Genomic DNA, 72,089 nt, shown 5'->3' on the forward strand with positions numbered 1-72,089 from the left:
GACACATTTCACTTGTCACCTACTACTCAGTCGCTTGAACCTTATGTTATTTGGACTGATGTTTAATGTCATGGGTGAGAGACAATTCGAATAGGTTGCTTAGAGTTACATCTAGCAATGAGAGTAGTATACACAGTTCAGAGATAGATAGCTCTTCTATTTTTTCTACAGACGAGAACATTGAAACTGAACAAACCATGGCTGCACCTGCACTACGCACTATTAACGATTATTTGCAGCCCACTCGCACCACTACACCATCATGCATGATTTTACCTGATGACGCACATAATTTTTTTATTAAGCATGGCATGATGTCAGTGACACCTCAGTTTCACGGGATGGATTCTGAGAGTCCTTTCAGCACCTGACAGATTTTGAGTTGGTCTGCACTACTTTTATCAATAGAGCTACTACTGATGAATTTATTAGACTTCGTTTGTTTCCTTTCTCTTTAAAGGATAAAGCGAAAAATTTGGTTTAATTCTTTGAGGCCTAATTCTATCTCTAGTTGGTCTGATATGCAGCGTGAGTTCTTACAAAAAAAATTTCCTTTTCAGAGAACTCAGTATTTACAAGAGCATATCAGCCAGTTCAATCAGAAATCTGACGAGACTTTCCAGGCCAGTTGGGAAAGATTTAAGGATTTGGCGAACATCTGTCCACATCACGATTTTGAATCCTGGAGGTTGGTGAATTATTTTTACACTGGTCTCACACCAGAATGCAACCAGTTTGTTCAGACTATGTGCAATGGAGAATTCTTTAGCGAGGAACCTGATCAAGCATTGCCATTTTTTGACTATCTTGCTGAGAACGCACAACAATGGAACACCCGGACTGATCGAGTTTCATTGACAGCATAGCCACTGAGGGCTATTGCTAGTGAGGGCATATATGAGCTTAAAGAGAACACTGACGTTCAAGCCCGAATAGCTGCATTGACTAGAAGATTAGAGGTTATGGAGATGGAAAGAGTGAAGGTCGTGAAAGCAGTAGAGGCATGCTCTTTATGTGCTGATTCAAATCACAAGACCCAAGATTGCCCAATTATGCCAGTATTTCAGGAGAATGGGTCTGAGTAGATACAATCAGCGAATTGGGTAAACAAAGCACAAAATCAGTCTTTCTCCAATACATATAATCTGGGGTGGAGGAATCACCTAAATTTCTCATGGAGGAATGATCAGCCTGGCCAGTCTCCGCCACCTTCTCAGCAGCCATTTCATCAGGCTGCTCCTCAGCACTAGTATCAGTTATATCAAAGTTCTTAGAGTTATCCTTTTGTAGCACTTCTATGATTTCAGCCCCAATCATCTGCGAAGAAATCTCTAGATGACAGTATGACACAGATGGCCAATACACTTAGCAATTCATGCAGATTCAGGCCACCACAAACAATCAGAACGCTCAGGCCATAAATTATTTACAGGGCACCATCAATAAGATGAGTACGACATTAAGCACTTTAGAGAGAGGCAAATTTCCAGCACAGCCTTAGACTAATCCTCAAGTATACTGGCAACAACCACAACATGTACATAATGTCTCAGGGGATGTTATTGAGACAGCAAAGGCCATTCTTACGATGAGAAGTGGAAAGGAAGTTCCCCAACCAGAGATGACCATTGACAGACAGGTAGTTGCTCTTACACCTAAAGATGTAACAGATACTAATGAAGCTGAAAAAGAACCAGAGGTAGTGAGACCAAAATCGAAGAAGCCTGTGAGTGTAAATGCTGAAACTAGTATAGGGTACCAACCTGTGGTTCCCTATCCTCAAAGATTGGCAACTGGCCAAAAGAACAAATACCACATGGATATTCAGGAGATCTTCAAGCAAGTAAATATTAATATTCCACTCTTAGATGCTATACAACAAGTTCCTTCATAAGCAAGATTTCTGAAGGACTTGTGCACAGTGAAGAGAAAGCTGAATGTAAAGAAGAAAGCTTTCCTAACGGAGTAAGTCGGTGCATTGATATTGAGCGAGACTCCTTAGAAGTTCAGAGATCCCGGCTCTCCCAACATTTTCATTATGATCAGTGAGTCACGCATTGGGAGAGCTTTACTTGATTAGGAGAGTAGTGTGAACTTGCTACCGTTGTCAGTGTATGAGCAGTTGGGATTGCGTGAGCTGAAAAAGACCTTCATCATGCTACAGTTGGCTGACATATCAGTTAAGGTGCTGAGGGGTATTATTGAGGATGTGCTGGTCCAAGTGGACAAATTTTACTACCCAATAGATTTTGTAGTTCTTGATATGTAGCAGCCAGCCTCCACTATTTACCAAGATCCTGTCATTCTTGGAAGACCATTTCTAGATACGTCAAATGCTTTGATTAATTACAGAAGTGGAGTTCTGAAACTTACTTTTGGGAACATGGCTCTTGAGTTGAACGTTTTCAATTCTTGCAAGATGCCAACACATTTTGATAACACAAGTGATTTGAATGTTGTAGAGAGTTTGACACCAACAAAATTTATTTGCTCAACTTTTCATTTTTCTAATGATAATTCCATTTTTCAGACACCTGAATTTTTACTTGATGAAAATGTCTTTGAAGTTTTGGACTATTTTGCAGATTCTTCTTTACCACTTGAAGTATAATTTGCAGGTGCAAGATGGCAACCACAGTTTGAAACTCTACCACCACCATACATACTTAAATCTTCAGAGGAAGAAGTTCCCCAGTTGGAACTAAAACCACTTCCTCAAGATTTGTCCTGAAGAATGCAATTTTCCTATGGTGATTTCCTCGAAGTTAAATTAGAAAGATGAAACCAGTTGATTGAAGTCTTAAAAAAGCATCGAGGCGCAATTGGTTGGACAATAGCCAACATCAAAGGTATTGATGCTATTGTTTGTACCCACAAAATCCATCTTGAAGACAATGCTAGACCAGTTTGTGATGTTCAACGTAGGCTTAATCCTACCATGAAGGAAGTTGTCAAAAGAAGAAGTGCTCAAGCTGCTCGCAGTGGGTATCATTTACCCCATCTCAGATAGTGTAAGTCCAACTCAAGTGGTACCAAAAAAATCTAGTTTAACTGTTGTCAAAAATGAGAAAAATGAATTGATTCAAACTAGAATGGTCACTGGCTGGAGGATGTGTATTGATTATAGAAAACTTAATTCATCCAATAGGAAAGATCATTTTCCTTTACCATTTTTGGATCAAATTTTAGAACGTGTGGCTGGTAATGCATTTTATTGTTTCTTGGATAGATACTCTAATTATTATCAAATTGTTGTAGCGCCTGAAGATCAGGAAAAAACCACTTTCACCTGTCCTTTTGGCATATTTGCTTTTACCAGAATGTCTTTTGGTTTATGTAATGCCCCAACCACCTTTCAGAGATGCATGATGAGTATTTTTTCTAACATGATTGAGGATATTTGTTAAATATTCATGGATGACTTTTTTGTTTTTGGGAAATCTTTTGACAGTTGTTTGCATAATTTGGCACGTATTTTCCAAAGATGTGAGTAAAACAATCTTTTAGTTAATTTAGAGAAATTTCAATTTATGGTTACTTAGGGCGTTGTCTTGGGACATATTGTTTCTTCTGAAGGTAAAAAGGTCGACAAGGCAAAAATTGAATTAATATCTAAACTTTCTATCCCTAGGATAGTTAAGGATATTCGTTCTTTTCTTGGCCATTCTGGCTTTTATAGTTGGTTTGTTCAAGGGTTCAGTTCTATAGCAAAACCTTTGTACACTCTTTTACAAAATGATATTGATTTTCTTTGGACAAATGAGTGCCAAAAAGCTTTTGATATCCTTAAAGAATTGCTTACCACCGCCCCCATTATGCAACCCCCGCAGTGGGACATTCCCTATGAAATTATGACTGATGCAAGTGATTATGCGTTGGGTGCTATTTTGGGGCAGCATGTGGATAATAGACCTTTTGTGATTTATTATGCCAGTAGAACCTTAAATGATGCCCAAAAAAATTACACCACTACTGAAAAAGAATTGCTTGCAGTGGTTTTTTGCACTTGATAAATTTCGAGCTTACATTCTTGGTTCCTCTGTTACTATTTTCATAGATCACTCTTCTCTTAAGTATTTGTTGGCTAAGAAATATGCAAAACCATGCTTGATCCGCTGGATTTCACTACTTCAAGAATTCAACATCACCATTAAGGACAACAAAGGAGTAGAAAATGTAGTGGCTGGCCATCTCTCCAGATTGCCACCATCTTCCTCTTCAAAAGTCATCCTTCCTCTTGATGATAGTTTCCCAGATGAGCAGCTATTTGTGGTTCACAAAGCTCCCTAGTTTATTGACATAGTCAACTATTTGGTGACTAAGCAAATGCCCTCTGAATGGTCTATCCAAGATAAGCGTCGATTTCTCTCTAAGATACGACACTTTTACTTTGATGATCCGTACCTTTTCACATATTGTTCGAACCAATTGATTCGGAGATGCATTCCTAATGATGAGTTTTCTTCTGTGTTGAGATTTTGTCATATGAGTGCATGTGGTGGTCATTTTTCAGCAAAAAAAACAGTCGCTAAAATTTTGTAAAGAGATTTTTACTGGCCTTCCATGTTTAAAGATGCTTACAATTTTTGTAAGACTTGTGAGCCTTGTCAAAAATTAGGATCCATCAGCAAAAGAGACATGATGCATCTTTCCCCTATTCTCACTTTAGAAATTTTTTACTGTTGGGGAATAGACTTCATGAGACTTTTTCCAGTTTCCTTTGGAAACACATATTTTATTGGTTGTGAATTTTTTTTCAAAATGGGTGGAGGTCATCGCTTACAAAACAAATGGCCATCGTGTTGTCTTAAAATTTTTGTAATCTCTGTTTGCTCGGTTTGGCATACCTAAATTTATCATTAGTGATGGGGGGTTCTCACTTTTGCAACAAACCATTTTCTACACTCATGAAGAAATATGATATCACACACCGAGTTTCTACACCCTATCACCCTTAAACAAATGGGCAAGTAGAATTGGCAAACAGAGAGATCCAAATCATGTTGGAGAAAAACTATCAATCCTAATAGGAGAGACTGGTCAGTTAAGCTTCTTGATGCTTTGTGGGCTTATAGGACAATTTTTAAAACTAATCTAGGGATGTCCTTTTATCGATTAGTTTTTGGTAAAACTTGTCATTTACCTGTTGATATTAAGCATCGAGCTCTTTGGGCTATAAAGCATGTTAACATGTCACTTGATGAAGCTTCAAGGTTGAGGAAATTGCAGATCAATGAATTGGATGAAGCTCGTCGGGATGCCTATGACAACGCTCAACTGGCTATGGAATACATGAAAATTCTACAAGATCAGAAAATTCATCCCGAGCATTTCACACTTGGCTAGGAAGTTTTTCTTTACAAATCTCGCTTACATATTTTTCCTAGTAAATTGAAATCCCGATGGAGTGGGTTGTACATTGTGAATCCGAATAATGACAATAGCTTCACTATCAATAGACAACGTCTAACGCCCTTTATCCTTTGATCCAAACGAAAAGATCTTGCTGGTGCAAGACCCTAGGGAAGTACCTTGATTTTGATTTTTTTTTCTTCTTCCCTTTACGGTTTTCTTTAATTGTTTTGCTTTGATTTTATATTGCATGTTTGGTTATCTGTGTTGCTTACTTATTCCTGTGCACTTTTTTTTCTTTTGTTCGATTCATTGAGGATCATGTCTCTTACTAGTTGGGGGTAGCGTGTGTGCACAGATTTAAAAAAAAATTACATTAATGTGATGTGCATTGATATACACATATGATTGACACACACTCTATTTCTAGTATTTTGTGAAATCTGAGCATCTTGGTGGAGTAGTTGAGCGAAATCATTTTGTGAATATTTATTTTCAAGCTTGAGCACGGAGCATGATTTTTTATGCATCATATTTTGTTAATGTACAAGCTTGAAACACCGGGAAGCTGTACTCATTGAGATGAGACTTGGTGAGATTTTTGTAGAACGAATGACAAGTTTTGAAGGACATTTTACACATGCTTACATTTGTAGTGTTCCTCAATTTATTGTTCATTGATTTAACACAGGAGAAGTAAACTGCAGGACTACCGAGCCTTTTTTCCAAAAATAAAAAAATAAAATAAAATAAAGTAAAATAAAAGGAAACAAACAAAGAAAGATAGATAGATAAAAGCAATTTATGGAGCTTTCCTAAATTGAGGGCCAGAAACAGCTATCCAAGATTTTTGGGGTTGAGTGTTCAACCTTTAAAAACAGAGCTAGCCTAAAAACTGCTAGTCCATGGGGCTTTGAGGTAGTTAGAATCAATAATGATTAATTTTAAGGTTGAAAAATCCTATGACAAATCATGGCTAGTAATGAGGAACACACAACCAGTTTAGCTCCACACACACGTTTGAGTTCTGAGACATTTCCCTCAATTCTATGTGAAAGATTGTTGAGATAGTCTTGGAGGGTATAGCTCCTGGGGGTTGAGTAGTAACGTGTCACTTTTGTGAGAATTCAGAATTGTGTTTGATTGCTTCTATTTGGATTTCGATCTTTATGCAATATTCATCTCAATTAATTTTCACTATTTTGTTCAAGGATTAGCAAAACGCTATTTTTTTTTTTTGGGGGGTGTAATTAAGCTGAGTTATTGCATATTTTATACATCTAGAACAAATATATTTTAATTATTTCATTACATTATTATTGAGTTTATATGGAAAAATGGTTAAGATGCATAAATCCGAGTTGTGATTTAAATTGATTTATAGCATAATTAATGCTTAATTTTATAACTTGTGATTTAATTGGGCAATATTTCTTCACATGCACAACACATTTTTTATATTCTATCCTTTATTTTTATTTTATTTTATTTTATTTTTTTCTTATTTATATTTTATTTTATTTTATTTTATTTATTTTTCTTTCCAAGCCAAGAAATGTAAAAGCATGAGAAAAGTCAAAAAGGCACCAAAAGGTAAGTAAAAAAGGCACCAGGTTTTTTTTTATTCTCTAAAACCACATAGCACTCGGGACCCAAGCTATTTTTAGGTTTTGATGAAAAATTGAGTTTTAGCATGGGCCGTTTTGGAAAGAAATGGCAGCAGTTTGGCATTTTAATTTTACACAAAGCAGGGGCTCTTTCTCAAAAAGCAACTGTGCAACACATGAAGGAAAAAGGAAAAAGGAAAACCACCCACGCACGCAATGGACGCGAGACGCTGTGGCATTTTGAAAAAAGCAAGAATCCCTTTTTTCGTGAGGAGAGGGATGCAACCAAGGAGAGTTATTTTTTTTTCTTGTTTTTTGTTTGGACGCAACACGAATAGAGAATGTCTCACATTGAAGAACCTTGAGGGGTCCAACGACTGCTATTGCCCAGCAGTCCTCCACTGCCTACCACCTCAATTTTCATCCATTTGGCTTGCTCTTTCAACTCTCTACTATTTATTTAATTTTTGTTTAAAGTTTATGATGTATTTTTGAGAGATTTGGCTTAGACCTTTGGGCATTTTATTTGTTGTTTATTTACCTGATGTTAGTTATTTTTCTTGCTTCTTTAAGCTTCCATTAAATAGACATTACAATTGTTATGGATTAATTTTGAAAATTTATGATTTAAATACAATGATGAATCCTAGATTTTTGATTTTGGAGCTTTTCAATTTTCAGCTCATATTGCATTAATTATTTCCTAATCTAGATTAGTTCCTAGTTTAGTTTTGTTAATCTTTTCGTTCCATTGCATATTAGGTTAATTAGGATTTAATTAATTTCGGTTTTATTAATTAATTTTCTAATTAATTGAGATTATTTAGCTTAGTTGGTTCCTTGATTGTTAATTTCAATTTGTTAGTTTTTTAAATTTTATTTCGACACTCAAAAAAATCTAAAAATATAAATCTAGTCCATGACTAGTATCCTTTTCAATTCCGTTGCATTCTTCCATTCATTGCACATACCACCACTTTTATTTTTTCTTTGTGAAGATTTTTACCATTTTAAACGAGTTTGATTTTAAACAATTTTTCCTGAGGAGACATCCTCTTATACTTGGGACAACCTTCGTGCTGCTCATTTTTTAGTGAGTCAATTGTCCTTGGTTTTGGCTAACAAAACCACCAACAAGTGGTAAATCTCACATCCCCTCTCAGTCACCCAGATCTATATAGTATATATGTCTTCCATGGCTTGTTCTTCATGTTTTGGTCACTTTTACTTTCTTAGAGAGAACTCTAGAGGAAATCTAAAATAGCTATTCTTACTATTCTTACTTAAATTTTTCTAGCCTTTCTAAGTAGATTCTCAATAAACTACCTTCATATAAGTTGTTTCACTTTGATTCTAGTTACCATTGGTGTATTTTTTGTAATTTTAAATGGAGTTTTGATTGGTGAAAAGTCTGTTTAAGCATGGAAAGATCATACTAGGCGATAGTCTAGATAGTGCGCAAGGATTTTTTTGATGAAGTTTTTGGAAATATCTTAGTCCAATATTTTTATGGTTTATAGTTAATATGTTAACATGAAATTTTGATTTATATTTTTTGCATATTAAGAACTTTTACTAAGATTTTGCATGATTTTAGAACATTGGAAGCTAGAGGTGTAAAAACAGTTTCTGTTTTGACTAAGTGTTAATATTTTGTTATGGAAGCATAATCCTATCGTCTTGATATTCTTATATGTTGATCTTAGGACTTTGATATATATTTTAGGAATTAATTTCTGGATATTAATGGTTTTGATCTTGATGAAATAAATTTTTATGCATGCTAAGGTCCAGTTAGGACATTAAGGCTCACAGTTTGCTTTGTGTCTTAATGCAACTTTTGCTCTGTGATCTTTTGTTTAATGCTTATATCTTGTTTATAATATGAATATGAGGTATATGATTTTATTTCTTGATGATTTATTCCATGAGAAATTTGGATCTAGTGGTTTGATTTAAAATCAAAGCATGTGGTACTCGGTTTTGAAGTTAGTTTGCAAATTGATTATGTTGCTTGATGTTTTGTGATTTTTGTGATTATTTTTTCAAGCATGATGTTTCTTAGGATGGAATTGGGAACATATTAAGAGTATGTTTATCAAATTTTGGAGTTCTTGGAGTTGATTTGAAAAGTGTCAGACCAAGAACATCAAGGAATGTTCTATTTAGTCAAAACTTAATGTTTTGGCATGTTTATTGATATAAAGAGTTTATGATTTTTATGGAATGTGTATTTTGATTTCTTAGCATGATTTTAGAACCTAAAATATGATTTGTGGAAGTTGTTAAAATTAAATTAAGTATGAAAGTGTGTTTGAAGGTCAAGTATGGAACAAAGTGTTGTTTTTTGCCCTAGAGTGGTTTGGCCATAGTGAAGTTCTTCTAGTTGTAAATTGGTTTAAATTTTTTTTATTAGATATTTGAATTTAAGAAAAAATTTACATTACTAATGTAAATTTTGGTGAGTTTTAGACTTAGGAAGCAAAATCCTTAATTTATCAATAAAATTGTCATTTTTTCACAAGTAGATGGGTAAAATGATAATTTTACTTTGATTCAATAATTTTATGTTTATGAATTTGTTAATGAAGAGTTTCTAACCCCTAGAAATATCTCCTTTCAGTTCACATTATTTTGCACTAGTTGTTGTGAAATTTTAATTGTACTCGCAAGTGCACGAATCGTACCGAAGTATAGTATGGCACCCCCAGCCTCGCTTGGGATTAGACGGTGACTGAAATGTCGAAATATGTAATACAAGGCTACATACCTCTCATACATGACAGATGAGATACAATGCACCTATGTATACTAGCAGCATGCAATAAATAACGTAACGGAAAATGTAAAGTTCGTATAAGACTAGGCAACGCCTAAAGCAGTTGCCCTAGCACATGGTACCGCAAGACTAAACATAACCCAAACATTGCCTTTAACATAACATACTTTTCAAAAGTACCAGATAAAAGATGTGTTCATTATTTCCCAAAACATGAGTACTAAAAACCTTTTCTCAAAAGAAATGGACCAATCACAAAAATGCCTTAAATTATCAGAAATCCAAAACATGTTTCCTGACACAGGAAAACGGTCCCTCTCTTCTTTTTTTCACAAACTAGTCGGGCTTCTTTCTTTTCTCCAAAAAAGATTCTTGTCCCGATTTCTTAATCTCTTCAGCTCGTCAATGAGCTGCAGTGCCTCGAAAATGAGTCGGTCAGTGTTCTCTACCCTATCCAACAAGGAGGACTTTGTCGTGCTCTCATTGTTCTTTGGTACCTCTTCGATGGTCGGGGGTACCGTCCTTTTGCGTTTCACCATGGGGGTGATCTTCTAGGCCTGTCACAGCTCTACCATTCCGGGTGGGGAATGATAGTAGAAACTACCACAATGAAATATCAAGAAATCTCAGTGAGTAAACATACAACATACAACATACAATATAAGCATATAAATGGCCAATTGTGGAATGCATGCATGAACATGTACTTTGACATATGACATGACCAAAAACTTGACTTATGTACTTGGCCTTTTTCGAAAGACATCATAGATTCTTAGACTTTTCAGGAAAACATCTTTGACATCATTTTCGTGTTGATCTTTAAACATTCATATCATATTGTATTGTATCATATCATACGATTCATCTGGTGTGAGCTCATATCATGTGATTCATATCATGTGAGCTCTTTGCCTTGTTCTTATAACACATGGTGGATACAACATGGCTCCCCTAAGCACTGCCTGTTCTTGCTAGTTACTACACCACCAACAATCCGTACATCGAGATGAATGTCTTATTCATAATCATTATAACACGACAGTACTTCGTCGAGTTATTTGCCTTAGTCATAGCACCCACTAGCGTTATGTATTATATCTCGTTCTGGCATCCTTTCCAAAAAGATCCATTTGCGGTACACCAATGGTTCTTTGTCAACCTAGGGGTTACCCCTCCATTATTAAGTACTCCAGAGTGAATATATGAGTTCCACAATGACATTCTCTCATTCTAGCATTTGGGGTTATGATAAAACATTTACAAACACTTTTGAAGAAATCATTTATCCAAATGCATGTGACCTGAGACTTAAGACATACTATTTCTTACACTTGACATGTGACGTATGAGCTGTTGTGCATGCAATAATCAAGTGTAACACATTTGAATCATGACATGGTAACATATGAGCATGGCATAGTTTAACATCAAAACACTTAATACAAACATACACAAACATGCTATGGCCGTAACTTATAGGGTTCATTAGCATGAAAACCGAACTACAATGGACTATAGATCATGGCAAAGATCATCACAAAAGCCGAAACATGAAAGCATAGCAAATTATCCCATAAGCCGAAAGCTTAATATCTTTAAATCATGGCGTAACATCATGCAAACCAAAGCATATAATTTTGGCATGTTCTTGTAAATTTTTACAATGAACTATATAGATCATGGCAAAGATCAACACAAAAGCCGAAACATGAATGCATAGCAAATTATCCCATAAGCCGAAACCCTAATATCTTCAAATCATGAATAAAATCCTGCAAACCGAAGCATATAATCATGGCATGTTCTTGTATATTTACAACAAGATTATTCCACAAAGTCACTAAATAACAAAATACACACTATCAAACAAGATGAAAGATTCACAAAAGTATATACATATATTAACCGAAAATAGGTTGAGGGTTTACTTACAAAAGTCCTTCAAAGAAAAAGCTAGCAAGCTGTAATGGACGATACTTGTTAGAACAAGGGTTAAACCCTAATCCGTGTGTGCGTGTGTCAAGGGATAGCTAGGGTTAGTCATTTTGCCTAAAGTGGCCCTTTCCAACATTCGGTCCATAGTTTCTAGAAGATGAATCCTTTGAGTTTACTCAACCCTTGCTAGGTCATGAACTTGTAATAGATGTGCAAGTGATATGGCCAATTGGTTTGAGAATTTGGGTCCTCAAACTTTCGGTCTCCTTTCCTTGAGAATCTTAGGTCATTTCAAAGATGAAATAGCCCATTGAAACTGTGTGTGTGAGTGTGTTCTTCGGAATCTCAAACTCACTTTGAGATCTCCTACACCTTGGAATAGGCGTGTGTGATTGAGAGAAGAGAGGAAATTGAAGTGTAACGTTCTTACCGTGGAATCTCTCCTAAATCCATGGCCTTCCCTTGAGTGTATGGTCGTTGCTTGGTTGGAAAGAAAGTGTGGGAAAATAGTGTTTGGACTTGGAGAATCCTTTAAGTGGCGTGAGAGAGAGATGGAGTAGAGAGAATGCCTTAGGAATCCGAAAATGAATAAGAAGAAAAGAGAGTGGATGTAGGGCATGAAGTCTTTATATAGCCTACTTCCTTGAAGCCGATTGGTCAAACAAGAGCCAATGCATAAAGGACACGTGGCGTGACTCTCCCTTTTCTTCCCTTGGCTGAACCCTAATGCCCTTTGAACTCCCTTCCGACGTCTAGGTTCAATGAATCCCATGTGCATTTGTGTGATTTTCCTCAAAACCTCTTCATCGTTCCAAAAATGGGTGTTGCATGCATGCCAAGTGACATTGGCATGTGGAGTGCCTCAAAGTGCCGCCCCCTTCTCTCATTCTCCCATGAGGATCTTTCCTCTTCCCCATGGTGTCCCTTACTCTTCCCCATGCGTGACCCTTACTCTCTCCCAAGTAAGAACCTTATTCTTCCTATGCTCATTCCCTAGGTGACTCTCCACTTCCCTAGGCCTCTTAAAAATTCTAAACACGACATGCGCCAAATGATTGGATGTGGTGGCCAAAACCCTAGGGTTACAATGGTAATTTCGTGTGAAACCTTCTAGGATCTTTCCTTCTCCAATGCATGAATGAAAATTGGCACTAAGTCTGAAAACTCCCTAGAGTTGGCGTGTGGCTTAGGGATCCAAAAGCCTCTTGGTGTTCCCTATCAAATCCTTAGGAAAAATTAGCTCTTTAGTCTTCCCATGTGCCACTTCCCTATGCAAGATCTCTTGGACCTATCTAAAATTGACAAGTGGCTAGTCAAGGGGTTCTTGGTGAGTGTGAGGCGTGTTGGCCGAGTGGCTCTTGGTCTCTCCTAGGTGAATCTCATGATTCTCTTTTAGAAACCTTCTTGCATGAGTGACATGTGGCAAGTCCAATGACTTCTCACTAGAATGGGCGTGCAAGCCCTTTGGGTTTCCAAACCCTATGATTCTCTCCCCCTCCCCCCCCCCCCAAGCCCACCATCACGTCCATAATCATGCACTATGCATGCGCGACAAGTGGCATAAGCCACATGTTGTGGGGCGTGACCTATGGTCCTTTAGGGCTTTTTGGGCTTAAGCCCACCTAATTGGCCAAAATCCAAGGGCTTAGATGGGTCTTCTCTTGGGCTTTGGTTACCTAATCCTGAGACCCAATGTCTTAGGCCCGGTTTGTATTCGCAAGTCATCTCAACTCATTTCAACTTATCTCAACTCATCTTACTACTATTCATTATTATTCATCAACTTTAACTCACAAATCTCACTACTATTCACAACCCATCTCAACTCATCTCAACTCATCTTCGAATCCAAACGATACCTTAATCATTCTATGCATAAATCATGGCCCTTAATAAAACAAAAATTTAGGCAACGTAAATACAGATAAAAGTCTAGCTAAGCCTGGGTTATCACATATAGTTTTAGCAAGAACGAGGTCGAACTCACACGGACTTATAAAAACGTAGAAAACCAATTAAATATAAACCAAATAAATTATACTCTAGTTCATAAAGATGAGTTGTAAAATAAAACAAGAAATTAAGAATTAAACAATCAATTAATCAAAGCAAGAAATAATTAATTTAATAAACTAATCACAATAAAAAGAATTAAAATAAATAAGGATGCAAACTAATCTCAGCAACGAATAAAAAATTAATGGAGAATGAACTAAGGTTTTGGAATCCACTTCATTAATTCATAATAATATATTTATGAAAATTAATTCTTCTTGAACATTTACATGATAATCTAGAAATTAATCTTGTTATCATGGAAAATAGCATCGTCAAAACTCTTTTTTAAGAAAATATCTAAAGTATGTTTTTCTTCGCTCAAATATATAAAATCAAATCATCATTTGTATATGTTAAAACAAATCACAAAAAATATAAGATTTTATTTTTTATAAGATTATAAAATCAAGCTCTCAATTGATTAAGATTATTCTAGATTATGAAAAAGATACATATTAAGAATTCTATCTCTCAATTGATATGAATAAAGAACAATAAATCGTTGAACATTTTCAAAGCAATCTCATAATTAAATAATACTACTAATCATCCATCAGGTTTCATCCTCAACCCTAGTTGAAAACCTAGCTAGACATGTTTATAGAAATAAACTCTAAAATTTGAACGTAAATAAACATCAAAACAATATTTAAAAAAAAAACTGAAGAAAAATAAAAATTATAATGTTCTCAAAACATACTCATAGCTGTAAAATTGGAGATAAAACTCCAGTTTTTCTTTTACTCCGTATGAAATATAATAAATCATCTCTAATTATCTAATATTATATCATAAAATAATAAAAAAAATAATAAAAATTAAGATAAAAAATAACATTACTCATCATTCATTTCGTATGTCTTCTTTCATTTTTAGCTTCACGTCAGCCTTTTCCGTGAGTGTACGGTGTAGGTCTCCAGCTTTAATTTCTTTACACGTCCAGCCCTCAATGCGCAGCAGCTATTATCTTTTTTCTTTTGTTTTCTTCCTTCACGTTAATTCAATGCCGGCTGCTTTGTTTATCTTCTCTCTTTTTCTATTCCTATTCTCAGTAGAAGTCTATCTTCTAGCTCAGCTCAACATATATTAAATAAAAGAAAAATGATTTATACATAATATTTTTTACAATATTTTACATAATTATATTTTAAAAATATTTATAAAATATCTTATAAAAGTAATATTATTTTATAAAAATACCCTCATTTTATAACATTGTTATATAATGTGTTGTGTAATATATTGTGTATATATCATTACTTTAAATATAATTCCTCCCCACTTTAATTTCTAATCAAAATAAAATTTAAAATTAAGTGAGAAGATTAAAATATTTCAAAACTAATAAAAATATAATTATTAACACTACAATTAATACTTTATTTCAAAAATAGTGAAATTATGCACAATTTACTATTTAGTTATTATCACTAGTTACGTCACACTATAATCATTGTAAGTTGTCCTCAAATTTACTCTCAAGATACTTGTATATGCATGGTGGTAAAAAACCATCATTTATGTGGTTAGGTTTATTTATATACACGTTAAGTTGTGTTATGCCATGTTATCTTTTCAAGTACATAATTATTTGTTACATGTTATATCATGTCATGTCATGTTTAATTGTTGCACGCCATGTTATGCAATGTTATTAGTCATACGTACATGTCACGTCATGTCATCTCATGTCATCTGTCATTTTATTTTACGTCACGTTGTATCACGAGTATGGAGTTCATCACGAAAAATAATATTTTCGAGCCAATTGAGTCTTTTATGTTTATCACGATCCCAAGTGCTAGGATGTAGCAATATCTTAGTGGAACTCCATTGTTCATACTGGAGTGTTTAAACTGTTGTAAAATTTCCTAGGTTGAAAAAGTACTGTCAACAAGCTTCAAATGAGACCTAAGTAACTTGTCGTCGGAGCAAAGTCATGTGACCAACCACTCATTTTTTCTCGATTGGTCACGAGTCTTGCATTTGCGTTTTAAATCTTGAAGTTCTGTTATGAGTTAGTAGATAATTTTTAAATAGAGCCCAGTGTTTTAAAGTCTTCAAAATATTTTAAATGTCCAAAATTATTTTAAATGCCTCTTTATATTTTTGGAGCCCTAAAAATAATATATAATTTTAGTGAATCATTTTATTTAAATGATTTTAGTTTTTTAAGAGTATTATTAAATATTCATTATTCTATTTTATGTTAAAAACTCTATTTATTTAGATGATTTTATTTCTCTTAAAAATATTTATTAAACTTCATTATTTTATTTTATGATAAATATTATTATTTTTAGATCAGGATTAAAAGCTAGTTTTAAAACTCAGTGTATTTTTTCTTGCAGTTATTTTTACTCTTCCCCTCCAGCCGCCCCTCTTTCCCCCCGATCCCTCTTCTCCTTCATGCCTCCGCCGCGACTGTCACGGGTGCTTGGGGGCTGATCCTTGAAGAGAAGGGAAGGTTATAATGCGAAGGCTTGCTGCTTGAGGGAGGTGGAAAGGTAGCAGCTGGTAATGGAAGCAACGGTTTTAACTGAAGGGGTTGATGAGTAACGGTTGTAACTACTTTTAAAATAAAAAGGAGAAGTTCGTTGCTTAAGTGAAACGGTGCACTTTGTATTAATTGGTGTAGTGTCGTTTAGTTTGCATAGTTGTGTGTTTTGAGCCTTAAGTGAAACTGTGAGTTTTGCTTTTAAAGGTTGTAATGTGCGTTTTACGTTTCAGTCATGGTCGTTTTAAGGCCATCTTCATGCTCTGCGTGTATAAAAGCAGTGCAGCACATGTGTAAAAGCCATTGATTGATCAATGGAATTTTAATACAATCTGGAGGTTGGGAATTCCTCGAAAATTCCCTGTCAAGATTCACGAATGGAATCTTGCGTTTGAGAATAATTTGGTTTACGAGAGTGGATTTCTCTTGCCTGGATTCTGTGCATTTCATTGTTGTGGTTGCTGTAGTGTTCTTGCTAGCAGGCATATTACAAATGGTATCAGTAGTAGTAGATCCTTGCAGTAGCAGTTTTAATGGAGGAAGGTACGCGTGCAGCACTGAAAGTTCAAATTGAAGAATCTCAAGAGCAGCATGAAATGATGCAGAAGCAACTGGAACAGAATCAACAAGCAATTTCTAGAATAATTGAAAGGTTAGAATAAGTTTCAGATATGTTGAGATCTGTAGTTGATTCTGTCAATATTATGTCTCATAGAGATAGAGAAGTGTCTAATGAAACTAGGAATCATGAAGAGAGGGGAGTTTTTCAGAGAAATTTTAGGGAATCCCTTTACATTGTTTAGATAATTGAGGCTCTAGGGAAGGGGGAACAAGTTCCAAAAGAATTCTCCTTGCAACAAGGTCTTTTACTCAGAAAGGGCAGAGTGATGATTGTTCCTGGTTCATCATTTCAGAAGAAAGTATTGCAATACATCCATTACAGTCCAGTGGCAGGCCATGTGGGCTACCATAAAACCTTACAAAGAGCTAGAATGGATTTTTTTTGGCCTGGTATGAGGAGAGACATCAGGAAATTGGTTAAGGAGTGTCAAGTCTGCCAAGTTAACAAGTCAGAAAATGTGATGCCAGCAGGGTTACTTCAACCCTTGCCCATTCCTCAGAACACTTGGCTTGATATTGCCATGGATTTTATTGAGGGTCTTCCAAGTTCTGATGGAAGCACTGTTATTTTTACAGTGGTTGATAGATTGACCAAGTTTGGTCATTTCTTTCCTTTGTCTCATCCATATTCTGCAGCTAAGGTGGCAGAGATTTCTTTCTCTGAAGTTTTCAAGCTTCATGGCTTACCTAAAACAATTGTCTCAGATCGTGATGTTGGTGTTCACAAGTTTATTTTGGCAAGAACTCTTCAAGATGCAAGGCACAACCTTGACTATGAGCTCAGCTTACCATCCTCAATCTGATGGTCAATCTGATGGTCAATCTGAGGCTTTGAATAAGGCTATTGAAGCTTACTTAAGAGCTTATAGTGGTTCTAAGCCCAAGAGTTGGAGTACTTGGCTTCCTATGGCTGAGTGGCATTACAATACATATGTGCATACCTCTACAGGTATTTCTCCATTTCAAGCCTTGTATGGGAGGCCTCCACCAAGATTGTTGTCTTATGTAGCAGGCACCACTGCTAATGAAGCAGTAGATCAGCACTTGAGAAATCGTGAGCAAGTGTTATCCTTATTGAAAGAGAACTTAAGGAAAGCTCAGAGTAGAATGAAGTTGTATGCTGACAAGGGGAGATCAGAGAGATCTTTTGTGGAGGGTGATTGGGTTTTTCTCAAACTTCAACCTTATAGACAAAAATCAGTAGCCATGAGACATAACATGAAGCTTGCTCCTCGATATTATGGTCCCTTTCAAGTCATTAAGAAAATCGGGATAGTTGCTTACAAGTTGAGGTTGCCTTCTACATCAAAAATTCATCCAGTTTTCCACGTTTCTTGTCTTAAGAAGAAACTAGGGGACCAGATTTCCCCTTTGCCCACACTACCTCCAGTTGATGCAGAGGGTGTTGTTCAGCCTAAGCTTGAGCAGGTTCTGGAAAGGAGAATGAAGAAGGTAGGGGGTCATGCTGTTACTGAGGTCTTGATCAAATGGGTGGGAGCTGATATGGAGGATAACTCTTGGGAATTGTTATACAAGTTAAGGTCTGTCTATCCTCATTTGATAGGCACTGTATTGTGAGGGTCATGGGTGCGTTGGGGGCAAGGCCTTGAAGAGGAGGAGATTGTCACGGGTGCTTGGGGGTTGGTCCTTGAAGAGAAGGGAAGGTTATAATGCGAAGGCTTGCTGCTTGAGGGAGGTGGAAAGGTAGCAGCTGGGAATGGAAGCAACAGTTTTAATGAAGGGGTTGATGAGTAACGGTTGTAACTACTTTTAGAATAAAAAGGGGAAGTTCATTGCTTAAGTGAAACGGTGCACTTTGTGTTAATTGGTGTAGTGTCGTTTTGTTTGTATAGTTGTGTGTTTTGAGCCTTAAGTGAAACAGTGAGTTTTGCTTTTAAAGGTTGTAATGTGCGTTTATGTTTCAGTCATGGTCGTTTTAAGGCCATCTTCATGCTCTGCGTGTATAAAAGCAGTGCAGCTCATGTGTAAAAGCCATTGATTGATCATTGGAATTTTAATACAATTTGGAGGTTGGGAATTCCTCAAAAATTCCCTGTCAAGATTCACGAATGGAATCTTGCGTTTGAGAATAATTTGGTTTATGGGAGTGGATTTCTCTTGCGTGGATTCTGTACATTTCATTGTTGTGGTTGTTGTAGTGTTCTTGCTAGCAGGCACATTACAGCGACCCAACCCAAGTCGCCCCGCATATCGAAGGCACCACCCTCACGACGTCACCGGCCATCCCCTCCTCTCCCGCAACTCCTCCCCAAAGCCACGCCCGAAGCCCCCTCCCCCTCTCTCTCTCTCTCCTTTGTCCGCGCCTAGCACCACCGCCGCGCTCTCCCAACACCACCACGAGCCACCGTGGGCTTTCTCCCAGGTCGACCACCTCCATCCACCGGCCCAGCAGCCCCACCTCTCTCTCTCCCTCTCCCTCTCATAATTCACTAGATACCCATACGACGTCGTGCGCTGCCGCATCTCCTCTTGAGCTGCCGTCGTACAGCCACGCCGGAAAGTTAAGCCGAGCCACGTCACACCCACGCCACCACCATACCCAAGCCAGCCCGAGGTCTCTAACTCCCTGTTCTCCCTCCACCACACGGCTTTGGTGCCACGAACCACCACACGAAAAGCCCATTAGCCACCTCAAGCCACCGTCCTACCCCTAGCCCACGATAGTACATCCCATCTCTCTCTCCACAGTGTACTGCCACACCAAGCAGCCCCAGCGCCACCATCCATGGCCAGCCCTCCACGACAACAGCAACCCTTGCGGCACCACCAGTGCAGGCCTATCTCAGCCCCTTATGTATGGTATAAGTTCTACCCCTATGTCTCGATGAGTATTTTGTTTATGTCGTTTGTATGGATGTTGGTGTTGTGTTGTATTATTGGCAAATTTGTTGTGTATAATGGTTGTGATGATTGTGGTGGACTTAGAAGAAGTGAGGTGGTTGGGATTGTAATGGATTTGTAAATGAAGCATGGAGGTTTTGGAATATGTGTGTTGTGTTAGGTTGTTTTCTGCGGAGCTTAAATGGGCTATGGAGTTAGTATGTGTTTTTGGTGTTGGTTGTGGTATATTGTGTCTAAATGGATAATGGGTTAAATTATATGTATGTTGGATGGTGACTCGAGAATATATGTGTATTACTAAGAGGCTTGTTAACTGAGTAAAATATTTGTAAAGGTTGGGTGTATTGATTTTATGCATATTGATGTAATACGGAGTTTATATGACTATTTGGATGTGTAGTGGGTTTGTGTGGAGCCCAAGTGTTAGGTAGAATATTCATGTTTTGTTGGAATGATGTATGGTTATGATTTGAATGAGATAAGGTGAATTAGTACTAATTATTGAATTGATATATGGTTGTGGTTTTGTGGAGTCATGATTTGTAACTTATAAAACTTTGTATTTATGTGGTGTAGACGTACAAATGGTATGGACATATTTTAAGTTTGATCTTGGGTTCATTTGCTTTGGATGTGAGTATGTGAGTGGCTTGTAATTTACATGGCTATGCTTGATTGTGGATTTTGCTACCTAGTTGAATTATTTTGGGACAATTGATGTGAATGCACAGATTTGGGATGGAGATGGATTGTTTGGAGTGTTCAGATTTAATGATGAAGTTGTAGTGAGTTAAAAGGCATGATGCATCATGTTGGTTGCTAAATGGACAAACTTGTATAACTCGAATTTATTTCGTATGGGTGGCGATTGTTGATCTTAATTGGATTATATGTTGATCTTAGGTGATAAAGGGGTATGACACATATATGTTTGGTGGATCGCACGTGTGTTTGGTGGATTGTATTGGTATGCTTAGTTGGCTTGTGTTATGCACTTGGATGTGAGGAAGTGAATTGGGACTTGGGTTAATGTGGATTGGATTAGGTACGGGGGAAGGGTATTGTTTAAGAACTGGTATTGTGACTGCAATTGTATTTTATGGTGAAGTAGGATTAAGTTGTACGCTCGTGAATAATGATTGGAGATTAAAGAGAAGCATTAAAGCTCACTTTATTAGTTATAAAATGAAGTCGGGATTTCAGATTCGTAGTTAGGCTTAAGATATATGGCAATGGTTATACTCCAAGGATTGGAGGATGACTTGTGTAAGTGAAATGAGATGGATATTTTGAATACTTAGAGGTGTAAGTTTGTACAATTAGGAATCTTATGAAGGAGTATGCAAGTAAATAAATAGTAGAGGTTATTTGGATAATGACTGATCTAAGAGGGAGAAGCCTAAGTAAAGAACCAATTGGAGGTTAAAGCCATGAGGGAGAGAGTGGACTAAGAGATATGGATAGTTTTATTATGCAGGTTCTACATTTAGTGTTCTTGTAAATGAAAAGGAAATGATGAAAGATTGTGAATGCATGTAGGTTGTCATCTGACACACACATGAATGGACTAGATGAAATGTGCATAGAATGGAGTCCAGGTAAGTATTACATTCATACTTTTCTAGAGTTTTATAAATGTTATGAAAACGAAGATGAAAATGTTTTCTGTAGAAAATGAATGAAATTCTTTTATAAACATTCTTTTATGCAATGAAAGAAAAAGAAATGTTTTCTTAAAAGGAAATGATGCTTCATGAATCTATACTCTTGTATTAATGTTTAAGGTATATGTATGTAAGAGCCTTCTTTGGCAACCCCTTTTTATGCACCTAAAGAATAGTTGTATGCATGTAAATGGATGTTATATGTAATATGTATTGTATGTATTTTCCATGAAATAAAATGATGAGGTTTTTATACTTTATGTTATGAAATGATGTTTTATGAAATGAAATAGACTGAAGAATGAAAAGGAAAAGAATGAATGAATGAAAGGAAATCAAATGATTGACAAGAAATGAATGTTTTAATGTATGAAACTACGTAACGGTCATGACTGAAGGAATGAATGATGATACCAATGGACTGAGTAGATTGCAATGCCGGGTAAGTAGTACTTGTAGTGCACTCAGTGCTGCCCCCTAACTAAGGGATTCCCAACCCGTGGCCACGAGTGGAATCGGGTCCAAAATACCACTAAGCTAATCCCAACACACAGGGCGTAACAGTGTATATACCAACTAGAGAAAAAATGATAAGAATAATTGTATGTATGAAACGTTTAAGCTTTTATGAAGGAATGTATAAGGTGGGAAATTTTTTGAGAAATGAAAATTTTTTTAAAAGAAAAATCTCATCTTGTAATATTTTCAAAGAAAAGAATATGTTTTATGTAAAGTATATATACGAATGAGAAATGCATAAATGAAACTTATGTTAGTATATTTTTACAAGTGTGAAGTAATGCTTACTGAGTATTTGACTCATTTTGTTTTTACATGTGCCCCACCCAGGAATGAAATGAGAACGAAGCGTCAGGATAGACACGACCCGATGTTAACCTCGGCCTTTTGTGCAATATATGAAATCTTATTTTTGAAAAAGAACTTATATTTTAGTTTAATAATTTTCACTGCAAAACTCTTTCTTAGATTTGTAAATGCAAATTTTAAATTCTAACTATCGAATCTTTTATATCTTGGGAAGGGAAGAAAAAAGTTTTAAAAAGTTCAGTAATTCCCGTCTAGTTTTTCTAAAATCATTTTCTAAAGTCTCACCACAAAAATAGACGTTACAAGTCAGGCACCAATGTCGATGGTGCCAACCACAGTTCACATTCATGTTCTACGCACTCGAGTAGGTGCAGATACTTGTTACAAAATGCGTACATTACATACTCGCAATAAGTGTAGATACAGGTGGTGTGATGCGTATGTTAATGTACTCACAACTGGTGTAGATACTTATAATGTGATGTGCTATCGACAGGGTCACACGGCTCAAGGGAACCTGTGTAGCATCCAGATGCCATATTTAATTAACCAGTTTAGATCCAAGTTAATGTTTAGTTTCAAGTTCAGTTTCTGTTCATGTCATGTTTATTTCACGTTCAGTTCAATTCAAGTCAGCTCGGTTCACGTCAGTTACAGTTCATGTCAGTTTAGTCTATGTCAGTTCATATCATGCTAATTCTCATCTCATGTCGCGTTCACTCATGTTCACGTCAACATTCATGTCTTTTTACTTTCTTGCATGCATCTGAAAACTGTTAGTTTAAGTTGGTTGTTAACTTGCTAAGATTTATAATCAAATCTCACTTGGTAGTTCCAACTATCATTCGAGTAGACTATGTGTCAGGAGCAAGAGGACCTGCATAGGATCATCTAGACAAGGTCGACTAGACCGCAATGCAACCATGAGTAGCTCATTAGGTTGATGCTCCACTTTTTGGATAGGATTGTGGCTATGCGTTGCGTGAGCTACTCCTTAGGCTAGCCTAGTCGTTATTATGTTACTTTTATTATGTATGTGGTGAGGAGCCTCATCTCCAGTACTAATGACATTACAGACATTTTGGACAAGTATTGTAACTTTTGGATGTCAATTACTGTATGTTTATGAAGTTTACTTGTGTTAATTTTGGGATATGTTATATCTGGTGCATGGTATTGCTAAAGAAAAAAAAATTATCCGTTGTGAATATTGCATATTGTTATATGCCTATTAGGTGTATTGCATCTTTATTTATCATGAACGGCAGTATGCAATCTTGTATTGCATATCCCGACACTTTAGATCTCAAGCGGAATTCGGGGGGGGGGGGGGGGGGGGGGGGGGGGGGGGGGGGGGGGGGGGGGGTCACATGTCTAGGAAAAATTATTTAGATTCTTACTTTTCATTTTATGACTCAGCCCAAGTGATTATGTCGTTTTAACTCGATGTAATTATGAGCATATTGCATAATAAGATGTCAAGAATTGTTTTAAGTTATAAACTTGTGAGAGATTAAGAACCCTTAACCTAATGAGATCAAATAATCTGGGGCATGAACAAGATCTTATAAGTGATATACTATGTTAGTAAGATGGTAATTTAATATGGAAAAATCTAATTGTAAGCGATTCTGCGTACTAATATATGCACTCATTCAATATGATTGGTCAGAAAGTAGATTTTATTGAAAACAGTGCTAATTTGAATTTAGAATATGAAGGCAATAATATTAGTACATAGATTGGTACGCAAACTTGTTTGTAGATAGTAAAACTCATTTAATATAGTACTATTACCCTTTGCCTTCTCGACAAGTCTCATACTTTTTTTTTTTTTTTTTGTAAAAGAGATAATTCGTTGACGAATCATGAGGAGATTAGTAATGGGCATAACACTTATTGTGGACAAATGGGAGATGTTTGTGAATTAGTACCCCATAACCCATGTAGTCTCCACATGGGTGAGGAAGTTACTAACTCTCCACCACAAGCAGTTATTTAATTGTACCAGTTAACTAACTCTCCACCACAAACAGTTAATTAACTTTTAGGAAAGTTAATTAATTACCCTCCATTAGGAAACTATTAAAATGGAGTCTTATGTGAGTTAGTTTTTAGTTTTCAAGACAGTGAACGTCCAAGCAAAAAGCCTCTCCTCTCTCTCTATAATTTTTTAGAGTAACCATCTCTTAAGGTATTAATTTTGAAGTGTTGAATTATTTGGGAGACTTTAATAGTCTCTTAAGTGACGTAGAAGTGCAATCACAACAATTTGATTAGACTATAAAATGAGCAAAAATTTGAATTTATAGAAATTACACTCCGCTTGAAGTAATTTTAATTAGCCTTATCTAACTTCTTAAGTGGTCGTAATGCCACTATACTTGAGGAAAACAAAATTAATGCTATTTGGATGTTCATTTAAATAAGTTAATCAACAATTTGTTTCCGAGCTACAGATAAATCTTGATATCCACAATTCTAAGCTCCACAACCCACTTTGGACTGAAAAAAATTAGAAATAACTTAAGACTAAAAAACTTTCTTCACTTTTTTCCTATGTTGAAAACAAAAAAGAGATAAAAATAAATAAAAAATAAAAAGAGGTTAATTTGGTCAGTTTAGCCACTTGGCTTCAAAACAATCTAATTATTAATTCACGCGGCTTTTTTTTTATGAGAAATGATATTTACAGTCATAGAATGTGTAAGCGTCGCATATTGCTTTTAAAAAAAAAGAATATGGGACCCACATGAAAAAGTAAATTTTTTAATAGTAAACCTCACTCTTTTTTAAAAGGAATATGTAACGCTTGATTGTATCTAATCAATTCATATTCATTCCGCATATGGTTTTAAAAACAATGCACAGGTTAATTCCTAATACCCATAAAGGTGTTTGACAAAAATTTTATGAACCTATTATAGCTATTTTGTTTTAGCCAAATCATTTGGGCTGCCGAATCTTATAGTTGTATGAACTCGATCCATATGGTATGCACAATAAAACTTTGCCTAGTATATATAATTTGGTCTTGTTTGAGTTAAAGTGGATAGATCAGCACCCTTTAATTTTCAAAGCGAATGAACGTTTTCAAGTAAGAAGGAACTGAGTTGTGGGTATCTCATCTTTGGAAGAGAAATCGCAAATCTATTTAAAAAGACGAAACAAAGCCACCTCTTCATGACGGGAGAATCTCTAGTCCAAGCTTTAGCTAAATCATCAGCAATTAAAGTTTAATAACACGTCATTAATCAATAAAACGTGGTACGAGGCTTAGATTAACGTAAGCAAAATAAACTAAAAGGTCTAGAGCCTAAGTTTTGCTTAAACACTAGAAAACGGATCAAATAGATATAGTACTCTAAAATATGTGGAATATTCAGGCTCTTTTGGATATTAAGAATATCTCAGAATATCTGTGAGTAGTAGTCAAAATAATTTGAGTTAAGATGTTTTATTAAGTTTTAGAAAATGAGAGAAAAAAAATTAAATAAAAATACTATAAAGTTAAAAAATTGTTTGAATATTATATTTGATTTGAAATTTGAACAAGTTGTGATATTTTTGTATTTTGTTTGGAAGTTTAGAAAAGTTGTAATGATTAGATGAAAATGGTGAAGATTTAAAACTAAAAAGTGTTTTGTGTTTAATTGATGTTTAGAAATGAAATATTTGAAAATGAAAAATGCTACTCTTCTCGTTGTTAGCTCCCGCTGGGGCTACTGCTGGGTTTTTTTTTATTTTATTTAATGATTAAGTAAGTATTTTTTAATAATGTTGTGAACTAGCGGGAGCTCTTAGCGGACAACCACCCTTTGAAAATATTAAATATTTAGAAATGAAATATAAGTCACTTGATCTTTCCATGATTTTAACCACATGCTATGAAACTACTCAAAAGTCTCGAGCCGAGTAGTGTCATTCAAACCCCCTTCAGAAATGATCTCGATCTGTGTAACACACGCCGCCGCTGATGGTGGAAGAAGAGAGAAACGACACACAGGAGAAGATGGAAGAAGAAGGAACTAACCTAACTCGAAGTCTACGAAACTGAAGTGAAGTGTTCGAAACTAAGATTCTAGAAGGAAGAGTACTCTGGCCGTGGGCTGGAGCTTGGAAACCTTAGTTGTTTATTTTTACTTATTAGTTTGGTTGTAATGGGTCGTAGCCCTTAGTTCTTTTAATTGTAGTCTGCTTGAGTTAATTTGTAAGGATCAGTAAGACCCAGTAATGACCCTTTATTTTTCGTGTACCTGGAACCTTGAGAGGGATCTAAAGTTTAATCAAAGAAACCTATTTTCTCATCTATATTCTCTGGAGGCACCTACCCCTCGAATGAGGCATTTCTTCTAGTTACTGTTCCATTTCTTACACTATTTTCAGTAGTGTTACAAGTGGTATCTAGAGACACTTTCCCTGTTCTCAAATATTATATGAAAATGGCTGAAGGCACAAGAATAAACTAGTTACAAGATGGTTTAAATGCTGTGAAAAATACAAACGAAGTGCTGGAATTTGAAGTAACGACTATCAAGAGGCAACTTGATGCTGTTGTACAGCAACTCACAGCTTTGAACTCAGAACTTCAAAAAAGTAACAGCGATAGAGCATCATCTTCAAACGTTCACAATAGAGACGATGGTGGTCCACAACAAGGAGAGATCCATACCCGCACCATTAGGCTTGATTTTCCTGTCTTCCATGGTGAAGATCCTGCAGGTTGGATTTATAAGGTTAATTATTTTTTTGGTTTTCATAATACAATGCCCCAACACCGTTTAAGACTGGCATCCTTCCACATGGAGGGTAAAGCCCTAACTTGATTCTAAGATTTAGAAGAATCTGTACACCTTATTGATTGGGACTCTTTCATTAAAGCCCTTTTAGTAAGATTTGGCCCTAATGCTTATGGTGATCCTATGGAGACACTCACTAAGCTAAGACAAAGTAGCATTGTTGAAGAATATAAGACCAGTTTTGAGACCTTGTCTAATCGGTTTAAGGGATTGTCCAATACCTACAAATTGAGCTGCTTCCAAAGTGGCCTTCGGGATGACATCTATTTACCTGTCCGAATATTTAACCCTCAAAACTTAACCTCAGCCTATAGTTTGGCCAAGATACCAGAGGAAACCATTAACTTAACAAAAAAAAAAAACCAGAGATTCAGCCCAAGCTACTCCCCTGACCCAAGTGTACTTAAAAAACCCAACCTGACATCATCCACCAATCCAAACAGCCAACAAAAACCCACAAAAACTTTTCCAAACCATCCCTGCCCATACAGAGAATTAGCCAACAGCAAATGAAGGAGAGAGGAGGGAAAATGGCTTTGTTACTATTGCGATTCCAAGTGGAACTTGGGCCATAAGTGTGAGAGGCCCAAATTGTACATCCTAGAAGATGTGATGCTGGAAAGTGATATTGAAGTGTTGTGTGATGAAGAACAATGTGCTAATCCAACAGAAATTACAACAACCGAATTAATAGTAACCCAAGGAGGTCTTGAAATTTCACTCCATGCACTAATAGGTTCTCACAACCCGAGAACCATGCGGCTGAAAGGTAAAATTGGTGCTCAATGGTTGACCATTTTGGTGGACACAAGATCTACTCATAGTTTCTTACATCTAGCAATTATAAAAAGGACCCAACTTCCACTAAAGCTCAAGGAAAAGATAGAAGTCAGAGTTGCGAATGGCCAGTTGATTCCCAGTGAGGGGAAATGCAATGGTGTGAGGGTCCTAATCCAAGGCACTGTCTTCAAAGTGGATGTGCATGTCCTAGTACTAGCTTGTTATGACATGATGCTAGGAATTAATTGGCTGAGGGAATTGAGATCCATCTTGTGGCATTTTAAGAAGCTTGTGATGAGGTTTCATTACCAAGGGAGAGAGATTTCAATTCAGGGGCTGGCAGAAGAAGAATGATTGAAGAGGGATCCTTAAAAAAGTTGAATGGGTTTGAAAAGAATGGAGTGTTCTTGCAAGTGATTGAAGAGGTAGTGGGCACAAAAAATGCAGCTCTAGAAGAAGTTCCAGATTCCTTACAACCATTGTTAAAATAGCTTGAGGATGTATTTTCTGAACCTAAACGCCTTCCCCCATCTAGAAACCACAATCATGCCATAAATTTAATTTCAAGGGCAAAACCCATTTCTTTAAGGCCTTACCACTATCCCTATTTCCAAAAAGAAGAGATTGAGAAAATAGTACGAGAGTTGCTGTCCACTGGGGTTTTTAAGCCTAACCACAACCCCTACTCATCCCCGGTGTTGCTGGTTAGGAAGGCCGATGGCACTAACCATGCCCTTTGAGGTATTCCGGGCCCATTTGAGAAAGTTTATAATTGTTTTTTTTTTATGATATACTTGTGTACAACAAAACTGTCAATGAACATGAGGAGCACCTCCGAACCACTCTTGGGCTGCCAAGCAATCAAAATGCCACTTTGGTTGCAAGGAAATAGCCTATTTAGGCCATTTAATCTTTGCTGAAGGTGTTCGGGCAAATCCCTCTAAGCTACAAGCTATGAAAGAATGGCCCTTACCTAAGTCCCTTAAGCTCTAACGGGATTTTTGGGATTAACAGAGTATTACCGCAAATTTATACGAGGATATGGCGGGATTGCTTCTCCCCTTACTTGGATGTTGAAGAAAGATGGTTTTACATAGAGCGAGGAAGCTAAGCTAGCCTTTCAAAAGCTGAAGGAGGCTGTTACATAGCCCCCCGTGTTGGCCCTTCCAGATTTTTCAAGGCCATTCACTATTGAATGCAATGTCTCGAGAAATGCCATTGGTGCCTTTCTTATGCAAAAGGCAAACCCCTAGCATTTTTCAGCCAAGTTTTGAAAGGGAGAGCACTTATGATGTCGACATATGAGAAGGAGTTGTTTGCCCTAGTCTCCGTTGTGGTTAAGCAGAGGCCTTACTTGCTTGGGCAAGCGTTTGTGGTGCGTACTGACCAGCAAAGCCTCAAACACCTTTTAGAACAAAAGGTGGGAATAACAATGCAGCAACGGTGGATTATGAAGCTGCTTGTGTAACACCCCGTATTTTAGTGTATTTTCACTAAAGGATTATTCTTATTAATTTAAAAATTTATTCTCTTGTTTTAAATATATCGGTTATTTTTAGATGTTTTATTTTATGATCTTTACATTGTAAAAAAAAATTAATTTGCGATGTTTCCTTAATATTCATTATTGTTATGCATTTAAATTGTTCTTCTTTTAAATTAATTGGGTGTTGGATTTAATTATTTTATTTGCATTGTATCATTACGTTTAAATTATTTTAATTGACTTGCGGTTTTAAAATCTTTTCCGTTGGATCATTTATGTGACCCAAGATGTGAGGATTGGACCTCATTTCTTTCCCACCATTTTTCTCTTTCCTCTTTCTTCTTTTCTTTTCCTTTCTTTCTTTTTTTTTTTCTTCCTCTTCATTTTCTCTCCCCACGCGCGCAGCCCCTCCCTCTCTCCCGTCCGATTTCACCTCCACCTAGCCCGCCGCCGTCGCCCCGCCATGCCCGACACCGCCCCTCCCATCAACATCCCCACCGGCCGGCGACCACCCCCCTCCATTTCCAGCTCCTCCATCGCCGCCGTTAGCCTCCACGCATCACTTCAAGCCGCGGCACATTTTGAGCTCCAGCGCCGCCTTCGCGCCACCTCCGGCCACCATCTCTTCACCACTTCATCCTCGACCTCCTAGCAACCCAATGGACCCAACCCCAGCTCCGATCGGTCACCGGTGAAGCACATCCAACCTCATTTCCGATTTGGGTATTTTTGGCCTAAAACCACCCTTTGCGCCGCCACCCATGGCAAACCACCACCACATTGGCTTCACCGACCTCTCTAGGCCCTATCCTATCAATTTCGGGTCTTAGTTTGTCCCCATTCAAAAGTAGGTATTTGAGACCCACAGCCACAGTGTATTTTACACTGTTACGTTGCTGTGTCGCCACCTTTTGCAACTCCATGATCCTTCGGAAATTATTATATAGCACTGTAAGTATATTTCCAAAGAACTTTCGTGATTTAAATGTATTTTTGCACTAACACATATTATTGTGATCTGGTTAGACATGCCAGACTGAGTCCGATGAGTTCGGGGGTCAGATGGATTATGGACGGAGTTGTGTGTTTGGTTGGTATTGTGAATTGTTGGTTGTTGTGGTGTTGTTTCATGTATATGGCATATTTGCATGCATGTTCATGTTTGTAAATGAAAACTGGGTTTTCACATGATTGCATACATGTTCATGTATTTATCTGAAAATTGGATTTTCATGTGAAATAATTTGAGTGTGTTTGAAATGACTGGATGGACTGGTTTGAGAAAAAGGAAAAGAGACTGTAGGGATGGTGGTAAGCAGGGATGGTGGTAGAGTCCCGCCTGCGATTCCCACCTACGGTGCACGCGATAGGGATGGTGGTAAGCAGGGATGGTGGTTGTGTCTCGCTTGTGATTCCCACCTACGGTGCACGCGGTGGGGATGGTGGTAAGCAGGGATGGTGGTATAGTCCCGCATGTGATTCCCGCCTACATTGCTCTGATTAGTATTCATTGTGTGTGATAAATATTTATTGTGTAGGAAGGAACTGTAGGGATGGTAGTAAGCAGGGATGGTGGTAGAGTCCCGCCTGTGATTCCCGCCTACGGTGCACGCGATAGGGATGGTGGTAAGCAGGGATGGTGGTTGTGTCTCGCCTGTGATTCCCGCCTACGGTGCAGCGGTAGGGATGGTGGTAAGCAGGGACGATGGTAGAGTCCCGCCTACAATTCCCACCTACAGTGTCCGATAAATGGTTTGTTTTGTGTGAATCATTTTCTAAGAAAATGACAGACTATGTTTTTAGGCCAAAATGGGATTTTTGGCGTGTGTTGGAAATAATCATTTTTCTGGGAAAAATGGTATTTTATGGCTAAGTGTATTTTGTCATATGAATGCATGTTGGTTGCATTAATATGTTTTTATCCCGAGAGTTGTTTGGTTTATACTTAACTGCGGTACCATTTTTTTGGTAACGCAGATTTCGATGCAGATGAGGCCGAGGGTGAGCCTGTGGATTTGGCTCCGCCCGAGGAGTGATCTGGGATCACTCGTCTTGGTTTGAGACTTGTAAAATATTTATTTTTGGATGACTGTATAATTTTTAAACATTTTTACTGATTCTTTAAATTGTATTAACAATTCTGGTACTTAGTTGTATTAATTATCCGCTGCATTGTTTTTGTACACTGTTGCGTGTACACACACTTGGCACTATCGTTGGGATGTGTGACCCTGTTGTCATCATCCCGACGTCTCGATTCCCGTGTCTCCTTACATGGAGGTCGTGGGCGCCACAGCTTGGTTACCATTTTGTTGTGGAGTACAAGAAGGGATCGGAAAATAAGTTTGCCGATGCGTTGTCAAGGAAATCTATGGAGAGAAATGAGGATTTAATGTTGATCACGTTTCCCAATGTACAGTGGATCAAAGAATTAAAGGATGCCAGTGAGTCTAATGCACAAGTACAAAGCCTCATTAAACTCTACAATGAAGGGAAGCTAAGTGCTAAATATGCAATGAGGGAAGGACTCCTGCTGTACAAGATTCCCCAACATGCAAGTTTCAAAAACAAGTTGTTAGAGTTGTCACACAGCAGCCCGTGGGGAGGCCATTCAGGGTATGACAAGACAATGCACCGGATAAGGAGGGATTTCTATTGGGACAGTCAAAAAATGGACGTCAAATCCTTCATAAGAAATTGTGATATATGTCAGCGAGTCAAGGTTTTGACAATACCTTGCCAAGTGGAATACTATAACCACTGCCCATACCGACAAAATCATGGACACACATCACCAAGGATTTTGTGGAAGGGCAGCCTAGCTCACAAGGGTTCAACACATTGTGGGTCGTAGTCGACCGATTGACCAAATACAGTCACTTCATTCCCTTGAAACACCCCTATACAGCTAAGGATGTTGCTGAATTATTTTTTAAACATGTCTTTAAACTGCATGGGCTGCCACAGTCAATTGTTTATGACTGTGACAGCACCTTCACAAGCCAATTTTGGCAAGAAATTTTCTCTTTCCAGGGTGTTCAATTGTCCTTAAGCAAGGCGTACCATCCACAAATCGACGGACAATCCCAGTCGTGAACAAGACGTTGGAGAATTACCTCTGATGCTTCAGTGGGGACAGACCCAAGGATTGGGCCAAGTGGATCCCTTTGGCTGAGTGGTGGTACAATTGCACTCAACACTCATCCATCCGAATGACTCTACAAGGCTCTCTACGGCCAACCACCACCTAGGATACTGGACTATGTGTCGGGAACAACACGGGTGACACTATGGATGTGACTCTAAGGACTCGTGATCAGATTTCAAAGGTGCTCAAACACAATTTATTTATGGCACAAAACAGAATGAGAAAATACTCAGATCTCAGACGCAAGGAACAACAATTCATTGTCGGGGAAGAAGTATACCTACGGCTCCAACCCTATAGGCATAGCTCAGTGGCCTAGCGGCGCAACCTCAAACTGTCACCTCATTTTTTTGGGCCATTTTGCTAGGTGGCTTACAAGCTTGATCTACCGGCAACTTCGAGGATCCATTCCACATTCCATGTCTCCTAGTTGAAGAAGAAACTCAGATCTCGAATCGCAGCTCTTCCCACACTGCCTCCAGTAGACAATGATGGAGTGTTTCGGCCAGACTCAGAAGAAATCTTGGGTCGTCGCATGATCAAGGTAGGAAGCCAAGCTCGGGTGGAGCTTCTAGTGCGTTAGCAGGGCCAAGGGGCCGGTACTCGCGCCTCAAGGAAGATGGAAGAAGAAGGAATTGACCTAACTCGAAGTCTACAGAACCGAAGTGAAGTGTTCGCAACTGAGATTCTAGAAGGAAGAGTACCCTAGTCGTGGGCTGGAGCTTGGAGACCTTAGTTGTTTATTTACTTATTAGTTTGGTTGTAATGGGCCGTAGCCCTTAGTTCTTTTAATTGCAGTTTGCTTGAGTTAATTTGTAAGGCGACCCTTTATTTTCCATGTACTTGGAACCTTGAGAGGGATCTGAAGTTTAATCAAAGAAATCCTATTTTCTCATCTATATTCTCTGGAGGCGCTTACTCTCGAAGGAGGCATTTCATCTAGTTACTGCTCCATTTCTTAGACTATTTTCAGTAGTGTTACAATCTGTTCAAACCTGTTTTAAGTTTTGCAAGTAAAAACAACTTTAATTTTTGAGATGAAATATTAAGATGTGCTTTTTAATTGAATTTTGTGAAAGTGAAAAGTTTCTTTCAGATAAATTTTATTTGAGATGTGTATTCAAGTTTGTGGAAATAGATTGATAGAATTGAAAACTTGCTTAAATGAAAATTTCGTGAGATTACAACAGTTTTGATTTTTTTTTTTTTTTAATTTTATTTATAAGTCATTGCGAGTAACAACTACTGAAGTGATTGCATGACATTATTTGATTTAAAAGATAAATTTAAATTCGAATCTTACAAATTAGAGTTTACCATTTAAATGATATGAATAGTATGCTTTACAAATCAGCTTGAAAATAGAATAACTTTTTAAAATAAAAAAAAATGATTTTAAGTGAAAAAAACGCAAGAAAATTTGTTTTGATATTTAAAAAATGTTTGGACTTGAAAGTTCTAAAAACAAACAAATGCAATGGTCATTGCATTCTAAGCTCCGGTGAGCTATGATATAATGGATCAGAAGACCTCTTAAATGACTTTCAGAGTATCTTATAGAACAATTAGATTTTAACCAAATGTCCACAGAATATATTTAAAATTATTCACCGTGCGTCTTTCCTGCTAATGCAACTGCTTGACAGCACCATTTTAGTCTGTCGAAAGCTAATAAAGCAGCGAAGCATTTTTGCAAAATGCCTCCCAAAGTTTGAAACAGCAACAAAAAAAAGTACCTTTTATTTGGAAAATCACAACACTGGTCTCAGCACATCCTTATGGTACACACAAAACTAAACTTCTGGTGAAAGCTGAAGGGCATAAACCGCCAAAGAATTGCAGTGATATAACATGATCCTTCAGCACCTGATTTTTTCCATTCCGTTCTGCTAGTTGCTTTTTCTTGCTTGAGCTTTTTTCAGAAAGTCCACGAAGATGATCTCTTAAGTACAGGCTTCATCTGCTTGTCCTCTTCAAGGGAAATCATCCCCAAGTGCGATGGATCCTCGAGCAACATCTTTGCCACCAAGTATCCAGCGATTGACCAGGTCTGGTACTTTCTTGCCTGCTTACCAATATACCTCCCACTTTTCCCGTCATAATATTCTGGCCAGCTATCCTTCAGCAGACGACTCTCTGCAAGCTCGATTGCCCGCCTCGCAATTTGTGGCCGTCCAGTCTTAATGCAAGCAGCTGTTAGAAGCCATAAAAGCACTGCACTCGAGATAAAGAGGGAAGAAACGTATCGGCAAAAAAGAAAGGGTTATGAACATCAAAAGCATATTTGAACACAAATTGTGAATTGTGTACATACTAAAGTATGGGGTCACTACTTTGATGTCAAAACAAAGTGCTACAAAAGACTTGCCCATTAAAGCAATGTAACTTCGCACCATTACAAGGCATTGAGCTTGTATGTTTAGTTGACATGGAAGGAACATAAAAATGCATATGAATGGTGTTCGATGAAAATTAACAACTCACATTTTACTCCTTAATCAATTACATCATCCTCCAGAGAAAGGAAGTGCGAGTAGAAATCATATGCCTTAATCACGAGAAGTTTCAAAATGCACGCTTCAGATGCTTTTTTTGGTGCCTTACAAACAGAAGCATTTGTATCTCAAGACTCAAATTGGAAAACGAGATCAGGGAAAGATAATTTTAGAAGGATTGCTTCCCTCCAACCTTGGAATTCCATATACAGACTAGTCAATTCAGATTACTAAAGAAATTCGTCCTATTCTATCTTCAAGAAGGTTCCAGAATGAGGACTACATGAGGAGATCTAAGAATAACTAATGTTTTACTCCATGGTGAGCGACACCCTAAATATAGACTTCTGAATCAATAGAACTCTTGGACAATAAAAGATAAAATGAAAAACAGAAAAGAGTTATTCAGAAAGTATTACATGTAATAATTTACACCAATTCTGAATTGATGCATGCCATAATTCCATTTCTACCAGATGAAACTGTGCAATAATTTTCTGCATCAGAATATGCTTTTAATTCGCTATTCTGTAATATCCATTCTCAATTCAAAGCCTTTATCCATATTGGTACTTCATTGCAGGAGATAAGATGTTTCATCATGGTTAGATATAGAACCACCTCTTCAAAGGCTAAGACTATAAACCAAGTAACAGACTATTTTGACCCAAGACCAAGTGAACTACCTCATTATCAATTATTTTATTTTGTATCAATGTATTTGGTTCTAAAGACTCAAAAGGTAGTCATGGAACTCTATAATTGCTGAGCCATGGGTTTTATTTAATGAATAGTTGAGTCTTCACTAGTTGATGTCTCTTATGTGTGGACTTTAGTCCAATTCAATTAAGATTGCACTTATTAACCAATGTAGCAGTCTACTCTTCTTAATAAATACTGAGATTAAGGTTATAATGTAACTCATTCTACACAAAGAATTTGGCCGGTTTGGATACCCAGATGGGATACAAATCATCTCATCTGGGCTGTACAGCTTATTTGATCTGGCTATCCAAACGGCAATAAGTGAGTTTGGATTTCATCTCTACGTTTTCAGAGATTTCAAATTATAACTTAAATAAACAGTTAAAAGGGGAACAGTGTAAAGTCACTGTCTGCATTGATTCCTGCAATCCTTTTTTTCCCGTTCCCATTTCGTCCATTCTCTCTGTCTTCTAGTGTATGGTCTTTGTTTATAGATTTTTTACCATTGGTGGGACCCACCCCTCTTATCAAATCCCAACAAGTCAAAACTATCTCATCTCATCTCACTATCCAAACACACTTTTTTACAAACCATCTCATCTCATCTCATCTCAACTCAAAAATCTCACTACTATTCAAAATATCTCATCTTATTTCATCTAAATTGTGTAACCAAACAAAGCCTAAAGTTGCGATTTCCAATGAACCCCAAGCTTTATCTTTATCTTCGATCGCACAAAGGGCTCCAAAGCACTACTTAAAGACACAAAATGATCAAATCTTCAGCAATGTGAAGCATAGGAACAGGTCTCCATCAGAGGAGTTACAGAGTTTGGATGGTGTAGAAGTGGAGAGAGTATAATCTGGAGAAGAGAAGGAAATGCCTAGTGAATATTGGTCTAGAAAGGGTCACTTAAGGGAGGAACTGCGTCTAGGAGGAGCAAATCAAGGGACCTAATATTAAGAGGGAGACAAGTATACGAAGTTTTTCCAGCAAATGGCCAACTCAAATAGGATAAATAACGCTATTGAGATTCTCCTGGTTGATGGTTCAGCCTCATCTGATCAAACAGCGATTAAGAATCACATTGTGCAGTACTATCCATATATTTTCCCGAGCAGAGAGCATGGAGGACCAAACTTAACAGATTTGCACTAAAGTTTTTAGAGGAAGAGGTGGTCACCTAGCTTCACAGACCATTAGGAGAAAGTGAGCTTCACGAAATGGTAAAAAGTATGAGTAGTGACAAAGCAGCAGGCCCGGATGTTTTTATTGTGACTTTCCTTGTAGCTAGTTGGGATGACATTAAAGATATTATGAGGGTATTCCAAGCATTCCATACCAAAAAAAGAGTATCAGAAATGGCTAAAGGCCTTCATAGCCCTTATTTCAAAAAAGGCGGAGCAGTGGATGGTAATGAGCCCTCATTTGGCAGAGTTATCACTAATGAACCACAAAATATTATTTTGTTAATATGTAGAGTTGGGTTGCCAAGAAGATTATTTCAAAACCACAAAATGAATTTGGCAGAGTTATCTCTAATGATCGCATAGATAGTATGCAGAGTGATTTCTGTTGGTATAAGTTATAACATCAATGTGCTCTTGAATGTCCATGTCGGCTATTGCCTATCCTTATTATCAACAAAACTTTTTTCACTGATCAAAAATAAAGTGATAACATCAGGGATGGTTGCAAAATACACTTTTTGAAGCCAAACTCAAGGGAAAATCATGGATTTGATTAATAAAGAAACAAAAGTTGTACAAAGGATGGGATCTGGAGACATTAGAACACGGGGGAATGGCTGGAGCAAGCCACGACCTATCACTTCATGTGGCCCCAACCATGGCCAATGACTACAACAAGAGTGTATGTCTATAGAAGAATATACTAGCAAATTATAAAATATGGTTAGTTAAATTATGCAAATTCAGAAGTTGGACAGATTGCAAAGAAAGTATTGTCTGGAGCCATATATAAAGGTCCATAGAAAAGTTTTGAATTGTTTTAATTCTTCTCCAAATATACTATCTCACCCATCTAGTTCTTCCATTGGGCACAATAACAAACTGTCTCCCAATTGTCCACCTCTTTGCAAGTTAGTCAGTGAGAAGAGAAAGAAAGAAAGGAACGCTTGAGAGAGCCTGCCTAGTAAATGTAGCTTTTCAAACATCTTTGGGCACCTGTATGAGATTTTAAATATAATCATTGAGTTCAGGAATAGCTCTCTGCTTCACACTGAATGAGATCCGATGCCACCTACATGGCCAAACCTAACATGCACAGGAAGGAAATGGATAGCTTGCCATTCAGACATAGCTCTTCCAGATCATATTGTTTTGATTCCTCTTTGGCGCGTGTGAGACAGAGAGAGGGAGAGAGAAGAGTGAAGGGAATGAATTTAAAGTCATACGTACTTAACTTGACCTAACTGGACTTAGCATTCATTAAATATTTAACATAGAAAAATTGATGAGAAGAAGAGAGGCAAACCTGGCCAAGATCCTCCATTATGGTAACTCCATCTGGTATTCTTCGGATCACAGCCAGTTACAATTCTCCATTCATGACTTTCTATTGCAGGATAAGATATTTTCAGAGGCATTTCTCCAACCAACTCTTCCCAGCGAGATTCAATAAGATCCATGATAGCCATTGACTGCTCAGGTGTTGCAAGTGAAGATAGGATCGCAATACAATTGCCTAAAGCAAACCATCGAAAGTCCATCCTTGCAGGACTGACATTTCCAATAAAGTAACCACCCCGTATCGGCATAAATTCAAACACCCATTCTGGGATTGAATCAGGAATAACATTAAACTTATTTACTGCAGTGTGTGAATACTCCTCAGTCTTGTAACGGTAAATGTCATTTAGCTGCTGGAAGTCAAGCCAAAAGTAACTCCGCATGTGATAACTCAAAGCATTCAAACGCTTAACAATTCGCTCAATAACTTCTTTTCCTTCTGCATCAGGTTTTAGCATTGCCAAAGAACATTTCAACACCATAAAGAAAAGTGCCTGAATTTCAATTGGATAGCCATATATTCCCTGCAACAGAGTTCATGCAGGTATTATATATAAGGACATACTTTTACACAATTTTATAAGAGTTCATACAGACCTCAAAGATAAAGGTGAAGACGATCAGAAGAGCATTACGTTATCAGATGAAGAAACAGAACAAGGGAACAAAAACAGATAACAATTCATATAACGTCTATTGTAAAGGAAATACAAACATTAAAAAATGAAAGGAATGTAGCAAAAAGATTAAAATTTTTTAGTTATGCATCTTGCATTATGTTTATTTCTGTGGATGATGGGAAGGAAGTAACTTTAGGAGCAATGCTCCTGATGGAAGGACAACAAGAGTATATTTCAAGGAACAAGTAATAAAAATCACATAGCGAAAACTAGTAGAATAAGCAGTCTGCTAAATGTAGATAATGTCGACTCAACAGTAGAATAAGCAGTCTGCTTGACAGTGTATCATTGTCATATATCCAATCATGTTACTTATGAAAAGAATGGGGAGGGGGGGAGAGGGCAAACATAAGTGGCACTCTGTATTTGTAGCTCGGCTTGCATGCCCATATCTAGTATTCCTTGTACAGTCTTTCAACAGGCTTGCCATTTGAAAGACTGTACAAGGAATTCACCGTGCTGAGAGAAAAAAATGGAAACTTTGTTTTGCTTGCAAGTATCAAAGGTTACAAACCCTATTTAGCAAAAAAGTGGAGCGAATGATATAAAGAAGCCAGCTTCTTCATTGAAACAAAGGAGACATGTCGGTGGTGTGTCAGTGAAGGAAAACTTGGAGGCGCACAAAGATCCTAGTACATTCTCAGTGGTGAGGTGATCCTATGCAGCAGCTCTAAAGACGGGTCATGCTTCGGGAGTTCTGAGTGAATGGGATCCGCAAATCACGTCTCAGGACCAGCTTGTTGAGATGCACAATTCCTTAAAAGAGATGGAAACCCAACTTGTCGAGCTGAAGGCAGCAATAACTTTCTTGTCTTCAAAAATAGACCAGCTTTCAGTTGGAGGTAACAAGGTTGTAAGAAACAAGATAGGCCCGAATCATTTAAACCCAATTAAAGAAAAACGGAAGATCGAATTCGACTATGTCCCTATATCTAGATCCAGGAGTGTATGGCGGGTCAAAAGGAAATCCAAGTTGTTTGAAGCAGGGTCTACATCGGGTATCAGCGTAGAGACATCAGTAATGGAATGTCATTCGCCTCATGTAATACAGGATAGACCGATAGTCGGTACTACACCCTTAGTCCCCAAAGCTCCCTCCTCAGACTTGAAGGAAAATAGTGTGCCAAGGTCTGAAGGAGATGTAGGAACCCCAGAGGTGAAGGGACTTCCTGTCACCTAGAATCTCCAATGGGGACCATGATACCATCGAAGCGAACCAATGGAGTTGCTAGAGAACCAAAGGGTTTGGCGTTGGTGCCTCGTGTAGATGAATGTCTAGAGTCGGCAGTTCAATTGGATACTGTGTCTGGGGATAACGTTGCTCCCCTGGTGTCTCTTCCACCAATAGCGGACTGGATTCCGCCTAAAGTTAACGAGATTCAACAGTTTGAGGGAATTTGAGGATGTGAAGACCAATTCAATGAACTAATCACTGCGATTGAGGCAAGCCACGCGCTTGAAACCAAAAGTTTCAAGAAAAGCAGGGAGTTACAACGTCTTTCTTGGGCAATCAACTACGACGCTAAGGGTGGTAGCTCAACTAGAGGGAATTCTAAAGGTAGGACATTGTGAAGACGGGGGAATCAAGGGTTTAGGGTTGGGTGTTCCGGTAGAGTTTTAGTTATACGAGAAACAAGGGTTGGGGACCGGTCTGGTGTATTTTAGGTTGTTCTTTTCATGGGCTTTTTGGGTCATTAGGGGCTTTTTGGGTCATTTTGGGCAAGATTTTTTTTGTATACATTCAGTGCACTTGGTTTCTCATTTGATATATAATATTTTTTACTTATAAAAAAAAAAGATATAAAAGGACAGCTAAATTAGAATAAGGGGTTGACCCATACAGTGCACAAAAGGAAGATGCAAAAATGTTGGACCATTCAATTAGGAATACTAAACTAGAAATATCCTTAGCATACTTGAGAAATCAAACAAACGTAAATAAATAGAAGATATTATTCGAATCTCCATGTAACACCCACAAAATCTGACTAAAGAAGTTACGAAAGTACGCACAGAACAAGGAGAATATTGAGTTATCCATTCATACAAGGCTGTAAGCTAATCAACACAAAACAAAATCTGTCAGGTGCCCTTCCAATTAAGAATTTCATCAGGGTCCCCTAGTTTCTACAAACAAATGATAACTCCGTTGCAACAACTAGAATGAAGAATTGCTAATTATGAAAATATCATCTTATGCTTAATAGAATATTTCAAAACCCCTAATCTTTGTTTTGCAGTATGCTTAAGCACTGCCAAAGAAGATAAATTCAAAGAAATTGAAAGAAAATAACTGCCATCATTACTAACCATAAAGGAACAACATAATCTGATGAGGCCACTCTATATTTAGACCTCATTCCACATAACCCAAAAGATAAATAAATAAAAGACTCAGGTCATCCAGCTAACACGTCACTGGCTCAGTCGCTCTGCTTCTAAAAAATATACCCTAAGTGTTGACTTGGACAGTGAGTGACCTTGCTTTCCTTGGAAACTCATATGATGATAGTAAATCACGTGATATTTCATAAAAATCACCAAAGAGTTCTGTAAACGAACAGATAATGAACATCAGGATTATATCTGAACAAAAAGTATTATAAAGACGGCTTACCATTCTTCGGTCAATCATACAGCATCCATCTGCACAAAGCAGAGTTGGAAATGTATCAAACCCCTCTGACAGACATAGACTCAAAATAAGCCTCATCCCCTTTTGACAATCTGGCGTTTCTGCAAGTGATAGATCACCGGTAGACTTTGTATATGCTCGAAGAAGAATAATCCACCAAAATCCAGAGTCAACAGGAGCAACTCTCCCAATAGCACTTTCACCAAAATCTGCAACTAGAGTATCCGCGTTTCGAATAGGATCATGACGAACTTTGAAGCTTGCTGGCATTGCACCTTCCCCAAGTTTAAATCGGTCTACTCTTTTCTCCCATGATTGAAGGCACAGAGTCTTCAAGAGAAAGTTCTTCACTATATCAGGCTCGCCGTTCATCAGGAAAGCAAGGGCACTAGGTACAAAATCCCGTACAAAAACCTGAAGAGAACAAATATCAAATCAGATTCATAAGACATATAGTTGATAATGAGAAACTCGGAGACAGTTCGAGTGCAAAATGTCTTCTACTCGATTAAACCCTGGACCACGGAATGCGCCCACAACACACTGATTGTGTAAAAGACTCACAAGACATGCATAGGTCATAACATATATCACATAGTCATATAGCCTCTCATCATTTAACACAAAAGTCTAGCTAATCACCTTTTGAATGATTCCTTTAATTGAGATCAAATTTTCAATTTTATATAATAAATGGATCATCATTTTTTTTCTGACAAGTGTATCCAAGACTTCTTTTATGACAAGGAACTCCGAAGACAATGTTTACCCGGTTAAACCCTAAACCCGCGTAATTTGCCCACATTGCACAGATCAAGTAAATCATTAAGTTTTCAATGTTGGAATGCAGCCCTAAAAATTGTTCGCACCCTTGGAATTGAACCTTAAACCGAGGAGAGCATACCCCAAAAACCAAGGTCCTTACCACTTGAGCCAACTCCTATGAATTTCCAAGACAATTTTCTCCAACTAAACCCCTGTGGTGGTCTCAAAAGGATTGTTGCCACAAGTAACTTTCGGAACACTTAGTTCTAATATGCAACGTGTTTTAGGCTTGAATTACCATTTAAGCTCCCCCTTGGGTTGAAAGGATCTTCACTATTGGTTGTGAGATTTTGACCAATTGCATTCTTTCCTATAGCAATCAACCTCCCCTCAGTTTATAAGGAAATATGCATTCTCTAGTACCATTAATCAAAATTTTAAGTGGGTTTTAATCCTGAATCCAATGTTTTTAATTTTATAAGTCCTGTATACATGGACTAAGTCTGTTGACTTCATCAATAATATCCTTGACTAATAAAAAAAATGTTTCCAATTTCAAGAATTTCTTAATATTTTAATCCTCCCAAAATCTAGCTGGGTCTCGTATCAGGTTATCAAAGTTGAACGAATATAGAGCATTGTCTGGTCTAAAAGTTTTACCTGATCATAGTTAAGAACTTCCTCCGAGGCATGATCGACCGCAGCAATCGTCCCAACCGGTTGACCTCGGAAATACACCAAAGATCGCCGGAGTGCTTCCCAGGCATCGGCAACCATCGGATGGGGCTCAAATGAGTTCCGAGCCGATGAAGCCGGGGTCTCAAAACCAGACCTGCCACCGGGCGAGTACGTGCTCTCAAAGTTATCCAAGCCACATCTGGTGAGACCGATCGAAAGCTCGCTGAGCGACCTCTCATCAAATGAACGCTGTCTCTCGATGTTAAGCCTCGGCTTACCGAGAAGGCGCGAAAGATCGTAGTCGTCCATTTCTGAGATGGAGCAATGCGAGCTCACGTTTCGAAGTCCCATTTCTTTCGTCCCTTCCATCTCTTCCAATTCTTTCAGTAATCAAATCACTGAAAAAGACCTAAAAAATACTCAAAAGATCACACAAGCCAACTGCAAACAAAAAACAAAAGACTGTTACCAATGACAGATCAAGATCAACCAAAAGCATATTCAGAATGAATCACAGATAACGAGCATTATTTCACAAAAAGAAGGGACTTAAAAACTCTTTTTTTAAAGTCCCAAGGAAGAAGCTGAAGAAAATTGGCCAAACGTCACGTAAAGGACCAGATCTAAGCTTCATTGAGAAAGTTCCGTATAGAAATATATACATAAATTAATGACGGGAGGAAAGGGTACCGGGGCTCAATAGCAAACCTGAAATAGCGTGGGAAGGAGAGGGGGAGATTATACGGCGTGGCGTCGTTTGCCGGCAATTTCGCCGGGAAATCGTCGTCGGCGGAGAAACAGTACAGAAAGAGGGAAGAAGAAAAGAAAAAACCCACATGCTTGGCGCAGCTAATATTTATAGAAGAGAGAGAGAGAGAGAGTGTTTGTAGAGATGCAACAGCGAAGTCCCAAACTCCCGAAGGCAAAAGACAACACGCGAGGGTTTACCGGAAATGGCCGGTGAGACGGCACGAGGGAAATTGTTAGGGTGTGTTCACATGGGATAAACGACACAGTTTCCAACGGCCTTTCTTGACTGGATTATTGGTTCTTCCACCGGATAACTTGTTTTACCCGTTTTTATAGTGCCACTGAGGTCTAATTCCATCTTTCGGTTTCTCTCTCTCTCTCTCTCTCTCTCTCTCTTAGGTGGGGGCTCGCTGTATGTGGATAATTCAATTTGGATGACGGCTATGGCCTATCCGACCTGCTCCTATTCTCACCCTACGTTCGACGTTACGTATTTAAATTTTATTATATTTTTAAATCTAATTTAATAATTTTTTCCAACAGTATTATAATAATTAAAAGTTAGTTATATCTTTTCACTAAATTGTGGTTAAGACAGATAAATTATTCAGTCAAAATTTCTACGAGGAGAAAGATATTTTAATGTGGTCAGAGAAATTGTAATTTCAGTTATCACAATCACGTGTTTTATTTTTAATCATTGTATATAAGAAATAATAGATGATTTCTAAAATGATATTATTTAAAATAGAATTATAAAAAATAGATGTTTTTGTATCATTTTTCTTAAAAACAATTAAACTTAAAACAAAAAAGAAAAAGGTATCCAACTTCACAAGTTGTTTGGTGCTTTGATTTTTTTTTTTTTTTTTCACTAACATTTTAGCCTCCAAAATTTTACGTCAGTTTAGGCCTTAGGGCTTAGTCTATAGCCTCCAAAATTTAAAATAAGAATCAAGCCGCGTAGATTTTCGAAAAGTCAAATTAAGACAAAGGTTCAAAATTCCACCCGCACAAAAGATACGCATGTCACCAAATAAGGCAAATCATTTAAAACTCATATCACCCCATGCATATAAAAGATTCGGTTGGATAGAAAATTATCTTATCTTCTTTTATTTTATTTTATTATTATTATAATTTTTTAAAATTTTTATACAAAATATAATAAATAATTTAACTTTTTTAAATATTAAAATAATAATAATATTAAAAAATAATATTCTAATAATATTTTATTCAATTCATTTAAAGACATCTTATCTTATTTCATTTCATTTCATTTTACTATACAAATGAATATAGTTAAATTTGGTAATTAAAGCACATGTTTTTACAAACTATTTTGCTCCTCACTCTCTTAGAACATTCTGATTGGGTTCCCTACAAATCCCCCATAATTTAACTAAAAATTACATTCCTTAAAATTTTTTCCTAAATTTTATTTTTCTTTTAAAAACCTCCTACATCATCACATTCCTCATCCATATCCCTATTTTATTAAATAATATTTGTCTATTTTTTTATTACTTTTTTCTCTCACTTCGATTTACAATCTTAATTACTAATTCTTTTGTCTTATTATCTTATTTTCAAATATCATATTCTACTAAATACTTATACGATTTTGACTACCGGATACAATTAGGGCTGTACAGAAATCGACGCCACCGGCTGCCACCGATGTGAACCGACCAGCTGCGTCAGGAACCAGCCGGAACCGATGGAGAATCAGTCGGCGTGCGGTGGTAATTTGAAGAAACTGACATTTAGCGGTTCGGTCTCGGTTTGAAGCTGGACCGGACCGTTGAACCGACCGATATAATAAAATCTTTTTTTTTTAAATATACCCTTATCGAAACGACGCCGTTCCACTTAAATTTAAGTGGAACGACAACGTTTCGAGATGAGTCCCGATCAGTTTCTTCCTCCCCATAGACCAGTTACGGTTAGTGCCTCCTTTGTTTTTTTAGACGTCGGTCGACGTCGGTTTTGCCTAAAAACAGCGCCGACGACGTCAGTTTTCACCCCTAGATACAATATTATTTTTCAAACCGAAATCCGTATTATAAAAATAGTAATTTTTTTTAGTACTTTCATTTTTTTTTAAAATTTCTATAACGGTAACATTTCTTCTCCTTTCTCTAATGGTAAGATTTTGAAAACTTCCTCAAAATCTATTAATTTGAACTCCTACCTCCAATTATAACTGAATTTATCTTTTCTCCAACTGTAACTTTTTTTTTTCCAGTATCAAACGGTAACATTTTTTGTCCTATATGTAATGGTAACTTTTTCTTCTATAAATACGCATTCTACATTCATTCACATTCTCACTATCTCAAGTCTCATTTGATTTAAAGAACCAAATTTCAACAGTCTCTTCTGATTTCCCACTCCCTTCATCAAATGGCTTGTACATTCTTTCACAAATTGCTCACATACTTATCCTCTGAAGATAAGTTGGATGTTGTTCTTAATGAAGAGGCCGATGAATAGTCATCGAGGCATCATACCAATCGTCAACACCGTAAGTTTATTCGGCATGATCATATTCAAGGGCACGAGTGCCTATTTTGTGATTATTTCGCAGAAAATTCAGTATATCCCTCAAATCTATTTCGAATGAGATTTCGGATGAGTCATCCCCTATTTCTTCGTATTCTAAATGAGGTAGAGTTTTACGAGCCATACTTCATCCAGAGAAGAGATAATACCGGAAGACTCAATTTATCTTGTATGCAAAAGATAACCACAGTACTTAGAAGAATGATGGTGTATAGAGTTACTAAAGATTTTATGGATGAATACATATGTATTGGCCGCAATGGAGAGTCTTAAAAATTCTCTGAGACAATAGTAAGTGTTTTTTGCAGTCTCCAAATGTCAATAATGATTGCTTGCGATTGGTGAATAACAAGGATTGTCAAGAATGCTGGGAAGCATTGACTGCATGCATTGGAAGTGAAAAAATTATCCCACAGCTTGGAAAGGTATGTACTCTGGCCACATTCGTGAACCAACTATTATTTTAGAAGCAGTTGCTTCATTTGATCTCTAGATATAGCATGTATTTTTTGGTATGCCCGGTTCACATAACGATATTAATGTGCTATAGAGATCTTCTATTTTTACGAAACTTGCCCAAAGGCATGCTCCTGTAGTCAATTACACAAACAATGGCAACCACTATCAGATGGGGTATTACCTTGAAGATGGTATTTATCCCAAGTGGCGAACTTTTTTTAACACAATTTCATCACCACAAGGGAATAAGAAAAAAAAATTGTGAAAGTACAAGAATCTGCAAGAAAAGATGTCGAGCATGCATTCAGGATACTTCAACAACGATTTGTAATCGTTTGTGGACCTTCCCAAATGTTTAAAGTCAAGGAACTAAGAAATATAATGAAGGCATGTGTTATTCTACATAATATGATCATGAAAACGAGCGTGATGATAGTGAGGGTCCGAACATTGAGTAAGATCAACTTGATGATGAAGTCCCGGAATTGTTACGCAATCATACAGCTAAGCTTACGGACTTCATCCAGCATCATCATCATATTAGAGACACCTCGGCACCTCATCAGCTCCAAGCAGATCTAATTGAACATCAATGGCTATTATATTCCCAACAGTAGACATGTCACATAATTGATTGGTATTTCCTTCATATTATAGTGACTATATTTGAGTTAATCAAATTTCAATTCGTATTTCCTTCATATTAGTAGTGATTTTATTTGAGATAATCTATAATAGGTTCTGAAATTGTAATAGCCAATTTCTTTGTTTCAAAATATCAATTTACACAATCTAAATTAAAAATTAAACTGTCTTAGTATCAATAATATTGTCATCCATCATTATCTGTAACAATAAATAAATAAACTTTTTACAAAAAAGTTTATCAATCCAAATATCCTGCACCATTGCATCTCGCCATGAGTTTCCTCTGCAGTTGCTGGAAATATAACCGCTGCAGTCCTAGCATGGCACTCATGTCCATCATCATAATGGGCTGATCCATTTCCTTCTTGGCGAGCTCTAGTTTCTACCTTCCAACCCCAGTCTTTCGTCCTCTTGATGAATTTTATTTAACTCTTTTTCCTTCTCATTTTTCATCTTCTTGGCATCCAACCTCAATCTTTCATCCTCGAGATGGATGAAATTTAGTTCTTTTTTTTTGTCATACTTCATCTTTTTGGCCTTAAGGCAAAAATACTCTTTCTCCTGAGCATGTGACTCCTCCAATAGCTTGCTGAGCCCAACAATCTTCTGTGCTAACATGGCTTGGGCCTTTCGCTTTCCTTTCTCAGCTTTTCTTTCCAATAGTCGGTCCAATTCGATCATGTCATTATCTATCACATTATCCGCCTCGAGATAAAAAATTGAATTCACCATAGAGCCTGAACATCGAGTTGGGGTCGGGGACAGGGACATCGTCTTCCTTCGCTTTGGATCCTCCTTTGTCGAACGCTAAATCCATTTAGTTTGGTCTTTTAACAGCTGCCAACCAGTTCAAACTAGAAGGAGCATTTCTCTAACAATGCATACATAACCTTAGCATTGTCAAACTTGCATGTAAACAAAAAACTTTATGTTAAACCAATGTATAAAAAAGTTTATTATTCATAAAACAGGTAAATGTATGGATATTCTACCTTGTCTTGTACGATTATGCCACTTTGATTCAACCATTCAACCTACGCTAGTTTCGCACAAAATTTGTTTGTCGCCTTTTGAATAATCGACCACCGATGTATTAAAGACTTGATGGTCTGGTCATTTGTGGTTTTTTTAAATTGCTGGAAATATTCAAAAAAAAAATTCAAAGTTGGGAGTGTTTTTGGTATGTTACTTGGACGGCATCAAGACTACAATTAAACCATGCAGAGACAAGTAACTTATTTTCTTCGGTGGTGAAGTTAACACCCCTGACTGATTTCGTAACACCGATAAGATCGTTATGGGGTAGAGGTGGAGAGTCATTAACAGTCATATGAGAGTTTCCATTTTGCCCACCGTAAGTGTGGTCTAGTTGAAGATCTTCATTTAGGAGGTTGGTGAAGTACATATGTCCAGGGTCTTGTGAATCCATATCTAAAAATGCATTGAAATGTTAGACACGTAAGTATGAAGTTTGAGGTTTTTCCAATCGCCGGCTCAGGAACCAAATGGTGACATCTATGAAATTTGGCCACCCTCTCATGACTGTAACAACCGGTTGCCACTACTTGTTGGCCATCTGGGTTACCTAGCCATTGAGGAAATGATCATAAATTTTCTGTATTCCCACCAGGCTTTGTCATCATCACAACTGAGGGGATTTAATTTACACATTATTTTTTTTTTATCATAACATATTTTTTTCAAACAATAACATAGCAAAAAAGCAATGTAACAGAATTGACCAATTCACATATTTGCATAAAACAACAACCAAACAACAATGCAAATCACAATAATCCTAAATAAGAGCATTCCCATCAGATTCTTTCATATCGAATTTATAAATAAATAAGACTCAGAATGGTGGAAATATTGACAGCATGCGTAAGCAATGAGCCATTCATATCGAATGGCTGCAAAACCCCACCCAAACGTCCATTGCCTTTTCTGGAAAGTACCACAAATTGCAATATGACAATCCGGGTGAGGATTACCCCGCCATATTGATGGGGCCCTATTAACACTTGTGAATTAACCCGCACTATAATATCATCATCACAGCCTAATAACAGCCCCTCCCCCGTGAGATACAAAACATTACAAAGGACCCAACAACACAGAACAAATTAATGAATGAATAACTACAAACAATTATAAATCACATTCCATAACCACAAATTCTACCAAATTCTCCTCAAAACCAATAACCCCACAAATTTCATAACTACAAACTCTACCAAATTCTTCTCAAAACTAAAAACCCTACAAATTCCATAACCACAGACTCCACCAAATTCTCCTCAAAATAAAAAAACCTCACAAAAAGGTTGGAAAATAATGAGAGAAACTGATTATCAAAAAATAAATCTGTGTAATAGCATCATTAAATTCTCAGCAACCAAACAATCAATACAACCAACCACATTCAACATACAAAAACCAACCGCAACCAAACAATCAACACATCCAATCAAATTTTCTGAAAATTGCAAGTCACAATCGCAAACCATAAACAATTAATTAACAAAATTGGTTGGACAACAATGAGAGAAATATATTTTAAAAAAATCCGTGTGAAATTGCTCATCACTTTCTCGGCAGCCAAATAATGAACAGTGCCAAAAATCTAATGCAGATCATTCTCAAAAATCTACAATCCCAAGCCTAAATGAATGTTTAGATCAAGAAAAACAGTTGGTTTCGCAATGAGAGAAAAAAAGTAATTAAAAAAAATAGAGATAATGCATCATCACTTTCTCGGCAGCAAAACACTTAAGAGAGCCAAAATAATACAGAGAAATCAATGGCAATGCAAGAATTAACATGAGAACCAGTTTCCTCAAACAAAGTCCAAAATCATAAATCTAAATGAGAAAGTATTGCAAGCTTTCTCGGCAGCCAAACAATGAAGACATCACCGACGCATAGAGAGTTAAAGACCTTTTATTGATCTTACATTGATCATGGCGTAGGGAGCAAGAAAAATGGAAAGAGAGAAACAGAGAATGAGAAAGATATTCCGAAAAAAATACAAGAAAATGAGGGAAAATGAGAGAAGAGAGAAACGGTTTTGATTTTGAAGAAACCGAAATCAAACTTACAAAAGTTGCCGATTGAGAGGGGCTGCGATCGTTGGTGTTGCGAGGGAATGGTCAAGCTGGAGTAATTGGCTACCAATGACTGAATGGTATTATAACACCATTATATATTCATCAAAGAAGAAACTGAATGCGATGGGATGTACAGAAGTTCCCCATATATGGGAAACGACTGTACACACCGTAAACACAAATTGCAAAATGGAGAGAGTTTTTCTTCAAAACTCTAAAATTTTTCCTAAATTATGGCGATGGGGAGAGATGAGGAACCTAATGGGAATTGATGAGTGTACGAAAGTGCACTCTAAATACCCTATTATTGGACTAAAATGCTAAAATGTTAATAGAAATTATTGGAATTAATGTGTATTCTTAAATTGAGTTTCTATTTACTTTGAGATACTCCAGAGCATATTTTTATATTTAATTTCAGATTCTATAAAAGAGCGAGTCCAAACTTATTCAAATTCAAGGGACTTTCAAGTGGGCAAGTTGTTAGAACAATCTAAAAACTTTCAATGAGTGTAGGACTCTTCAAATAAGGATAATGATGGGGTTTGAGAGTAATTCGGATCAGAGTCCAAAATGCGCTAGAAGACAAAATGGATACACTTTTGTATTTTAATCATAACTTTTCACTCAAATATCGGATTGATGTGATTCTTGATGCGTTAGAAATCTATCTTAAAGGGCTACAAAGTTATCTCTAATAAGGATTTCAAAATTTGAACTCTTGAAGTGCGTACATGGCTGCCAAATTGAATCCTAAAATTTAGGCGATTTTGTATGCGGAAATATGAAGAAATCAGGGTTTCTTTCCTACCCTATTTAAGCATATAATTGGCACAAAATTAAAAAGTTGAGAAGAGGGGAGACGGCTCAGCTTGAAGGAGGAAGATCTGAAATTAATTTCTATGATCGTCGTTTGCTTTATTTTTCTCTTGAGATTTTTGTTGTCCATTATATTTATGGGTAACTAAATTCTCAAGTAGGGTTAGGAAGGAAATTGCACATTAGATGATATTTTTAATTAATTTTTGATTTATGTATTTGATTTTCAATTACTAAAACTCTTTTGTTTTATCATTCTCAATTCATTGTTAATATTTTCTTCTCCAAATAATCATAGAATTTATTCTGTTTATGGATTCAGTCATGTTTTTTCTATTGAATCTATTAGCTCTTTGATTATGTTTGGATCAATTATTTATCTATATTGATTTAATTCTTTGCTGCAATATCGCTTCTTGAGTATATTGTCGTCGTTGGATTTTCTCAATAGTGATAATAATTTATGTATTTTAAAAGTGGTGAATGATTTTTCAAATGGTTACATTTAGTTTAATCTTGGTTTATAAATCTATATCTTCCGATTGAGAATAGTAAGAATTGAGTTTCCAATTGAGTTATTCAATGAATTAAGAATAATTAAAATATCAAATTTGTGCAAGGGATTCCCGACGCTTTACTGTTTGTCAAACTTGAGTACTTTTTCCGTTAGTCACTTTGCTTCACTTTAATTTACATTTAAAATTAATCTTTGTCCTACATTAATCATTTAATATTTTTCTTTAGTTCTTTGTTCTTTCTACTATTTTTTTAATTTGTCTCTTTGTGGAATCGATACCTCAAAGCTGTGATACAACTACTGCATTATTCTTTGGGCGTAATCAGGAATGCTCTTACGTAACTGTGAAAATGGAAAAAATAAAAAACTCAAGAAAGTAGTTAAACAAGGCTGCATGTAATACTAATACTTTGGCCATAAATATATTCTACAAAAATAAACTTATAAACTGACGTGATTTAATGTAATACATTAGATTATAAAGTTACTTATATTGTAAAATAAATCTAACGTATCATATAAAGTTATGTTAATTTATGAGTTTATTTTTGTATATTTTTTTTGTGGTTGTAACACTTCTCTTATTTTATTTACAAAGTCCAAAGGTAGAAGAAAAATAATGTACAACAAACATGATATATAATTCTTTGTTAGTTTTTAGATCGATAATATATAATGTTGTTGTCCAAATAAAAATTGATAAAGATTCAATTTTACAAGTTATTACGTTCTTAAATGTTTTTTTAAAAAATTGGGTTTTTCTATACATCTAACATTCGATCCCCCACGCTTATTTGCTTATTTTGCCAATTAGTGACTTGTTTATTTTACCGTTCAGTGACTCATCAGTAATATCCTTGCCTAACACTCATTCAAATCATGTTTGCACTACATAACTATTGAAGTAGTAATTGGGCGTTTGAGTAGGAAACGGGATACTTTCTTCTAAAGGACTTGAGAAACACTCATTATATGAACCTTCCACTAAACATAATTGTTATTGTTAGGGAGAGAATGAATCAGGCCGAGCGTGTTAAGAAATGATCACTAGAAGTGGAAGGAAAGGAAGGAAGAGAAAAGAAAGACAAAGGTTGAATGAGGTGAAAGTAAGGGATTCAGACACGTAAAGAGAAAATATGAAAATGACATAAAGTTGACAAGAGATTAACCACTCTGGATGGCTTGATAAAATGATATTTCTCCCTAAACACTATCAGTTTCTTGGAGGTTTATTCTATATTCCTCTTTTTGGACTCTAGAGATCATATATCTTTGTCATTCTTTCTCTAAATATAAGGGTCTTCAATTTCTATTGTATTATTTTATTACACTAAGAGGTATCTAAAACCATAAAAGATCGTACAAATCATTAAGTATAGTAGATTTGTCCTCGAGAATCTTATAAATATAAATTTTGTGTCGAATCATGTAAATTTGTGTTATTTCTTATCCTTAATTTATTATTTATTTTTATGAATAAACACAAGAACACCATATCCACCGTATCAATACCCAAGTCATTATCGTGGACCGTCAATTGCATCGTTGACATGCGGCCATTCCAAAAATGCATCATCAGTTTTCATCATATGATTATAGAAAAAAAAAATTTGAGATTGTGACATGGAGTCTGGGATCGTGGTGTAGAGATCAAGTAAGATCCTTTGGATTGAATTGACCTTTATAACCTTAAAAGTTCAATCTTCATTTGTTGAAGAAAAGTGCTCAAGATTTAAAACAATAAAAAATTATAGCACTTGTCTGTTAAAAAAAAAATTATAGCACTTGTCTATTAAAAAAAAAAAAAAATGTACTGATGACTTTTTTGGGACCCACTCTCAATTGGTGTAGTAATGCCCTTTGGGGAGATGATATACCGTAGAGCTAGTGTAATGTATTTATTGACGTATTGATATTTTACCAGTCATTTTGGTATACTTTATATTCTGCTACTCTTTTGATATCTGCTTGTTTTCTATGCATTTACGTGTTTGTTAGTGAGAACAACATAAGGGTCTTTTAGAACACTGATATTGGTCTAGCCCCATACTTGCCTAGTCAAATTTTACCTAAATTTTACTAAAGTGATCTATATTATAGTAGTCTAAACTCTAATGCTCTACTTTTAAAGCTCAATAAAATCAAACTATTTTTCAAGTTTGGAGTAGTACTGTTCATGTGGGTTCCGACCCGGAAATCCAGGTATAACCGGACCTGAACCTGGATTTCAAATCCGGATCGAAACCCGGACTAGGTTAGCCCAGGTTAAACCTGAGTCAGAACCCGGATGAATCCGAATTTTTAAAAACCCAGATTTCAAGTTCCGGATTAAACCCAGATTTTTTTTAACATTGTTTATAAATTTTTTGACAAGTAATAGCAGAAAAAAAAAAGGAAGAAGAGACAAACTAAAGTACAATTACTATATCTAAGAGAAAGCATAGAAATGTAAAGCTAGCCCTTGGAACTCAGAAGAGTCTTAGGTGTTGGGATAAAGCAATTAAAACACACATGCCCCATCACTATCATCTACTGCGGCACTGAAATGTGACTGCAAGCAGAACCCAAAGCCACGTTCTCTGCTGCACTGAAAAGGGAGATGTAAGCACTTGTCTCATGTCTGCATTTTCTTTGTTGTCTTTTGTCAAATTCTTTCTTGGCATCCACTTCTTCATCACTATCAATGTAGAAGCTGTGATCCGAGACCGAGTTCATCATCTTCCTGTCTTAGATCTTTGACTCTGCAAAACTTGTACATATTAAAAAAACTTTTCAACAACTATGCAAAACTCTACATGTATTGGGATGTCCACATTGTGCTTTTCATTCTAGTAAGGATAGCCCCCGGCATCCTTGTCCGTCTCTATTCTGCAAAGGGCAAAGGGCGTAGAAAAGAGACTGAAGCACGAGATTCGGTTGATGGGTCTGCGGCAAAGAGCACGAGATTCGGCTGTTGGTCTCTACCATTGTTGATGAGCTTGAGATTCCAATGAGAGGGAGACGAAATGCTTTTACTGGTGTTTTAATGGAGGAAACGAAAGTCGAGAGAAAGAAGACAAAAACATGTACGTGGTTTCTGTGTTTGTTCGAAATTTGAACTAATGCGGAAGTTGCTTTTGTTTACGAACTGAACGCACAAGGAAACAAACCCAGGTACCAGGTTTAAAACCCGGAACTCCGCCCGGATGTACCCTGGTATTGTTGTGCGGGTATTGGCTCGAATTTAATCCGAGCGAAACTCGGACAGGGTCGGGAAAAAGCCCGGCCCGGATGAATAGTCTTAGTTTAGAGTTCTAATGTTCATTTGCAGAACAATTTTTTTAGTTTAAAAATATTATCCAAATTCTATTGTTTTACAGTTCTACTGCTCAATTCCCATTTTCCTTTTTTTTTTTTGCCTTCCTCCCTTTAGTTGGAGTGTATTTGTTGGATAATTAGGTTTATGAAAAAAATAGTTTGAGATAATAATTTTAAGTAAAAATAAATTATTAATTAATATATTGAGTGTATTTGCAAAATATTAAAAATTAAAATAAATAATATTATATTATTATTTTGATTTTAGGATGTATAGTTTAATATAGATTAATATCTCTAATGACTTTAACTTTAGCTAAAACCTCAACTTTTAGTTAAATTTTGAACTTAATAATGGTTTGCCAATGCTCTTACAAGTAGAAGTTTTCTTGAAATTTTATTTGTAAGTTTCCTTCAAAGCCATTCAAACTAGTTTACTATTATTAAATTAATTTTTTTTATCTGGAATCATATTTATTTACTTTTTTTTTAAAAAAAGTATATGATATTTGTACATTTTATAACTGTAATTATTATTTTCATAATTATACATATTATTTCTCATAAATAAAAGGAGCCTTCTTTTAGATTTTACCGACTTTTTTCCCCTGATTTGATATCAAAATTACGGTTTAGCGTTCTCTAATATTTGCACTTTTTTTTTTTTCAATTATTATTATTATTTTATTTTTTTCTTCATCATTGCACTTGATCTGGGCGGCCCATATTGTTTCGAATTTTGGTTCCTATGTTGCGCTCCTTGATTTGTGGAAATTATAGACCCATCCGTGTTAGCGATCACTGCTCGTTTGTTTGGGATGAGACGTGATGGATTAAAATTAAAATTAAAAAATTAAATAAAATATTATTAGAATGTATTTTTTAATATTATTTTTATTTTAAAATTTAATAAAATAAAATTATTTATTTTATTTTAAATTTAAAATTAAAAAATTAAAAAAATAAAATAAGATATTTTTTAAAAATAAACGAAGCCTAAATTTATAATGTTTTTTTTCCCTAGATTTCATCTGCAAAATAATTAAAAATTACTTATATCTTTTCACTATAAAAATTACTTATATCTTTTCACTATAAATTGTCGGTTACGTCGTTACGACGAGTTGTATCTCTTCATTCACTAAATTGTCAGTTACGACAAGTTACTCGTATCTTTTACTAAATTGTCAGTTACGACAAGAAAAATTATTCAGTTAAAATGGCTCTCGTACCCGGAGCAAGATATTTTAATGTGGTCAAAAAATTGTTATTTCAGTTACCACAATCATTTGTTTTATTTATAATGGATTCTACAAAGAATAGGGATACACGTATGATTTTTTTTTTAATTTTGTATATAATCATGTTTTAAAAGAATGATATTTTTATAAAATACTTTTATAAAAATGTTCATTATTTAAAATAGAATTATGAAAAAGAGGTGTATGTCTATCATTCTCTTTAAAGAAAATTAAATTAAAAAGAAAATCCGCTTCTCCTTCGCAAGTTGTTTGGTGTTGTGAAATATATTCTTTTTCCCATTAACATTCAGGAGTGCTACCTGCCTAGGGGTATAATTGGTTTAGTCTGGTCCAGTGGGTCACAAATCGAAAATTTTGGTCCATCATTTTTGCTAAACTGGACTGGATCGATTACCCCTATAAACCAGACTGTTGTCTATCGTTCTGATCAGTTCAATCGATCCGATTCAATCTATGAACAATTTTTTTCCTCTTTTGACATAAAAACTAATTAAATTAGTAAAATTAAAATTAAGCTCTTTGATGTGGATTATGTGACTAACTCATTAAAAAATAATTAATTATAATTATATTTAACAATTTATGATGTAATAGTTACTAACTTACTTAGTATTCATAATGGCCTATATTAAGATTTTAACATTTTATATATGGTTAATGAATATTAATTAATTTCATTGTCCATAAATTCTCCATGCTAATATGCAAATTAGGTATTTTCTTTAAAAAAAAGACATAATTACTTTAATTATGCATAGATAGGTGAGTATGTATCTACATATAATAGCATTATTCATCATATGATATATTAGTTAATTGATAGCATATTAACATTTTATATATGGGAATATTAAATAATTTCATTGTATATATATTATATTCTTGATGCTTACTTGCAACTTATGTATTTTAAAAAAGATTACCTATTTACTTTAATTAGGTGTAGATAGCAGAGTATGTATCTACATATATTAACATGATTTATCATATGATATATTATTTAATTGATAGCATATATTATTTAACATTTTATATGATCAATGGTGATCACTTAGAAAAAAAATTATACAATTCACTTATACAACTAATATATAAAATAATGTATTCTATATAAAAAATATTTAAATATATATATATACACATTCAGTCGATCTCGGTTCAGTTCTGTTTGGACCGAACTATTCGGTTTGAGGTGTTTTTCCGGTTCGGATCGATAGTCTTATAGCCTTATACTCGCCCATTCAGGGGTGGGGTTGACCCTTAGGTGTAGGGGTGTTCAACCGGATCCGGATCTGGATATCCGGCCATAACCGGATCCGGATCCGGATGTTAAAATCCGGGCGGTTATTCGCCCGGATTAATCCGGATTTAATCTGGGCAGATAACTGGATTCAATCCGGATATCTGGTTACAATCTGGATATCCGGATTTAACCCGGATCCGGGTTATAACCGGATTTAATCCGGGTTATAACTGGATAAATACCTTTTTTTTTTTAAATAAAAAAAAAGATTTTAAAACTTTCCATTGGAGATGAACCCCGGGAAGAAAAAAAAAATATATTACAACTACAGAATCCTGATCAAGGTTTGTTTACAAACTAGTTTTTCTTCCTTTTTATTTTTTTCTCATAAAATTAGAGAGAAACAATGCTACTTACTGCATAATTAATCACAAATTACAAAGGTGAAAAAAAAACTGCAGTTCAAAATAAATGACAAATTGACAATGAGTTGCCTAATGAGTGTTGCTTTCCCAATCTCTGCAATGGTCACCGATCCCACATGGCCTGAAATATGGCAAGTCTGTGCTTCAGGCATTGCATCATCTCCCTGTCCAGTAAAGAATTATTTAGAACAACATTCAACATCGAGCTGCAACAAACATTTGAGGAACTCTTAAACGACCATTAAACATTCAAAATTAAACATGTTTGCTAGTGTTTTTAAACACAGCAATGGGTAATCCCCTGCAACCTTAGCAGATCTCTTCAAATTCATTAATTGGGAAAGCTTAAGTTAATTTGAGATAAAGGGCAAGTTTTCAGTACTGTCATAGAACCATAGGAAACCAAATATAATCACTATTTGTCAGTTCAAAGACGCAATGGGAAAAATTCGACCTAATATAAGTCATTTAAGCCAAGGCACACAACTAGCCTCAGATCGATATATTAGAACAAACAAATCCATATGGGTCTCTCAACCATATCTCAATAATACGAACCTATAGATCCAGTCATTGTCTTTGACTTTTTTCAATAAATAAACAGAGTATTACATAAAACAGTGATTAAAACTTGCATTTTTTCATTTCATACACGAACCGAATAGAAAAAATCCACTAATAAGGTATCGAAATAAGCTTACAGAGCAAAGAAAAAATAATATAAACCAAAAAAACAAAAAAAAAACCCCTAATTTCATACGAATCTAACAGAAAGATGAGAAAAATCTGAGAAAAATCCCTAAATACAAAGAAAGATACCTTACGAGCTTAGAGAGAGAGAATATGGATGGTAGCCTCCGCGTCTCTCACCCAGATGCGCAAAGGACTTTGAAGTTTTTGTTTTCGTGTTTCGATGAGGTCAAGAAACTTGAGAGAGAACAGAGCCTTGAGAGATTTGGTGGAAATACTTGAGAGAAAAGGCCAGGAGGGATTCGGGGAAAAGACTTGAGACTTGAGAGAGAAGGCTAGAAGGATTGTGAAGAATTGAAGACGAGATGCGTAAGTGCAAACCCAGTCTACCCAGATGCATAAGTTCGAAGGCTTCGCCAATTCGAGAGAGGCGATTCGAGAAGAAGAGAATGAATAAAGACGGGGCGATTTTTTTCTTTTAAGGGACCCTGTTACGGATAACTGGGTCACATAACCGGATCCGTAATCGGATCCGGATTCTTCCTACCCGCCCGGGTGTAATCCGGGTGGATAACTGCCCGGATACACCCAGATTTCCAGGTTCCAGACCGAACCTAGAAAAAAACTGGTCTGGTTGCACACCCTTACTTAGGTGGGTGCAAACCCCACCCCTACCCTTGCGAGGGCGGGGTCAACCCTTCTGCCCTGATATCAAGGGGCGGGGACGGACACCTCATTTGCCCCGCCCCCTACTCGCTCCAATAGTACTCATAGCTTATTGGGCCTAAATATTATTTTTGGGTCCAAAAGTGAACAAAACCTATTTTTGGACCCAAACTGTCATATTATTTAAATTGTAAATTTAAATTTGTAAATATAACTATAATTTAAAAACTAATAACATAGTTTTTAAACTTATTAGTGTATATAATGTGTATGTTATTGCAGCTTAATGTGGTTTTATATAGGAGGCCAAAACAATACAATTTGTACAATTTTAGCAAAATTAATGACATATATTTATAAAAATTAAATAAATAAATAAAAGTTTTTCAGATTTTGAATTTGCCCTGCAAATTTCGGGCGATTTTGGCAATTGTGAGTTTCCTTTCTAGGGGATCCTAGGGTTTACATGGTTTTCACTAGGGCCCTAGGTGGGCTTATGGTGTCGGCTGCATGTGGTCATTCGTTTGTTGACATGGTAGCGCAGACGCCTCAACCTTTGCCAGAGGTGGTGGTTCCATGGTGTGCGCTGGAGGTAGTAGATGGGGATGTATGGGTGGTTTTTTTACAAAGAAGAAATTGCTCTTTCAGCTAAACCTTTTAAATTTTCTCTAGTATTGAAGTTTCTACGTCAAAGACCTTCCTTGAATGTGATGCGATCTTTTATTAGAATCAATGGGGTCTTGCTCATCAACCTGTGATTTCTTGTATGAGGAAGCCACGAAATGTTTTTGTGCGGTTTGCTAAAGAAGATGATTTCATGAAGGCCTTTGCTCATGAGTCTTGTGATGTTGATGGTGTGCCTTATAGGGTATTTCATTGGACGACATATTTTTTTGAAGAGAATGAACCATCTCTTGTGCCGGTTTGGGTTTTCCTCCCTCGTTTACCATCGAATTACTACCATGAGGCGTTTCTTCGTAATATTGTGAGTCCGTCGGGAAAGTTTCTACATCGAGATAATAGTACTAAATGTGCAACAAGAACTGACGGTGCTCGTGTGTGTGCTGAAATGGATGTGGCACGTGATCCGATCCCTGGTTTCTGGAATGGGATTTCTCAGAATCAGAATAGTTGGTTTCAAGAAGTTATGTATGAAACCCTCCCGGCATATTGTCAACATTGTATGGTGCAAGGATTATAGCATTAAAAATTGTAAGGGTACAAAGAAAAAAATAAAGGAAGAAGCACAAGATGTTGGTCGATGAGAAAAAATATGGGTTAAAAAAAGTATGGGTGAGGGTAGTTTGCTGCATTAGGGGAGGATCTCCTAGTGGTGGAAGAGGGTATTTAGAATGTGGAACAACTAGACGTTAAAAAGGGGGAGACTTTGCAGGATTGTTTGGTGCCATTTGATGTGTTGTAGAATATTCTGCTTGTCATCTCTGATGATTTGGTGAGGGAACACATTGCATCTAACGGTGTTGATGCGGTGAAAGAAAAGGGAAATGTTGTATTTGATGAAGGCTGTGTTGCTCTTGCGGCGAAAAAGGAAATTGTTGCTGCTAAAGATGACGTTGATGTCCGACTTGCTTCTTTGTTGATAATACCAGACCAATCTATGGAAAATTGTGATGAGATAAATGTCATGTTTTCGAAAATGGAGAAAGAAATTGAAACGTCCTTGTGACTAAATGGAAGAAGGATGTAGGTATGTTATATGTTATTGAGTTTGGTCATTTTTCTAATGGGAAGGTGTTAGAGGCTATCGAAAATATTAATAAAGAAAAGATTTATGATTCTGAGAATAAAAAAAAGAAGAAAAAGCAAAAGGAAAAAATTTAGGTGTCAAGTTGAGATGCTCTACCAGGGCTCCTAGCAAGCCTAATTGAATGAACATATGATGCAGTCATTGATGTTTTGGAATATGAGGGGTCTGGGAACTTCAACAAAAAGATTGAGAACTTTGTTAAAGAAATATAAGCCATGTATTTTAGGAATAGCTAAGCCGTTTCGTTCACAACAGCATATGATGGCTTTAAATAATTTTTTTGCGAATGGCTAATGTTGTTTCTAATAAGGACCAGGGGGAAAATTATGGGTGTTTTGGGACCATGGTTGGCATGTTAGAGTGATATCAACTGGAGACCAACATATTAAGGTTTGTGCTCTGGTGAATGGGATTGAGGTTTGTATTTCTTTTGTGTATGCATGTTGTACACAGGGGGAACGTAGAAACTTATGGGGGGAGTTGAACAATTTGGATCTAAACCAAGAAAAATGGGTTACAATGGGGGATTTTAACATTATTAGAAATGATTCTGAATGTCACGGTGGTCGCCCAAGGCCTATGCATGCTATGCAAGAGTTCAATGATTGCATTGATGCGTGTGGTTTTGTTGACTTGCCTTTTTCTGGTAGTCGGTTTTCGGGGTGTAATGGACATGGGGGTCAGACGCGAAGCTGGGCGATGGTTAGGTCTCATAGATTGATTAATTGGCCTGATGTTCATTTGAAATATTTGCCAAGAAGTACTTCAGATCATGCTCCTATGGTGCTTCAATTGAGTAAGTCTCATTTATATGGTTTTTCTATGTTTAAGTTTCAACACATGTGGGTCGAACATAAGTCTTTTTTGGAGCCAATAAAGAAAGGTTGGGAGGAGGAAATCGGTGATTTGGGTTTTTTCTTCCTAGCAAGGAAATTAAAAAGTATAAAAATTTCTTTGAGAAATAGGAATAAAAATGGTTTTGGGAAGACGGATGTGCACATTCATTCCTTGGAACAAAGGATAGAAGGTTTGGAAAATGATTATAGGTGGCCTTTTCGGAAGCGGCGGAACTTGACCTTGTTAACTTCAAAAGTAGAGCTGGATTCTTGGCTGCGTTGTGAAGAAACTTGATTATGACAAATTTCTAAGGTTCCCTGGATCAATCAAGGGGAGGCTTCTGCAAGTTTTTCTCTATGCAATGAAGGCAATTAAGTTAAAGCTGATTTTAGAGATGACACTTTCAGATGGATGGCATTTGGACTCTCCTAAGGCTGTTCATCTTGGTGCAATGGAGTAATTTGAAAATTTTCTGAAATCTAGGCCAAGGCTTTCTTTACCGAATCTCTCCTATTTAATTGAGGCCTCAATTGTGGAAGAAGAAAATGAGATGATATGTAAGGTGCCATTGTTGGAGAAAGTGAAGGATGCGGTTTTTGCTATTCTAGTTGATAGTAGTCTGGGTCTAGATGGACTCGAAACATGTTTCTTTCATTCTTGTTGGGATATTGTTAAAATGGATGTGGTGGATGCAGTTGGGGATTTTTTTAGGGGAATGAATTTTTCTCGGTTTTATTCGGTATCGTCCTTGGTGCTTATTCCAAAAGTTGATAATCTGACGAACTTTGATAAGTTTCGACCTATTATCTTGTGTTCGGTCATTTATAAAGCTTGTTCTAAAATACTTGTTCAGTGTCTTACTCCTATTTTTTCTAGACTAGTTTCGCCTGAGCAAGGTGTTTTTCTTCTTGGAAGAAGCATTTTTTAAAACATAAGCTTTGCGTAAGAAATGATTCGTTCGATTAATAAGAAGAGAAGAAGTGGTAATTTGTTGATGAAAGTGGATATGGCAAAAGCGTATGACAGTGTTGAATGGAATATTTTATTGCATGTGGTTGAAGCTTTTGGGTTTTCTCATCAAGTTTGTGGATTGATTCGAAACTGTATTACTTCATCATGGTTTTTAGTGGTGATGAATGACGTCTCTAAAGGCTTCTTTAAAGGTGGTAGGCGTCTTCAACAAGTTGATCCACTTCCTCCTCTTTTGTTTATCTTAGTGGAGGGGGTTATGTCTAGGCTGATAAAGCATGGTTTTGCGGAAGGAAAAATGGAGCCATTTTCTCATCCAAGAGGAGTTCCGCATATTTCCCATTTACTATATACAGATGATATTGTTATCTTTACGAATGGTAGCCTCAACTCTCTTCGAGATATTCTGAAAAGTTTTGAAACTTATGAAAGATGGTCGGGTTAGGTGATTAGTGTGGAAAAATCTTCTCTTAATTTTTCTAATTCAATCAGTCATGCTAGGTTGCTGGTGCTTCTTCAATCAACTGGTTTTTAAGAGGATGTCTTCCTTTTCTGCTATTTGGGAGTAGGGAGGTCGAAGTTTGTACACTTGGAGGGTTTGGTGATTAAAATTCGTGTGAGAATTGGTGGATGGAAATCCAAATTGCTTTCTCAAGGAGCTCGACTACTCTTGATCAGGCAAATATTGATGAGTTTGCCTATACATTTATTATCCAACATTCAAGTCCCTAAAACTGTTTTGAAGAGATTAAATGGGTGTTTTAGTAAATTGTTTTGGGGTTCTTCAGAAGCAAGAGACAAACGTAGTTAGCGTGCATGGAAGAAGATATGTTTGCCAATTGAGGAAGGTGGTTTGGGCATAAAAAGGTTGGATGACATTCAACTATCTCTATATGTAAAATTTGTCTGGAAGTTGCTCCATGAGAACTCTCTTTGGGCGAATTTTTTTCGAGCTAAGTATGTAAAGACTTAGCATGTGTTGTTGCTTGATCCTTGCAAGGGTTCAAGAAATTGGCGTGTGATTGTGAGGTGCTTGCCGTTGGCTTTAAATCATTCTCGTTGGAAGATACGAGAGGGGAGAATTTCAATTTTGTATGGTTGATGGTCGGATGAGGGTTTGTTGAAATTTTTTTTCCAGTCTGTCCATTTCCAAAGACTACATTTCAAGAATGTAACTCAAAAATGGGTGGAATTTTGATACTATAACTCGGCTGGTTGGAGCTGAAAGAGCTTTATTTATTGTGCAAAACTTGGACAACATAAGGAAGGGGAGGATATCCTGGTATGGACTGAAAATGTGGATGGGAGATTTACAACAAAAAGTGCTTGGAATTATTTGAGGGTGGGAGCTCCAGCAGTGGCTTGGTCTAGGTAGGTTTGGCATCCTTCTCTTCCAAAAAAAATATCGGTATGGTATGGAAAGCTTTTCTTAATGCTTTGAGTGTGGATGCTAATCTTCAGAAGGTTGGGATACCTATTATATCAAGGTGTAACTTTTGGGAGGTAGGGGCATATGAGGATTTAAATCATGTTTTGGCAAAAAGAGATTTTGCTTAAGCAATATGGGAAAAAGTCTTTAACTGTGTGGGATTGAGCTCCATGAGTGGGAAGGGTTGGCGTGATAGAGTTGAAGGCTAGTTTCAAAAGGCAATAAATAATTCGAAGGTAGGCTCATTGTGTGACGCCCCGACTCCCACGTATAGGGACGCGAGAATCGTGACATCGGGATGATGACAACATGGGTCACGCATCCCAACAAAATGTGCCCAAGTGTGTGCAACATGCAAAAGTGCACAACAAAAATCGCAGCGGATAATATAATAAGTCAACTAAGTACCAGAAATTTAAATACAGGTATCCAAAATAATTTATCTTTAAAAAAAATTATACAGTCATCCCAAATATATTATAAAAGGTAAATACATAAAAGACTAGGATAATAAATATCGATGCACGAGAGCAATCCCAGATCGCTCTCCCAATGGAGCCAAAGCCTAAGACTCATCATCCTCATCTGCATCAAAATCTGCGATACCATAAAACGGTACCGCAGGTAAGTAATAATCCAAACAACCCTCGAGATAAAAACGCATTAAAGCAACCAACTAACAAATCCCAAAACCTCATTTTTTCCCTGAAAACAAGTACTTTTCCAACACACGCTAAAAATCTCATTTTTAGCCAAAACATATAATCCAACATTTTTCCAAAAAATGATTTACACAAAACTCAACAATTTATTGGACACTGTAGGCGGGAATCACAGGCGAGACTATACCACCATCCCTGCTTACCACCATCTCTACCGCATGCACCGTAGGCGGGAATCACAGGCGGGACACAACCACCATCCCTGCTTACCACCATCCCTACCGCGTGCACCGTAGGCGGGAATCACAGGCGGGACTCTACCACCGTCCCTGCTTACCACCATCACTACAGTCTCTTTTCCTTTTTCTCAAACCAGTCAATCCAGTCATTTCAAACACACCCAAAAATCATTTCTCACATGAAAACCCAGTTTTCAAATAAGCACATGAACATGTATGCAATCATGCGAAAACTCAAATTTCAGTTACATACATGAACATGCGTGCAAATGCAGTGAACAAAACACGACACCAATATCCAACAAATGTCAACACAATCCAATCACAAACCAAACATACAATCAACTCCGTCCGCAATCCATCCGACCCCCGAACTCCTCGACTCAGTCCGGCATAACCAACCAGTTCACAGTTAAAATGAGTTAGTGCAAAAATACATTTAAATCACGAAAGTTCTTTGAGAAAATACTTACAGCGCTATAAAGCAATCTCCGAAGGATCACGAAGCTGCAAGAAGTGACGTCTGAGCAACGCAACAGTGTAAAATACACTGTGGCCGTGGGTCACAAATACCCACTTTCAAACGGAGGCAAACGAAGACCCAAGATTGATAGGGTAAGGCCTAGGGAGGTCGGTGAAGCTAGTGGTGGTGGTGGTTTGCCGTGGGTGACGGCGCAAATGGTGGTTTTAGGCCGAAAATGCCGAAATCGGAGATGGGCTTGGTTGTGCTTCACCGGTGACGGATCGGAGGTGAGGTTGGGTCCAATGGGTTGCCAAGAGGTCGAGGATGAAGTGGTGTGAAGATGGTGGCCGGAGGTGGCGCGACGGCGGTGCTAGAGCGAAAGTGGCGCCGCGACTTTGAAGAGCTGGTGGTGGTTAACGGCAGCGCGGATGGAGGTGAGGTTGGTGGGGTGAGGTCGCCGGCCGGTGGGGAGCACGATAGGGTGGGCGGTGTTGCGCACGGCGGCGGGCTGGGTGAGGAACGATTGCACGGCGAGAGAGAGAGAGAGAGATGTCGCGCGGGAGATGGCCGAAGGAGAAATAAGGGGGAAAAGAAAAGAAAGGGAAAAGAAAAGGAGGAAAGAAAAATAGAAGGAAAAGAAATGAGGTCCAATCCTCATAACTTGGGTCACAAAAATGATCCAACGGAGACGATTTTAAAACCATAAGTTCAATAAAATAATTCAAACGCAATGGTAAAGTCAAATTGAAATAATTAAATCACACAGTAATTAATTTAAATATTAAAAGCAATTTAAATGCATAACAATAAATAAATATTAGGAAAGCACATAAAAATAATTTTCACCGAATTAAAATCATAGAAATAAACTCACTAAAAAAAAAAATCCAACCAATTTTAAAATAAGAGGATAAATTTTTGAACAATAAAAAATAATCCTTCAGTAAAAATACACTAAAATACGGGGTGTTACACATTGTTTGGTATTATACCATGTATTGTGATATGGCGCTTGTGGAATAAAAGACGTAAAACGAGAATGGAAGAGTTGGATGAATCAGTGCAGTTGGTTTGGGCGAAAATCAAGTACTCAATTGGGTGGCTTGCTCTAAAGTTGAAAGATATAGCTGCACTATCTTGCCGTGATCAAAAGATTCTTGATTCTTCATCCTTGCTATTTAAACATGTGCCTCCTAAGCTACCAAAGCTGGTTTGGTGGTGTCCTCCAGCTGCAGGCAGAGTGAAGTTGAACATCGATGGAAGCTGCATTGGTAATCTAGGATTGATGGGCTCTGATGGGGTGTTTCAAAACCATCAAGGTAAGATGTTGACTGCATTTTTGACTCATTATGGAGAAGGTACTAATAATAAAGTGGAATTATTGGGACTATTGCATGGTTTGTGGTTTGCAAAATCTTTTGACTTTATGCATATTGATATAGAAATGGATTTCATGTTGGTTATAAAATGGCTGCTAGATAAGAGGTGTTCGGTTTGGTATTTGAAAGATTTTTGGGATGAAATTCAAGCATTGTTGAGGTCTATAGATGTCAAGGCTGAACACATTTTTTGGGAAGGTAACTCGTCGACGAATTTTCTTGCAAAAATTAGGAGCAGAAGGCTTGTCAGATCATTGAGAGAATTATGCATATATTCCAAAGCTACTAAGAGGTTTTTTGAAGGTGGAAAAATTAGGACAACCTTAGTTTCGAGTTTAGTTGGTTTTTGTTAAGGTTTTTATTAGATGTTGGATGTTGTTTAATTTTAATGATTTGTTTTAATAAGCTGGTTTGAGATTTTACCATGGTATTCCTCTGCCAAAAATGAGGGTTTTCAATAAAGTTTTGGAGGTGCCGCCCTCCTTAAAGAAAATATATATTTATAAATATATATATATATATATAAATATATATCCAAGCGGGAGGCGATGGTAGAGCAAGACCCCACTGGGATATCTCCTTGCGGGCGGGATTACTCGCTAATGATGGAAGCCAAGGTGGGCCTACTCTTAAAGATCATTTGGAAGTTTCAGATGGACTAATTACAAGATCAAAGGCCAAGAAGATCAAGGAAACAATGTACGGATTGGTGCAATCAACTTGGAATGAAGCTAGCAAGAGCCCAACACTCAAGATGGGCTTGAAAGAAGGAGAACCAGCTTTAATCCACTTGATTCAAGCTATGGAAGACATGACTTAGAGATAGGGCCTATTGTTATTGGAGACTTCCAATTTGGTTAAATGATTTATTTTATTAGTTTAGAATAAGTGGGCTTGAAGATGCTTGGCCCACATGTCTTATTTTTAATGAACTAGGGTTTTCGAGAAGGCCTTGTATTTTGGCCAAGGGGTTAATTGGAAAGTTACTTTTTTAAGAATTAGGGTTTCAAGAGGTACTGTAGTGTTACTATAGCCGCGCGTACTGTAGCGTGACACTGTTCATCAGGAGCATTTTGGGTAAAATGGAGCTCTATTTTGGCTAGGGTTTTAATTATGTTTATTTTAAATACTCCTTGTAGCCTCATTTGAAGGTTAGACAATATTGAATGTTATTTGTGAGTTGAGTTTTCTCCTCTTGTTCTTGTTTGAACTCTTGAACTTATCAAAGGTAAATCACAACCTTTGTGGCGTTCCTCCTTTGTAATCTAGGTTCTTGAGACGAGTTCTTCAACGGGTCTAGATTTTGATATAATCTAGGTTCTTGAAACGAGTTCTCATCGGGTCTAGGTTTTCCATCCATTGACTTGAATTTGGCTTTCTTGGGAAGTTTTCAAATTGATTGTGGGTTCAAGGGATTTCATTCCCACGGATTCATATCATTTGGTATTCAGAGCAAGGTTTTCAATCAGGTCTGATTCTATCTTTTTTTTTCTTGCATATTTAATTCTAAGGTTTCATTGTTCTAGGATTGATTACAAAAAAAAAAAAAAAAAAAAGAAAAAAAATAGAGGTGGCTGCTGTATTTCTTCACTATTGTTAGGGTTTCCGAATCTCATTGTTCGAGGGTTTGTGTTGGCTAAAATCTCTTGTTCTAGGGGCTGTCGTATATCACTTGTCTTAGAGTTTTTGAGTTATTGTTAAGGTTTTCTCAATTGCTTATTCTTGATTGTGATCAAATCGGTTGGTGAAAAGAAAAGAAAGGCAAAAAAAAAAATCCAAAATTTTTTCTTGAGCCTTATCATCAAAGGGGCAGCATACATTATTCTAGTTCATATCTTGTCTTATAGTTACTGTTTCATTCGTATAATTTTCTTGATTCACGTGCCATTTTTTTTATTCGTTTCATGTTTCTCTTGTTCTTGTTTCTTGAACCTAATTACTAGTTGTGATAAAACAAGGTTGCTTTGTCTTGATTGAGTTCAATTATTTTTTAAAGAACTTGAGTGGGAAAACTCTTGAGGTAAAAGGTAAGAGAGTGTGAGACTATTATCAGGAAAAAGCCAAATTAAGAGTGAAACAAGAGTGAAGTGCCATTATTCGAGTGTAAACACGTAAGGGAGTGTGTGGGGTTTTCTTTTTTGGCACAACATTCTTTTGTGCAGCACCTTATAATGTCTCAGTGGAGTAGCGCATCACCAAGGGGGAGAGCAGATAACTCATCCTATGCGTTGCAAGCCATGCAACAACAGTTTGAACGGTTGAATTTTGTGTTGGGTGAAGTGAGAGATAGGATGGATCATCAAGAAGCAGCAATTAGAAATCTGCAAGGTGGGAGAGATAGGAGACGACGTGAGCATAGAGTCGAAAATGAGTATGAGAACGAGGGAGATGGTGAGGATGATGAAGACTTAGCATCTGAAGTTGGGTCGGGTAGACATGGAAGAGTTAGGTGTGAAAGACGACTTGAGAGGAATCCCAAGGGTAGGGATGGTGTAGATAGAGACCTTGGGAGCATCAAAATGAAAATACCATCTTTCCAAAGTAGAGCTGACCCTGAGGTTTTTCTAGAGTGGAGAAAAAAATAGAGTTGGTGTTTGATTGTCATAATTACTCTGAGGAGAAGAAAGTAAAGTTGGCGGTAATTGAGTTTACTGATTATGCTATTATTTGGTGGGATCAATTAGTGACCAATAGGAGGAGGAATTATGAGAGGTCAGTAGAGACATAGGGAGAGTTGAAAGCTCTCATGAGGCGAATATTTGTACCTAGCCATTATTATAGAGACCTTTACCAGAAATTACAAAATCTTACACGGGTCTAGGAGTGTGGAGGATTACCATAAGGAGATGGAGGTGGCGATGATTCGAGCTAATGTAGAGGAGGACCGGGAGGCCACCATGGCTAGATTTCTGAGTGGTTTGAATAGGGACATAGCCAATGTAATTGAATTGCAGCATTATGTGGAGATAGAGGACATGGTGCACATGGCTATGAAGGTGGAGAGGCAGTTAAAAAGAAAAGGGACAGCAAGGTACACTTTGGTTTCTAGCACTACTTGGAAATCAAAGTGGGATAGGAATGATCAAGCTCAACAAAGAGAAAGACCGAACCACCTAAGGGAAAATATAAGGGAACTAGAAACAAACCCAAGGTAGAATCCCAACCTTCACGGAATAGAGATATTAAATGTTTTAAGTGTTTGGGTTCAGGGCACATTGCTTCTCAATATCCAAATAGGAGGGTGATGATTATGCGTGACAATGAGGAGGTGATGACTGAGAGTGAGGATGATAGTGATGAGGTGCCCGAGTTGGTTGATGCTAGTGATGATGATGGAGTGGTATACCCTGTGACAAGTGAGTCTCTTGTTGCTAGGCGTGCTCTCAATGCACACACTAAGGTGGATGATGCAGAGCAACAGAGAGAGAACATTTTCCATACTAGATACTATGTCAACAATAAGGTATGTAGTATGATCATTGATGGGGGAGTTGTACTAATGTGGCTAGCACTACTTTGGTTAAGAAATTGAATTTACCATCCTTAAAATACTCTAGACCATACAAATTGCAGTGGTTGAATGATTGTGGGGAGGTTAGGGTGGACAAACAAGTGTTAGTTACTTTTTCTATTGGGAAGTATCAGGATAAGGTACTTTGTGATGTTGTGCCTATGCATGCTGGCCATATTTTGTTAGGGAGGCCATGGCAATATGATAGGAGGGTGACACATGATGGGTTCAAGAATATGTACAGCTTTGAAAAGGAGGGCAAAACAATCAAGTTTGCTCCTTTAACTCCAAGCCAGGTCTATGAGGACCAACTGAAATTGAAAAGTGAGGTTGCTCAAAAAAGAAAGAGTGAAAATGAGAGTGATCAAAAGAGAAAGAGTGAAAATGAGAGTGATCAAAAAAGAAAGAGTGAAAAAGTGATTGAGCAAAAAAGAAAGAATGAGAGTGAAAATGAGTGAAAAAGAAAGTAGAAAGGTGGCTGAGAGTAAAGAAAAAAGAGTGGAGCCACGAGAGAAAAAAAAAGAGTCTGCAGAGAGAAAAGGAAAGGCAAAAGTGAGTTTCTATGCAAGAGAGAGTGAGGTTAAGAGGGCTTTCTTCGCAGATCGCCCTATGATTTTTCTTATCCATAAAGAGTCTTATCTTACTCTTGATGAAACTAACCAGTCTCTTCCTAGTTTGGCTGTTTCTTTGTTGGAGGAGTTTGAGGATGTATTCCCAGAGGAGATGTCAAATGAGTTGCCACCCATTAGAGGCATTGAGCACCAGATTGATTTTGTGCCCGGGGCTGCTATTCCAAACCGACCAGCCTATAGGAGTAATCCAGAGGAGACAAAGGAGCTTCAGAGGCAAGTTGAGAATTTGATGGGCAATGGGTACGTGAGGGAGAGCATGAGCCCTTGTGCAGTACCAGTGCTACTAGTGCCAAAAAAGGATGGGACGTGGAGGATGTGCGTTGATTGCGGGGTGGTCAACAATATCACGGTAAAGTATCGCCATCCCATTCCTAGATTGGATGATATGCTTGATGAATTGCATGGCTCATATATTTTCAGTAAAATTGATCTTAAAAGTGGGTACCATCAAATTAGAATGAAAGAGGGAGATGAATAGAAAACTGCTTTTAAGACTAAGTATGGGCTTTATGAATGGTTGGTTATGTCATTTGGACTTACAAATGCACCCAGTACTTTCATGAGATTAATGAACCATGTCCTACGTGCATTCATAGGCAAGTTTGTGGTTGTGTACTTTGATGATATCTTAGTATACAACAAGGACTTAAATGAACATATTGAGCATTTGAGATATGTATTTGATGTGTTGAGATGTGAAAAGTTGTATGCTAATTTCAAGAAATATGCCTTTTGCATGAAAAAAGTTGTTTTTCTTGATTATGTTGTTAGTACAAAAGGTATTGAGATGGATGAAGAGAAAGTCAAGGCCATAAAGGAGTGGCCAACGCCAAAAAG

The 72,089-nt window shown here is 36.9% G+C and overlaps 1 protein-coding gene across 1 annotated transcript; it reads right to left on the minus strand.

Annotated features, from left to right (window-relative positions):
* Window positions 1–33,957: 33,957 nt before the first annotated feature.
* Window positions 33,958–43,783, minus strand: LOC121244091 (probable alkaline/neutral invertase D). The gene is made up of 5 exons (XM_041142135.1): window positions 43,618–43,783; window positions 42,892–43,350; window positions 41,449–41,880; window positions 38,117–38,675; window positions 33,958–34,633 (listed from the first exon to the last, which is right to left on the minus strand). The coding sequence occupies exons 2-5, from the start codon at window positions 43,276–43,278 to the stop codon at window positions 34,338–34,340; spliced, it is 1,674 nt and encodes a 557-aa protein (XP_040998069.1). The 5' UTR covers window positions 43,279–43,350; window positions 43,618–43,783; the 3' UTR covers window positions 33,958–34,337.
* Window positions 43,784–72,089: the final 28,306 nt, after the last annotated feature.

The sequence above is a fragment of the Juglans microcarpa x Juglans regia genome, chromosome 8S (genome assembly GCF_004785595.1).
Source record: "Juglans microcarpa x Juglans regia isolate MS1-56 chromosome 8S, Jm3101_v1.0, whole genome shotgun sequence".
NCBI classification, from domain to species: domain Eukaryota; kingdom Viridiplantae; phylum Streptophyta; class Magnoliopsida; order Fagales; family Juglandaceae; genus Juglans; species Juglans microcarpa x Juglans regia.

Excerpts from the sequence above, each read along its gene's own strand:
- LOC121244091 (XM_041142135.1), bottom strand. The coding sequence starts at position 43,278 with ATGGAAGGGACGAAAGAAATGGGACTTCGAAACGTGAGCTCGCATTGC. Across the intron at positions 38,676-41,448 it reads GTATGATTGACCGAAGAATG|GGAATATATGGCTATCCAAT; the intron begins GTAAGCCGTCTT and ends ACTCTGTTGCAG. Across the intron at positions 34,634-38,116 it reads TAATGGAGGATCTTGGCCAG|TGCTTTTATGGCTTCTAACA; the intron begins GTTTGCCTCTCT and ends TCTCGAGTGCAG.